Source organism: Papaver somniferum, unplaced genomic scaffold, assembly GCF_003573695.1.
Source record: "Papaver somniferum cultivar HN1 unplaced genomic scaffold, ASM357369v1 unplaced-scaffold_10, whole genome shotgun sequence".
Classification (NCBI taxonomy): domain Eukaryota; kingdom Viridiplantae; phylum Streptophyta; class Magnoliopsida; order Ranunculales; family Papaveraceae; genus Papaver; species Papaver somniferum.
Window position 1 is genome coordinate 14,925,476 of NW_020618825.1, and position 72,089 is coordinate 14,997,564.

General features: G+C 36.5%; 5 protein-coding genes across 5 annotated transcripts; 4 read left to right on the forward strand and 1 right to left on the reverse strand.

Annotated features, from left to right (window-relative positions):
• Positions 1-30,899: 30,899 nt before the first annotated feature.
• On the forward strand, positions 30,900-31,942 carry LOC113326416 (desiccation protectant protein Lea14 homolog). Its single transcript, XM_026574154.1, has 2 exons — positions 30,900-31,286; positions 31,591-31,942. Exons 1-2 carry the CDS (start codon positions 31,051-31,053, stop codon positions 31,940-31,942), a joined length of 588 nt encoding a protein of 195 aa, XP_026429939.1. The 5' UTR covers positions 30,900-31,050.
• Positions 31,943-37,386: 5,444 nt separating this feature from the next.
• Positions 37,387-40,571, forward strand: LOC113326417. Its single transcript, XM_026574155.1, has 7 exons — positions 37,387-37,627; positions 37,706-38,215; positions 38,337-38,486; positions 38,615-38,743; positions 38,876-38,902; positions 39,141-39,622; positions 39,900-40,571. The coding sequence occupies exons 1-7, from the start codon at positions 37,387-37,389 to the stop codon at positions 40,569-40,571; spliced, it is 2,211 nt and encodes a 736-aa protein (XP_026429940.1).
• Positions 40,572-41,629: 1,058 nt separating this feature from the next.
• On the forward strand, positions 41,630-43,654 carry LOC113326679. The gene is made up of 3 exons (XM_026574368.1): positions 41,630-41,967; positions 42,051-42,560; positions 43,368-43,654. The coding sequence occupies exons 1-3, from the start codon at positions 41,736-41,738 to the stop codon at positions 43,586-43,588; spliced, it is 963 nt and encodes a 320-aa protein (XP_026430153.1). The 5' UTR covers positions 41,630-41,735; the 3' UTR covers positions 43,589-43,654.
• Positions 43,655-48,953: 5,299 nt separating this feature from the next.
• LOC113326419 lies at positions 48,954-50,123 on the forward strand. The gene is made up of 3 exons (XM_026574156.1): positions 48,954-49,424; positions 49,675-49,946; positions 50,039-50,123. Exons 1-3 carry the CDS (start codon positions 48,954-48,956, stop codon positions 50,121-50,123), a joined length of 828 nt encoding a protein of 275 aa, XP_026429941.1.
• LOC113326420 (topless-related protein 1-like) lies at positions 49,680-53,753 on the reverse strand. Its single transcript, XM_026574157.1, has 13 exons — positions 53,674-53,753; positions 53,400-53,579; positions 53,193-53,306; positions 52,948-53,106; positions 52,664-52,802; positions 52,355-52,474; positions 52,053-52,145; positions 51,788-51,967; positions 51,560-51,688; positions 51,380-51,475; positions 51,091-51,273; positions 50,832-50,998; positions 49,680-50,355 (listed from the first exon to the last, which is right to left on the reverse strand). Exons 1-13 carry the CDS (start codon positions 53,751-53,753, stop codon positions 50,256-50,258), a joined length of 1,740 nt encoding a protein of 579 aa, XP_026429942.1. The 3' UTR covers positions 49,680-50,255.
• Positions 53,754-72,089: the final 18,336 nt, after the last annotated feature.

A 72,089-nucleotide genomic window follows, 5' to 3' on the forward strand; every position in this document is an offset into this window, starting at 1 on the left:
GAGTTGTGTTCGCGATTGGGCTTGAAGTTGGTCGATCGGTGAAGACGGACCTTCAATTTGATGGCTGGAGAGAAGAATCAGACGACATTTAAGAGACAGACAATGGTGATATTGTGGGAGTGACAAAATATGGGTTTTGTTTTGTTTGTTTGATAACAGTGATGGAAGGAGAGCCGGAGAAGGAGAAAGAGATGGGAGCCAGAGGAGGATAAAAAGATGCGAGACGAGCTAGAGGAAAAGTAAAGTGAGATAGAAAAGAAAAAAAGGTTTTGATAAAAGTTATCGACGGGGGATCTGTGTGTAAGGTGTAGTCATGCAGATTATGAAATTTATCGAGCGGTGGATATTTGTCCTGCAGTACTCATACAGATCAAGTATGTGTACGTGTGAGAAGCATGAGGTTCTAAGAGATCAGGCGATATCATGAATCATATTTTCTCTTGAAATCGACTTTATATAAATCACTAAGCGTATCCAATGAAATTTAAGTATCTGAAAATGGGATGAATTTTTCAATAACTTGTCCTATGGGAGTGAACACAATGAACTTTTATCGACTTTCTCCACAGTGAACCCAATATATGTATGTGAATGCGAATGAAATTGTAAGACCGAGAATTACTTTTAAAATAAAAATTAATCCAAATAATAATAAAGAATCCGACAAATGAAAACAAGTCCAAATAATAAGAAGGAATCCAATAATTATTATTGATCTTTTGGGATCGAGATAACTCTAAACGGTAAAAGAAAATTTTTGAATAATAAGAAATTGAATTCGAAAATTATATATGGGAAAAGTAATAAATTCTTCATCGATGGAAACGACTCAGATTGAGATTTAAACAAATCCTTGACATGCATCCATCTATAAAGGGGACCTTCAGCAGCTCTACGGTTCATCTCTTACTCTCGAAGTAGTTTTGCATATAGGTTATCATATCTCTTAATTTACTGCATATGACTTGGAATAGTTAACCATAGAATGAGAGTAATGTAGTTGAGATTAAAGAAATACTTAATAAATGAGCTATACGCTAAACATCCAGCATAATAGCATCAATTCATTGATCTTAATTAGTCAAATCCAGAAAAATGGTAGAACCAAGTGTCCTTAGGGATTCATCATTAACTAGGGATACCTATATGGATAAGTTAGTAAATATTCTTCTAGGGAAAATTTTATACATGGGATTTCAATTTACTGAATTTTCCGTCAACATCAGTAGACTATACTTACCTTAATTGATTATTGATAAACTCAACCCATTTAAAAAAATTTACTCAATTCCATTAAAATTGCTAGACAATGCTTAATATAACTGATTAGACAGCTAATTCCATCTAATTGATTTCAATCATATCAAATTTTTCGTCAACATTAGTAGATCACACTTGTTTTGATTAATTATCCATAAACTCAATTCAATTTACTTTGTTTTACTCCATTATATAAAAATAACTAAATCGTGCTCAATATGACTAATTATACTTAATGTGATTGATTTATCTATGCTCATATGAGAATTTGTTAGAGCAAATGGAAATTAGGTTTTGAAATTCTTAGAAAATTTTGGCAATAGGACAAAAAATCAAATGGTTTATACTGATTCGATTTAAGAAAATCGGGTTTGATTTTCTGAAAAGAAGAAATAAACAAACATTTCGTTTTTTCAATTAACTTTAAATATTTTGAGCGGGATAAAAATGAAATGGAAAAATCTTGTCATTGTATACATGAAAATGCGATAATCTAATATATAAATAATAAATAATATTGCATGCATATATACGCAAAATACCTTTTTTAGTAATCAAAAATTGGTGCAATTGCCTACATTCAAAAGAATTTGGGTCCCTTGTAACATGGAAATTAAAAAATAAAAGATATCAAATTTCTTGAATTTGATTAAATTCTTCCAACCTCACGACAACATCATACTAGTTCCTCTAACCTCAGTGCATTCATGGACAAAAAAAAATCCTAATGTTTTTACCACTTTAATATATATAAAACCAAAAACAAATTTATATTTGCTATAAAAAAAACCCTGCTTTATTTGTATAAAACATGGCAAGTTTCTATTAGATAAAGAATTATGTTGTATCTTAATTTGGTAAGTCATGATGTTTGTGATAGAAACTTGGCTAGGACAAAATTTCACCATGTTTGATTTCGATGCTATCTTAATTTTTCTGATAAGTTTCCAACCGGACTTCACCTGGTTTAATTTCGATATTCTTTGTGTTAGAAAGTTTTTTTTCCCTATCTATGATGGTTTCTTTTCATTCTTTTCTCTATATGATGTAAACAAATAATAACTTGTAATTTTTTCCTTTATGAAAATTTACTTCGTCAAATAAACTGATTTTTGCTAATTTTGTAAGTTATACTTAGATATTATGTTTTAGGTGGTAAAATATATTGTTACTAAAAACTTATTTTTACTATTTTATCTTTTGTCACCAAAAAGAATTCTTTGTGACAACATTTTAGTAATCACAGAAATCATGAACTGCGGTGAAATTATGGTGTCACTAAAAAGGACTAAAGCGACAAATTTTACTTCGCTACAGATGTTTTTTCTTGTGACGATTAGGCGTTGTTACTATATAAATATTGGCAACAAAAAAAGTTGATGGTCACTAAAAATAATTATAGCGTCAAATTTTTAGTTTCTTTACTATAAAATTAGTTAATGACGAATTAATTTGGTCAGTATAAACTTTTTTTTTTGCAACGAAAGTTATAGATTATCACTAAAAAGATTCATTGTAGATTTTTTAGCATCGTCACAGTAGACTTAAATAGTGACACAAATACATTATTACTAAAAACTTATCAGTGACTGCACATTATTTTGTCTCTAAACATGGTCACTAAAAACTTATGAGTGAAAAAATCTGAGTTCCGTCAAGGAAAACCTAACAACATTGGCAACAATTTGTTTTGTCACGATAACTAAGCTTTAGCGGCGAAATTTTCTTTGCCGCAAAAACTATTGTCACTAAAGCCACCTTTTCTTGTAGTGGTATATTTTAAAAGATATTAAGTTTTTAAATCTTTTGATCTATTTTTAAAACAATGGTATTTATGTAAATACGTAAAAAATGGGGACAACTAAGTAATTTATAGGGTCTCTTACCAAAAGAGCTCTTTTCTTTATAATAGTATATAAGATGGACCCCAAAAGATATTTCTTCCACTACAAGATGACAATTACATCATCCATGATGTCACCCTATCTAGGACCAAACTATAATTTTTAGGACCAAACTATAATATATTTTTCCAAAAAGAATCAAACAGATAATTGACTGAGTCAACTGGACTAGACTCTATCTAACATATTATTCCTAGGACTAAATAGTATTTCATACTAAAATATATCATTCATATTTTATCCTCACAAAAGATTGAATTTTCAGAAAATCTGAAAACCAATATATGCATGTTGGGATTACAAAATCAATAAACAAGTGGGATCAAGTGTCCCTCTTTATCTCTATGTGATTTCGTCCAAAAAGCGAGGTTCGACTAATAGAAGAAGTAGTTCAAGTAGTTTTTTATCCTATGGTGTATCTGGAGTGTTATGATAAACTTCCTAGTTATCTTTATGTCTTTTACCGTTCTGTTTTACTTTCACTTTTTTAGGGCTATTTATTTACTTCTTGTACTTTCTTCCGTTGTTCCTATATACAAAACAATTCTCTCTTTTACTCCTTTCACGTGTAATGCAAATACTTTTCTATATACATTGCCTCTGTCATGGTATCACGAGGAAGGTTAATCCTATAAGACAAACTCTTTAGGTTTTGCTCTTAGTCTTTAGCTTCCGCCGCCTACCTTAACTTCATCTGCAAAATATATTCATTACATCCACACATTTATTTCTATTGAAACTTCATTACAACGACATCTCTACTTCTGTTTCACTCAAACTTCTACATCTGACAAGTGCATATTTCACATATATTTGGTGTCAATTCCATGCTAGTAATTGCTATCTTTCTGGTGGATTATTGTATATTACGCTTGTTTTCTTTTATTTGTGTTTTATTAGATGAATCATCCAAAAAGAAGTGGAAATAGCTGTAAAAGTGAAGTTTACAAGTAAAGAAGGGCCAAAGACCAATAAGAACTTGTTCAACTCTAGGATTTCTAATCATCATTCTGTAGAGGATAAGAAGAAGAAGCCAATGGCGAAAGAAAGGAGTCATTCTGAGTTCGTATGAAGAAGTTACGAGCAACACAAGAACTAAGAAGTTTAAAAGAGCAAAATGGTCAATTCATACGACAAGTGCTATTGGAACCCCACTGTACGTTAAGGGCAGTCACTCTGCTAGGGGGCGTCCAAATTTCAAAGGAACTGCTAAAGGCAGTCAGGCGTTTATAAAGAGGGAGTTCAAATTCAAATGTTGATTAAGGCACCCGATCTAATTGCTCAGGGGCACCCTTGTCTTCTTCCCGTTTCTGATGACTATTATCACCGGTGATTGATGACAGTGATGATTGAGTTTATCCCGAAAGATGACGATGATGGTGATTGCAAATGGGTTTCTGGTGGTGTTAGAATATATGGGTCGTTGCTGGATTTAGAGTTTAAGCTCAAGAGAGCAAAAACAGGATGATAATTCTCAGATCGAAATGGGATTGTTGTAGAAGAATGATTAACGATGATGGAGAAGTTCGTGATGATCACGATGGTCCTGGTAACGATTTTGATAGTCTGTGGTTGCTGTCAGTGACGAGATTGATCGTGATGATCCTGGCAGAGAAGAACTTGAATATTGGCATTCGGGACAGAAAGGGAAAATGGAGATGAAACGAGAGCTCGAGTTACAAAACACAGAAGATGGTCGAGCTTGCATAGGCATAAAGATGGACCGAGTTGAGTTTGGGTTCTGTCGTTGATGGCACTGGCAGTGATAATGCTGGTGACTGCAGAGATAGAGAAGGTTTAGGTTTTGTAACTTGTGGTTGCATATTCGAATACGAACCTGTTAAGGATCGAGCAAGAGAGAGGAGAGCATAAACGCGGAAGCGTAAAAGACTACATTGATAATAATTCTTGGTGTGTCAACTTTCATGGCTCAACAACCTATTTATATTGTTCACAAACTTGACGACCACTTAAGGCACTTTCCTACCTAAGATCAAACTCTAAACATAGACACTTTCCTAATATAACTCAAACTCCTTAAAGTGTATATGGTGTGAAAATGGGGAGCACACAAAACACTTGCAAGTATACAAGGTCAAGATTTATAATATAGTGATGAGTGGGGGTTTGTCCACAGGGAGAGGAGCATACAAGAAGTCTTCCTAGCTAAGTTCACAGTGAGCTAAGCAAGGTAAATGGCATGAACCAAGGATGCAAGGTAAAGCAGTAAAGATACAGCTAAGAAAACAGCAAGGTAAATCAGCAAAGAACCAAGGCTTGGAAGCCAAGGGCAAGGTGAGGATTGTGCACTGATTTCAGTGCACAACAGCTACAAATTGCAGGAATTTAAACAAGAAAAACAGGCAAGGAGAATAACTGATCAGGAAGCAAAATAGAACTGAATAGAGGTGACTGCAAAGGGATTGGTGGTTAAGCCAAGGCTTAGGATCCACCTTGTGTCCTAATCAAATGACATGTTTCTAGGTTGAGTTTGATCCTATGCATACATCTAGAAATAGAAGAATACTAAATTGCTCAATAGTCTGCCCCTAGCATTGGCTGTCTTTTGACAGCACAGCCAATCACAGGCACTATGTGCATTGGTCTCTCCCATTTGCTCAAGCAAAACAGAGCATGGAAGTAACTATCCTAACTTCTAGTCACTTTGACAGTACACAAGTCTTCAACTGAGCCTTAGCTTAGTGCTATTTAGCTCATGCTAAACATGGATAAAGCAATAACATTCATCATATGTGATAATTCAGACACAACTAGCAACATTTGAGATAACTAAAAACATATGCAACTTTTAACTGTTAACTGATAAGCAACTGAAATTGAAATTCATTAACTAAAAATTGTCTCAATTCTCTACTGGCTAGTCCAGAGAGATACACCGTCCTTTACACACACCACATACTACTAATTTATACCCAATTACACATTTAGGGTTTTCCCCCAATTTTCCCCAAAATCAGAAAATCAGGTGAAATTGATTTACCTAATGTTGATGAGATACTCGCTCCATCTCGTCGACCCACTCTTCTTCTGCTTCTTGTCGTTCCTCTCATGCTCCAATTGTTGCTTTAACATCACTTATATCCCCAATTTCTCACCTAGGGTTTCAGTGAGCAGAGAGATGAGAAATTGGAGAAATTAGTGATGTTAAAGAGATAGTACGTGATGGTGATGATGGGCTTAGGTAGAGTAGATTTTGGGAGAAGATAATGGAGTGATTTGGGGGAAGGTAGTGGTGATGGAGACGGACATGGTGGTGGTACGGGTTCTGAAGGAAGAAGAGATGGAGAAGAAAGAAGAAAGGTGCGTTTGGCTGGGTATAGGGTGTTCGATACTTGGGTGTTAGGCGGGCGTATCGAGTTTGATGATCTGCGACGCTGAACCGATGGATGGGAAGATGGTAGGTGGATCTGACGGCGATGCAGAGGCAGGCGATGAGCGACCGTCGGATGAAGAGATACGACGAAACGAACGGTACTTGATGGAGTTAGGTACTGTAGTGTAAGGCGGGCGTATCGAACTTCGATGCATAGCAAGGGAGCGACCGTCGGATGCTCCTGAGAACTGATCTGACGGCTGAAGACGCAAGCGGGTATGGATTTGGGTTTTAGGCTTTTGGGTATAGAATATGGGTTTGGGAAATGAGTTTGGGCTTGGAAAACCTTGAGCCCACTTCTCCTTTAAGAACAACTTTCTTCTTCTTGAGCCCATTTCCAGCTTTTTGGACGTGCGCTCCATTCTTTGCGGCCTCCTTGCGTAATTTCTCCCGGCTTTTCACCACTTTTCTGCTCTTTTTGCTCCGCAACTCATCCAATCTTTATTTATTACCTAAAAATGCAAAATTAAGTAAGAAAAATATTTATTCTTGAAAACAATGAAAATACAGAATATGGGATAAAATGTAGAATTAATGCACAAAAGATGAGTTAAATGCCAACAAAAAGGGATAAATATATACAATATTTGGCACTCATCAGTATATCTCCTAAATATAGACTCCTATATTATTTCCTAATACCCTCCCTCAAGATGGAGCACGTAGATCACGAATGCCCATCTTGGACAAAAGAAATTTAACTTCGATTTTCTTCTTTCTTCTTTTTTTTTTCAACGCTTTTGTGAAAAAAATAAATCTTCAGACCGTAGTTTAAGGACGTTTCGGTCCCCTTCATAGTTTAAGGACATTACGGTCCCATTTTCGGAAGTTTAAGGACATTACGGTCCCATTTTCATAGTTTTAGGACATCTCGGTCCTCTTCGGAAGTTTAAGGACGTTACGGTCCCATCTTTGTAGTTTTAGGACATTACGGTCCTATCTTCTGAAGAATACTTCTTGTACTCTTGTTTTCTTGGTTTCTTCGATAGAATACTTTTGTACTCTCTCGACAACTCATAGGATTTCAACCTATTATTGTTGTTCTTTTTCTCATCACCTCTTGGTGATTGTTTTTTTTTTTTTTTTTTTTTTTTTCTTCACAACATGAATGTTGTTTCTTCTTCTCTTGTTTCAGTCACGCTATTTTGCGAAACCTTCACACCTTTTTTTTTTTTTTTAAGATTCTCTCACAATCTTTCTCTTGTTATGCTTCTGCCACAAGCAATAACTAACACAAAGTCTGCCACACTTTGTAGGATTTCCAAATTTCTGCCACAAACTCTTCAATCACCATGTTTCTTCAAACTCTTTAACAGCTTTCTGCAACTCCTCTAACAGAACTGTCACACTTGCTTCTGTTACGCTTCTGTAACGATTCTTCTTAACTGTGACATCCTTTAGTCACACTACTTGTTCATCTGTAACAATTCTGTAACTGTGATTGTTCTTTGTAACACATCACGTACTGTTACTGACTTGCAATAACACTTCCTCAAACCCTAAACATCACGTACTATGATTTTTTTTTTTTTTTTTTTACGGACCTTGTGACCATCTTCATCTTTTAACAATAGCAGCAGATCATCATCGCCACTGCCAACAATGACAACATCACCTTGCTCAACTCCCTTATCAATCATTCACCCTCTTTATATAACACGGCTGCAACAGTTCTTCTTCACGGGTTTGATTAATCAAATCTCACCCAAAAATTCCAACTAAAAGTCGTACCCAAACTTCCTTATTTGAGCCATTGATGATCACTATCGATCGGCAATACTCTTCTCTCTTCATGGAATTATTACAGCAGTCAACATCTTGAGCTTCTTCCATCCCCTTCGGTTTCTTCTCTGTAGTTCAAGCTTCTCTCTCGTTCTCACAATGCAATGACCAGTACTTGTTCTCACTGAATCACTGCTTTTGACAGATCTAACATCGACCAAAACTTGTTCTCCAATCCAACAAGTTACGAACAGTAACCTTGCTTTCATGACAACATCTTCCTTCCTTTGAAAAACAGCAACATGGCTTTACAGGCCACGGGTTTTGGAGCAGCAACATACCTTACGTCTTCTTAATTTCAAGCAAAACCAAACACCAGTTTTAGAACTTTGCGCCGTTTTTTTTTTTTAAACCTTTCTTCATCCTCCTCTCTCTTCCTCTCACCTCGCTCTGATACCATGTTAAGGATCGAGCAAGAGAGAGGAGAGCATAAACGCGGAAGCGTAAAAGACTACATTGATAATAATTCTTGGTGTGTCAACTTTCATGGCTCAACAGCCTATTTATATTGTTCACAAACTTGACGACCACTCAAGGCACTTTCCTACCTAAGATCAAACTCTAAACATAGACACTTTCCTAATATAACTCAAACTCCTTAAAGTGTATATCTCCTAAATATAGACTCCTATATTATTTCCTAATCATGTTAAGGATCGAGCAAGAGAGAGGAGAGCATAAACGCGGAAGCGTAAAAGACTACATTGATAATAATTCTTGGTTTGTCAACTTTCATGGCTCAACAGCCTATTTATATTGTTCACAAACTTGACGACCACTCAAGGCACTTTCCTACCTAAGATCAAACTCTAAACATAGACACTTTCCTAATATAACTCAAACTCCTTAAAGTGTATATCTCCTAAATATAGACTCCTATATTATTTCCTAATAGAACCAATGCTCGATGTTGTCAAACCAAGTGCACCTGCCATGAGACTAGAGGGATCTGTTGGGTACGTAAGAATTATAGGAGATGGATGGAGATACTCAAACACGTACGAGTTGAGCACGGTATGAAGCTGTCGTGGAATTGAGTTTCTTTGCCGAGAAACTAGATGAAGAGGAATGGCTTCTTGCCATTGATGGAAATGAAGAACGAAGAGGATTAAACGGTGGTGGAGTTTGGTAGCTGAGAAGACGCCGTTGGGAATAGATACAGAGAAGATTTCCGAGCAGCAGAAAGATTCTACACGGAATTGAAATATGGGAATTTGGTACAACCTCAAACATCGAGTTGGATGTGTTATTAATCCAAGAGAAGACACACCGTTCATCTGAGTTCCACTTGAATCCAAGCCAATCAAAATCCATGCTCATGTTGTTAGAGTACTTCGCGACACACCAGATCACTGTCACCTTTTCCTTGATAAGTTTGAAACTCTGTTCACAGACTTGTTGTGCTTATCAAATAAGGATTTGTCGCACTTGAAGGCTGATAGATACATTTTTTTTTGACCGAATTGTCCTTAATTTTTAGTATTGTTGGTACTCGATTTTCTATTTATTATAGTGTTTTATGTGTTTGTAGGTATTTTTGGAAAATAAACATTTTTGGAAAATTCGGCTCGAAAAGTTGATATAGGTATCCGGAGGACATATGTTATTCGGACTTTCAGTTTTGGATAAGGGGCACCTAACTGATAAGGGGCACCCCAGGGAACCAACTGTTAATCGCACCCTATGTAGTCGATTTCGGCCGAAATTTCGGCGAAATTCTGGATTTCGGTCCAAGAAGACACGATTTTGTTAATTTCGGTCGGACGAAATCTTTGCGAAAATTTCGTCCGGAAACGCGTTTTTCGGTCGGAATTGATTTGTCTTGGCCGGATTTTTTTTTTCTTTTTAAATTGAGTGGACTAATCTCACGTACAAAAATTAAAAAGATTAATTCACTCACTAGTATTATTGCTTGTTGCTGTGTTTGAATTTCTTGAGCTAAAATTATTATTTGGTGTTGATGATGAGGAAGGTGAACAACCAGATTTACTAATACTATGTTTCTTTTAAGTGATTATCGATACGAGGATATAAAATATGAAACCGAGATTTTAAAACGGAATTTCCCCTAGACAAAGTTGTACCAGTATCTCGGTGTCGACCGAGACAATCCGAAATCCGAAATTGACTACCTTGATCGCACCCCATTACTGGTTAAGGGGGCTCCATCTTCTTCCTTGATTTGAAAAGAAAAAATTGGCGGGAAATTTGGTTTCAACGGTAAAGGATTTATTATCTTTAAGATAAGAATATCTTCTTGCCTTACAAACATGAAGTTTTGAAGAAAAAGGAAGTTATCTTGTATTAAACAAGAAAGATATCCTTAGAAGATTTTATCTTGGATTTTATTCTGCGAATTAAAGAAGATATGGGTTTAGTAAAGAAATATATAGAATAAAAAGAAGGAAATATTCTGAAGATATCTTTAATTAAAAAGAAGAAGATTTTGGAGTTATGGAAGAATATATTTGAGTGATGTGTATTTGTGTGTATAAATAGAGAGCTAGAGAGCACATTTGGGGAGAGTTTTTGGGAGAAAAAAGAAAATCACTGTTTTATCATTGTTTCTCCCATTTCATCTTTGTAAACACCCTTTGAGCAATAAAAATGAATTTTGAGCGTGTTTCCATGATGATGAGCTAATTCTCGCGCAACTAAGGCAATGGATGAAGCTATCTATGCATGAATGATTGGTAACAATTTTATGTTCTCTAATTTACAATTTATAATTCATTCAATCACCGCTTTTGCGGAGTTCTAAATGTTCACATAATTTTCTTAATTACTTGTGATTCAATTTGATAGATTATACTTTGTTTAATTGATTGATAGTCTATTCTTATGGAATACAATTAATATTTGGGAATATGTTTGATTATGTGTGAATTAAGAAATAAAGGACTTAAAGGATAGTTAGAGTTTTGAAACATATTTGGTATCTTCATTCATGTGTAATAGTGGAATCTAGTGTCTTTGTTACTTTTAATATCTTGAAATCAATTTTGCAATAAGTTTTCTATTTGTAAGTTTTATAAGTCTAAAATATTTTGCTTTCACAAGTCTCAACGAACTTATTACTACAACTCAATTTGAAATCACATCAAAGGCCTATAAATAACCTTGTGAAGCCGAGCTTCCAATACAACTTTTTGAGAGAGAAAAAAAATACAAATAGAGATAGAAAGGTTTTTATTCAATATTTTAGGGTTTACCACTTTAGGGGGAAACCAAGATTTTCTTATTCTCTTTTGTAATATGTCTAGCTAAACTTTTACTGATTAGGGATGATTTCTCTTAGTGTTGAGATGTGTAAATTCCTCAACACTCACTACTGTGTTACTAGGCATGCTTACTCAACACATTCTACCTCTTAGTGTTGGGACGTGTAAATTCCTCAACACTCACTACTGTGTTGCCAGGCATGCTGCCTCAACACACCTTTCCTATTCGTGTTGAGACGTGTGAATTCCCCAACACTCACTATTGTGTTGCCAGGAATGCTGCCTCAACACATCCTTCCTCTTAGTGTTGAGATGTGCAAATTCCTCAACACTCACTACTGTGTTGTTAGGCATGCTTCATCAACACATTCTTCCTCTTAGTGTTGAGACGTGCAACTTCCTCAACATCACTATTGTGTTGCCATCCATGCTGCCTCAACACATCCTTTCTCTTAATGTTGAGTCGTGTAAATTCCTCAACACTCACTATTGTGTTGCTAGGCATGATGCCTAAAAACATTCTTCCTCTTAGTGTTGAGACGTGTAAATTCCTCAACACTCACTACTGTGTTGCTAGGCATGCTTCCTCAACACATTCTTCCTCTTAGTGTTGAGACGTGTTAATTCCCCAATACTCACTACTATGTTGCTAGGCGTTTTTCCCCAACACATTCTTCCTCTTAGTGTTGAGACTTGTAAATTCCTCAACACTCACTACTGTGTTGCTAGGCATGCTTCCTCAACACATCCTTCCTCTTAGTGTTGATACGTGCAAATTCTTCAACACTCACTATTGTGTTGCCAGGCATTCTGCCTCAACACATCCTTCCTCTTAGTGTTGAGACGTGCAAATTCCTCAACACTCACTACTGTGTTGCTAGGCATGTTTCCTCAAAACATTCTTCCTCTTAGTGTTGAGACGTGTAAATTCCTCAACACTCACTACTGTGTTGCTAGGCATGCTTCCTCAACACATTGTTCCTCTTAGTGTTGAGATGTGTAAATTCCTCAACACTCACTACTGTGTTGCTAGGCATGCTTCCTCAACACATTCTTCCTCTTAGTGTTGAGACGTGTAAATTCCTCAACACTCACTACTGTGTTGCCAGGCATGCTGCCTCAACACACCTTTCCTATTCGTGTTGAGACGTGTGAATTCCCCAACACTCACTATTATGTTGCCAGGAATGCTGCTTCAACACATCGTTCCTCTTAGTGTTGAGATGTGCAAAAAATCCTCAACACTCACTACTGTGTTGTTAGGCATGCTTCCTCAACACATTCTTCCTCTTAGTGTTGAGACGTGAAACTTCCTCAACACCACTATTGTGTTGCCATCCATGCTGCCTCAACACATCCTTTCTCTTAATGTTGAGACGTGTAAATTCCTCAACACTCACTATTGTGTTGCTAGGCATGATGCCTAAAAACATTCTTCCTCTTAGTGTTGAGACGTGTAAATTCCCCAACACTCACTACTGTGTTGCTAGGCATGCTTCCTCAACACATTCTTTCTCTTAGTGTTGAAACGTGTTAATTCCTCAATACTCACTACTATGTTACTAGGCGTTTTTCCCCAACACATTCTTCCTCTTAGTGTTGAGACGTGTAAATTCCTCAACACTCACTACTGTGTTGCTAGGCATGCTGCCTCAACACATCCTTCCTCTTACTGTTGAGACGTGTAAATTCCTCAACACTCACTATTGTGTTTCCAGGCATTCTTCCTCAACACATCCTTCCTCTTAGTGTTGAGACTTGCAAATTACTCAACACTCACTACTGTGATGCTAGGCATGCTTCCTCAAACACATTCTTCCTCTTAGTGTTGAGACGTGTAAATTCCTCAAGACTCACTACTGTGTTTCCTGGCGTGCTGCCTAAACAACCTTTCCTATTCGTGTTGAGATGTGTAAATTCCTCAGCACTCACTATTGTGTTGCCAGGCATGCTGCCTCAACACATCCTTCCTCTTAGTGTTGAGACGTGTAAATTCCTCAACATTCGCTACTGTGTTTCCAGGCATGATGCCTCAACACACCTTTCCTATTCGTGTTAAGACGTGTAAATTCCTCAACACTCAACATTGTGTTGCCAGGAATAATGCCTCAACACATCCTTCCTCTTAGTATTGAGATGTATAATTCCTCAACACTCACAATTGTGCTGTCATGCATACTGCCTCAATGCATTATAGTGCTGACGGTTCCACCACCTCAACACTCACTATTGTGTTGCTAGGAATGCTGCCTCAACACATTCTTCCTCTTAGTGTTGAGACGTGTAAATTCCTCAACACTCACTACTGATTTGCTAGGCATGTTTCCTCAACACATTCTTCCTCTTAGTGTTGAAACGTGTTAATTCCTCAATACTCACTACTATGTTGCTAGGCGTTTTTCCCCAACACATTCTTCCTCTTAGTGTTGAGACGTGTAAATTCCTCAACACTCACTACTGTGTTGCTAGGAATGCTTCCTCAACACATTCTTCCTCTTATTGTTGAGATGTGTAAATTCCCCAACACTCACTACTGTGTTGCTAGGCATGCTTCCTCAACACATTCTTCCTCTTAGTGTTGAGACGTGTAAATTCCTCAACACTCACTACTGTGTTTCCAGGCATGCTGCCTCAACACACCTTTCCTATTCGTGTTGAGACGTGTGAATTCCCCAACACTCACTATTATGTTGCCAGGAATGCTGCTTCAACACATCCTTCCTCTTAGTGTTGAGATGTGCAAAAAATCCTCAACACTCACTACTGTGTTGTTAGGCATGCTTCCTCAACACATTCTTCCTCTTAGTGTTGAGACGTGAAACTTCCTCAACACCACTATTGTGTTGCCAGCCATGCTGCCTCAACACATCCTTTCTCTTAATGTTGAGACGTGTAAATTCCTCAACACTCACTATTGTGTTGCTAGGCATGATGCCTAAAAACATTCTTCCTCTTAGTGTTGAGACGTGTAAATTCCCCAACACTCACTACTGTGTTGCTAGGCATGCTTCCTCAACACATTCTTTCTCTTAGTGTTGAAACGTGTTAATTCCTCAATACTCACTACTATGTTGCTAGGCGTTTTTCCCCAACACATTCTTCCTCTTAGTGTTGAGACGTGTAAATTCCTCAACACTCACTACTGTGTTGCTAGGCATGCTGCCTCAACACATCTTTCCTCTTACTGTTGAGACGTGTAAATTCCTCAACACTCACTATTGTGTTTCCAGGCATTCTGCCTCAACACATCCTTCCTCTTAGTGTTGAGACTTGCAAATTACTCAACACTCACTACTGTGATGCTAGGCATGCTTTCTCAAACACATTCTTCCTCTTAGTGTTGAGACGTGTAAATTCCTTAAGACTCACTACTGTGTTTCCTGGCGTGCTGCCTAAACAACCTTTCCTATTCGTGTTGAGATGTGTAAATTCCTCAGCACTCACTATTGTGTTGCCAGGCATGCTGCCTCAACACATCCTTCCTCTTAGTGTTGAGACGTGTAAATTCCTCAACATTCGCTACTGTGTTTCCAGGCATGATGCCTCAACACACCTTTCCTATTCGTGTTAAGACGTGTAAATTCCTCAACACTCAACATTGTGTTGCCAGGAATAATGCCTCAACACATCCTTCCTCTTAGTATTGAGATGTATAATTCCTCAACACTCACAATTGTGCTGTCATGCATACTGCCTCAATGCATTATAGTGCTGACGGTTCCACCACCTCAACACTCATCTTTGTATCCAAGGGTCGCTGCACCAACACTACATAGCATCAGCATCATGTGGCCAATCCAGAAGTATGCTAACACAAGGATCGTATAATACTCATGCCTCCTGCCAAAGGTTAGTCGAATTTTCCTGGCAATCTCTTAATGTCTTCCCTTTCGATTTTTATCCTCATATGTCACCATCTCATGCTTACCCCGCAACAATGCCACTGTTACATGCTAAGCAGGGGACTTAATGTTGATGGTGGTTTTTAGTTCAGGGTTAAAATTGTAAAACCTAATATTTAATGTGCCGTCACTCTGCAAAGAAACGAAGCCATGTAAAGTGATGAGTGTTCAACCTCTCCACTGGCGTATTTATTGAGCAACTCAATATGTTCACATGAAATTTATCTAGACTGGTGCACGTAGCAACAATCCCAGACTAAGCAATTGATCCGCCATGGATTAGTAGGTGCAATGTCCTAACCAAAATCAGAAAGCAAAGAATAAAGGTGCCGCGGAGTAGGAGCAACAATGAGAGGAAGCGTGGCCATGCCAGTCGGCGCCACTTGGCCACGCCTCATGCTACCCAACCGGCCCTGACTCCTTTGTCGACCAATCAGGTATCTTTAAACCTGCCATACTCCCATGAGTTGTGGCTGGGCCCATACTTGCCGTCCCTATTCCCCATTGACCAATCGGGTCGCATTAAACCTACCACGTGCACCATAAGTGTGGCCACACTCGTACTTGGCCGACCCCCTATTTTTATTTACCAATCAGGTTGCTCTAAACCTGCCACAATATTAAAAGAGGTGGAATTGCGTCAAGTGGTCACCATGCCAAATAGGCTTCCCAATGATTGTACAAAAAACTGGGAACGTTTGGTAAACAATTTTCGTATGAGCTACATGCCAAAAGTTTCGTATGGATGTCTAGCATAACATACTAAAAATTCAAATAAATCGGAGTAACGAGCTAAGATATACAACATAAAAGAAGAGCTAGGTCATGGCTGAAAACTGACAGAATCCCTCCTGAATTCTTCCTGAGTTTTACTGTCGGGCAGTTTTCACCTTCTAAACGAGCCCAAAACCTAAATATTCCCATGAGAAGAGATAGGAAATTCTTTTCTGATCAGAATGGAGGGGTGGACCGTCAAAATCTGAGTTCGTACGAGAATTGTACAACGATTATAGTGAGGGTCCCACATCTGTATTTTCTGATTACGAAATTTCATGAGTTAACATAAATTTACGTAAATCATCTCAGCCATCCAACTTGGCTAGCCAACTCAAATGGTTTATATTGAATTTGGGACAATCATCTCATCTATCCACAGTCACATGTCGCATGCCTTATGCGCTAATTAGGGTTTTGACATGCCAAACCCTAATTTAGGAAAAGTTGTCAGGCGCCAACAGAAGGTAGCCATAATCAACGTCTACCCTTCCTCATGAGATGCAATCTCAGCCATCCAAGTTTTCCACCGAACTAACAGACTTGTGGCAACTTTTAAACGACCAGCCACCTAAGTCTAGTGGCCACGACTACGCCAGGCGCCACTTGCACGACCATGCCACTGGCATGCACGAGCTATGCCAGCCATGCCGCAATGCCGCTGGAATGCATTGAAGTGCCACTGTGCCATTATCAGGTGCCAACAGAAGTTAGCCATAATCAATGACTATCCTTCCTCATGAGATGCAATCTCAGCCATCCAAGTTCGCCACCGAACTGGCATACTTGTGACAAGTTTTAGGCGACCAACCAAGACGAGCCTACTAGCATCACATGCTATTTTCCTGCGGCAAGCATCTTGATGTTAACTTTCCGCACGTAGCAAAGTGCTACATGTTTTCCACGAAAACACTCGAGATATCAAACATGCCACAAACTGGGGGATACTCATCAGGGTATTGGTCTGGCGGTTTACAGCGTACGGCGTGCAATACGCCTGTTACAAGAAAGTGTCATAAAGCGGGGCGGTTAGTAATGGTAAGAAGTAATGGTGTAAACGGATCCTTCATTATGGAAACATAATTCCTGACGTTACACGTTACTCCGCTCTTTCACTACTCAATCATTTCCACTTCCTACAAGACCATTGTACGTTTTATTACGACTTGTATAAATAGGTTTCTCCTATTTCCACCACACAACAAGTTTTGGTCAAAGAGAAACACAGTATCCAGAAATCACCTGATAGCTTTCCATTCTGCTAGTCAGTTCTACTTTCTGATACAAGTCGTAAACAACAACACCTTCAGAATCAACGATTCTGGTCTCAACACTTTCTTCGTTTACCTCCCTAAGACCAACCCTTCTCCTTCACTTTGTGACCGAAGCAAGCCTGGAACGACCATTTCTTGGTTTAGGTCAGGATTGTACAGATTGATCTCTCACGTCAAAAGTACTCCCGTGCAGTGCATTGTTTAGGGTTTAGACTCGATTCTCATCAACACACACGAATTTACCAAAACCGACATAAACAGTTTTTACCCTCAAACAAAAGCTCAACTACACATTCTATCCTAATAAGAGACGTAGCTATAAATAGACTAGAAATCAAGACTTATAGTTTTGATCACCTAAACTTGACAAAAGATCTTGAGGTAGCAACCCGGTGAGTTCGACAGAGAAATGCTCTAACGAGAAGAAATAGTTCAAGTCGTTTCTTATACTTTGATGTATCTGGAGTGTTATGATAAACTCCTAGTTATATTTATGTCTTTTACCTTCCCTGTTTTACTTTCACTGCTTTAGGACGTTACTTATTTATTTCTTGTACTTTCTTCAGTTGTTTGTATATATAGAACAACTCTCTATCGTACTCCTTTCACGTTTAATGCAAACTACTTTTCTATCTATATTACCTCTGTCATCGCTCTATTGAGTTTTTTTTTTGGGTCCGAACTTGGATCTTTTGAGATCATGTGAGGTCCTTATTCATAATTTCTGACTGGTTTATAATAAAAAATGTCAGAACTTTTTCCCTCCAAGAGGTATATTTTACCTTATTAATTTCACATTTTTAAGTAAGAAATTAAATTGAAATTTTCAGATTGTTAACATACTTACCTAAGTATTCATAGGATTCAAATCATCACTAATTTCATTTTACATTTATAATAGATTAAAATATTCATCATAAGAAAAACCGGCGGTTCAGGACAAACTAAGAGAATAAAATCCCTAAAAAATGTATATACCTCGATAAAGGAATGTCGAACCTTTTTGGAGAAATAGTGGGTCCTTCTAGGATGTTATGAGATCCACCGAGAAAAGACCTTTTATGTGAGACGATAATCTTTAGGGAGTTACTCACACACACGCTTTTGTTAAGAATTTTTGTGAAAAAAAGATATTTGCTAAACTTGAGACGTATTAAATGTAGAGCATTGATCGTAATAAGGGATTTCGATAAATCAATTAAGTACTTATCTAAGTATTTTGAAAGAAAATTTAAGATGAATCTTTATAACTGGGCGAAGGGAATAGATAAACACAGGAGCTACGGGAAGGACTAGCTCATTCAAATCATGAAACTCCCTCCCCACTATGGGCGAAACAACTATTTCATAATCATCATTTTCTTCGACGGCCTTGTTCAGGTAAAGGAGACAGCGAAAGAAAATTCTAGACGAAAAATAAAGAGTGTTGTATAGGATGTGAGTACTGTATTTGCCGCCGAAACAATTTCTCTGAATAGTATAATTATTTTTGTTACAGCACTGCTCGGTTATCCCACAAGTACTGATACTTGTTGTCAATGCTATATTACCAAAACGTGTTATTGATTTATTGTATATTAAATTCAGTCTAGAACTAGGATTAAATTTAAGTAAGTGGGTTTCAGAAATCACCGAATACTCTTTGAAAAGACGAGGGTACCCAAATATACCTCAATTTAAAACTTTTCCACTTATAAGTCCTTTCTCCGAAAGTGATTGTATATGGACTGAGTCGAGACAATACAACTAATCGGTTATGCACACTTTGTGTGATCGTCTATGGATACGAGATCGAGACAATACAACCAACAAAGTGTGATTACTTGATACTAGGTTCGGACTTAACCGAACTCTATAGGATTGATTATCAAGTAATAAGGAATTAACGTTTGTGTATTTCACTTTAAATTATAATAAACACAATTATAATTGCGGAAAATAAAAGTAAAATACACAACAAGATTTTGTTAACGAGGAAACCGCAAATGCAGAAAAACCCCGGGACCTAGTCCATAATTGAATACTCTTAAAATTAAGACGTTATACAAAATCAAACCAACTTCGTATAGTTTGAGAACAACAACTAAACCTATAGTTCACCTAGTTCCCTCAGTATTCCTACACCTCCAACTTATAATAAGTCAAGTACATGGAACAATTCCTTTGGTTCGTATTCCAAACAGTAAAGGAACAACAAATCTGTTCGATAACAACTCTTTCCAAACTAAGTGATATGAGTCTGACAAAAGGCTTTTACGTTTAACCAATAAACTCCTTTGTCGGGTCCTTAGATCAATTCTCTTAACAACTACCAACGTAATTGTTTAGACTATGTAATCAATACTATTAATCACCAAGAAGTGTATTGATGCCGATTTAATCAACTAATCAATCCAATCTATCACAAGGATAAACCGATTATAGTTGGATCCCTTTCCAGCCGAAACAAGTATTGTGTACACCAAAGATTATGAACCCAAAAATCTTCTGTGTCTTTAAATCTTCTTAGATCTTCAATCAGCACCTGCACACAAACAACTTGAATCTCTTTTGATCAATCACATACATAACGGAGTCTGTTAATGTTGGATTATCACAAGATTTCTTTAGATCTACAAACAGTCTAAAGATCCCCGTCGACACTTCAATCTAGCTTGAGTGAATCTTATATCATAAGAGAAGATTCTCAAGCATAAAGAAACTAGGTGCAATCAAAGTTCAACAACCGTTAGTCAATCAAATAAATCGAAAACTAATAATAAACTGTAATTACCTAGTTTCCCACCAACGGTACTAATAGAGCTTCTCAATCCCAAAGAAATCTTTAAACTGAGCGGCCATAAGAGATTTCTCCTGATTAGGTTACTTTCTTCTCCGAATAGGCGTCTCCACTAATAACAACACAACTAGGTAGTTTTGCTGGCTCTGAGGATTAGTTTGCTAGAAATGCAAACTTATGTATTTATGGACAAAGGAAGTTTGGACACCAAGGAATTTCTAAAACCGAATATTGTCAACGATATGCAATAAGCACAAAATCGTTTGCATAATTCCTGGAAATGCACTTTCCAAATATTGACCGAAATCTCAGTAGAAAATCTACAATTAGTAAATGCACATTACTAATTATTATTTTCTAAAGATATGCATCTAATTGCTGGAAATTAAATAGCATATAAAAACTAAGCAACCTTAATTAAAAATTTCTCAATTTATTTCGATCCGGGATTGTCCTTTAGTTATTAAGGAATATCTTTGAACAATTAAAGATAAGAGTTACCGCACATGTTCAAAGTATGTCGATATCTTTACTTTGTAAATCCTTTTTCATATTTAAAATCTTGGAATCGATTTGCCACATTTCCAAATGTAGAACAGGTAAGAAGAATGCAAAACGGAATTTGCATTGAGATGAAAACAGACGAAAGGTTGAGAAAAACAGATGAAAACTTAATAAGGTTTGAAAGAAAAAGAGAATAGTTTCTCTGAAGCAGAGTTGTATTGATTAAACTAATAATAATAATTGTGTCCTCCGTGGAACCAACTAAACCTGTATATATAGGCATAAACAAGAGACTGAAAATAGCTAAACTCTAAAAAAAGAAATAACAAAAGACTAAAATAGGAACTACTGCACTAGACAAGTCAATAAGAATCTAAAGAAAGATAGTAGAGATGTTCTACATCAGTCCCCTTCTTGAAAAGAACTCGTCCTCGAGTTGTCGTCAAAGAACATGAATTCTTTTTCCTCCATTGAAAGCGCAGATGTAATGTCTAACGACTTACCACGATCAAACACAAAAGTCATAGCTCTGGAGATCATAAATGAAAGTAAGCATGAAGAAATGCTTTTCAAATCATCATGAGACGTGGGTATGGACTTCCCGTGATCAAATACAAAACACAGATCATTAGTGATTGTATTTGAATCAATCCCACGAGCAGCAGCCACAAGCACATATAATGTTTCTCTGAAATTCTGAGCTACCCCTTTGAATGCGCATTCGAATGATTCGTTCCTCGGCTGATCCAAGAAATAGAATAGCTCCTTGACTTCAATGTCTACATTTTTGTGTTGAAATAAAATCCACCAACTATGTCGAATAATTTCGACATAACGTCTGGCATCGATTGTGTTATTCAGTATCCCAAAAGTAATTTTTTTGACCCATCTGTTGTTCCCAAACAAATATCATTCTCTCCTCTAGTAGCGACTGTTAACTGTCTGTTTACTGGGAAAGACGAATTAGTTGTTCCATTGAGATTTCTTGGCCTCTCTCGTAGTAGTTACCAACATTATCATCTTCATTGTATATCTTCTGAGAAGACCATGTAAATTCAACCATAGCAATACAAGACTCGCCAGAAAATACTAAAGCTTGTAGAGCTAATGTCCGCTGGTAATTAAAATTCAGAGTATCATTAAGCCGCACATACTCGTTCTTCCTGCAATATTCATTTCGAATCCCTTCACGTAAACTTTGCGGAAATAAAAATCCAAGAATTCCCATGTTACCATCATTCACTCCATCCACGAAAAACGTATATATGAGAGTAACTGTACTGTAATTGAGAAATCTTTTGCCGCATTGTACAAGAAATAAAGGTCGACCAATGTCAAAATAAAAACTAACCTTTGTAGCAACTCGAAGTCCAACTTCAAGTGGTTTATATCTTAAATCACCTGGTGTTCGAAAAGAATGGATATGCAAATACCTTGTACCAACCTTGGGAATTAAATCAAACACCAAATCATCTTGCCTCTGTTGGAGTTCGTTTATTTGTTCTGAGAAGTAGACATACCTGTCCAACGTTAAACGGATCAGTAGTATAAGATACTCTACCACTTCCCTTTTTCTAACTATTTTGTTTTTTATAGCTAGGAAAAGTGGCACCCATTTCCAATCATTACCGGACCTACGCATTTGTACCAACTTGGAGATGTTCTCCACCAGCCCCTTAACCAAATTAGTGTCTCCATGGATTGCAGCAAGTTGCAAAATCTTACACCAATTATCCGGGACTCAAGTCTGAGCCAAAACTTCATGGGCTACACAAACATTTAGTAGATCAAAAAATTCCACAAGTTCAAGTTGCTGAGCTCCATTATTATGTATCAACTGAGATGTCCGTGTAAATACCACCGCGACACAAGGCTGACCAGAAGGTTCAAAAACGTACAGAGCTTATGTCTTCTGGAAATTGTAACTCGAAGCATTAAGAAGCCATGTATACTTGTCCTTACTATAGGACTGCACATTTTGAGTCCCTTCAAACAACAGTTGTCGGAAAACACGATCAGGCAAACCCATATATCTTACTCCAACACCTGTTTTAAATGTATAGCTCTTACGAATCAGCAGCCTATGACATATAGTGCAGCGTTTTCCAACTGTACCAATAGCAACAATCAAAACAGAACAGTAAGCCAGTGGAATGTACGCGTATTCCATTACAATTATGGCATTGTTGCCATTAAATTCCAGCAAGCATTTACCAAAACTCTGATTAACCGTCTGTTGAACCATTAGTTTCACTTTGATACTTCTAGAGCATGAAATCAGAGGAATGCGTGTATCTTTTGCTATGGCTTCACCAAACTCAGCTCCTCCACATAAAACAGTAAAGATAACACCTGGTAAGTTATGTTTCTTCATAACTCCAGATATTATTTCAGTCATAGCGATAGTTATCAATGGCTCTGTTGGCGCTCATTTCCAAGCAATACAATTGTCACAGACTAATGCAAAACATGCATTCCATCCTGAAACATTTGTACAATTCGAGTAACACCTCCATTCCGGGACTCTGGGCATGATTTATTCTTCAAAATATAGTATTTAAAGAAGAAAACTGAAAGTGCATTCATATGGACCCAAAGATCACCAATGAGTACAAATTCATGGAAATGCTTGACCTTATTAGTCCACAATGCAATGGTTGCAGGGTCAAGGTAAACTATGAAGTATACAGATCCTGGGCAGTCTTGAGCAAGGAAGGTTTCATAACCAAACTTGAAGAAAACATCATCCGTCCTCTCGTTCCAATACTCCATGTGATGATTCATTAATACCGTTTACAGGATTAGTAAGACCAAAGTAATTCACGCCCCATGAAAGAATCTTTTTAAGCAAAGACATCTTGTTTAGACGAGAGAAATTGATGAGATCAAGAGTGAAGTATTTTGCTGCATTCATTGGAAATTATCGTTCCAGATGACATCAAGAGGGATTTTCTCCTCACTGTAATTATTAACAACCTCTGCTGTCACAGACATGTTCCTATCACCCAACAATAAGATATCTTCCTTGTATTCTTCTAGCAAAGGTATTTTCTTTACATTAACTCCAGGAAGATGTATATTTTCTGTCTTAACAAGAAGAGCAATATTCTCGTTGCAAAAGCTTATCGAACCCAACTTGGAGCCTGAACCATATCCTTCATTCAGTATAAATATTTCTGATTCGATCATATTACATGCAATACTGTTCTTCATGTAACTACCGATGCTTCGATTGGCTGTTACGTGAATCATGTTGCTTCTTAAGTCCCATGCTAATTCTTTTGCTAAAGATACTCTCTCCGCGTTTGAGAATATTCGACCACGCATTCTTCCAGAGTAATTTTCAATATTTATATCTTCTTGAGATAAGTAATGTAGAACAAGCTTATACTCAAAATTATGAAACAATGGTTTATAATTTATTCCTCTAATCCGATATACCAAGAAAGAATTCTCTGGAGTTAACTCAACAAGTTGAATCTTGTTAGGGTTTTCATAAGAGAGCATACGTACTTTATCTTGAGTAATAACTTGATGATTGATCTCAACAGTAGATAGAGAAAGTGTTGGAACAATTGCCGATTTCACACCTGCAAAACAGAGATTAAGACACGAAACAAAGTGACGGCTGAGTCACGACCAGGTCGCTCTCTTTAGTACGTTTCGTGGCTCTGCCTTGAATTTTGCGCAAGCAGTTCTTTTCCGTCACAACGCACCCAAGATAAAAAAGCGAGAAAAACTCTCTTTCGATCTCTCACGCACACAATGAGAAATCGATCACTTTTACTCTCTCTATTCTTGCTCAGTATTTTTGGTCTCTTGATTCTTAGAAAAACAATAGTGTAAAAAAAATTTGTATGTTCTTTCTGTTCTCAAAACTGTTTTTATAACCAGGCAGTCAATGCAGATTAATGGAGAATAAATTGGATTAATTGCTGCAATTAAAATTCCATTCGAAACAGTAAAAAAACGGGCAAATAAATCATGCCACAATTAACGCAATTAAAAAATCTTTTAAAAACAACAAAAATACTTTCCAAATTCAAGAGACCTCCCAAGGCCCCGCTCCCGGACTAATATTATATATATAATAATATATATGCACAATCAGTAGGGGGAGGGATTCGATCCTAAGACCTAACCCTCCAGGCCCAAAATGCTTAACCACTGGGCCAAGCTCGAATTGTTGATATAAATGTACAAAAGAATTATTTTAAAACATATATCCCAACAGAAAGTAAATCCTTATCAGAATCTATAAAGTCATTAGGCTTATCGGCATTTGAAGACTTACCATTAAGTTCGAGTGGATCATGCAAAACCTGAGTAACATGGTTTCGTCATTTCTCTTGAGAAGTATCTTCCATATTTTCCTCACTAACTGACGCCGTGAGAATCATATCAGTATTTTCTTCGGTTGAAGAAGAATGCTCTTGAGTCGACGATGAATCAACAAACTCCAGTAATTCAGTAGTTGAAATAACTACAACATCATTAGGTAATGATGAATCCTTTGGAGTTGACAATGGAACTTCTTTATGATCAAGTGATTCCTCGCCAACTGATGTAGCCGGAACAGCTATAGTACCATTAGAAGACGATGAGTCCTCTTGAGTTGATGATGAATCTGCTTTATCTCCCTGTGATATCGGAAAACGTTCAAAATATTCATCGATTATCTTTATTATTTCCTTGCGAACTTTTCTGGAATTATATTTACATTTAGCTTCAGCTCTTTCACGTTTAGCGATAGTAATCTTAACTTCTTTAAGAAGCTCTTTTTCATCTTCTCTGACACACAAAAGCCTTCTTATTTTCCTTTTTCTTCCACTTTAGGATAAACCAAACGACTAAGCTTCATTATTTTGTCTTTATATCTTTGAAAACTTGTTGATAATTCTAGTCTAAGCTGTAGAAGATCTTCCATAGTTAATTCTTCCATAATCAAAAACGAGAATAAGAAAACTAGGTATTTTTTTTTATAATAGGGTTTGAGTTTGTGGAAGAGTTTAGGATCGTGTTTTAGATAAGAATCTAAAATTGTTGGCTCGATGCCACTTAATGTAGGACAGTTAAGAAGAATGCAAAATTGAGTTTTTTTTTTGAGATAAAAATAGACGAAAGGTTGAGAAAAACAGATGAAAACTTAATAAGGTTTGAAAGAAAAAGAGAATAGTTGCTCTGAAACAGAGTTGTATTGATCAAACCGATAATAATAATTGTGTCCTCCATAGAACGAACTAAACCTGTATATATAGGCGTAAACAAGAGACTGCAAATAGCTAAACTCTAAAAGAAGAAATAACAAAAGACTAAAATAGGAACTACTGGATTTGTTAAACAAGTCAATAAGAATCTAAAGGAAGATAGCAGAGATGTTCTACATCACTTCCAAATGAGTTTAGAATTGGTTCATCTGTCTTCCAAGAACTATGTGATTGATTATCCTATCAAATCACCAATCATGGGTTTAATGGTTCTACCAAAACAAGTTTCGGTTCTACCTCCATGTGAGTACTGTCCATAGTCACGCTAGTTACCAAAACTTGGTTGACTAGGTACTAGGATTGGTTCCCCACATACTTATGGTAACTACTTGTATTCGGTTGCACATGTTCATAGGATCGGTTCCCCCAATAAATACAAACTTGTTGCACATGTTCATAGGATCGCTTCCCCAATAACTAAAAACATGTTGCACCTCTTACAAGGATCGATTCCCCACTTGTGATTGGTTTCACCTCTTACTAGGATCGGTTTTCCCCAATTTCTAGATTAAAGTTACACCAATTACAATGTATCGATCATACCATCTTGAATGATTAATTAAGATCGGTTTCACTAATAAAAGTCATACCAATACATAAGTCAGGACTTGTGAATAATTTTACCAAGATGCATAAACAAGTTTATGAGCGGTTATACTAATCACACATATTGGTAATTCAAAATAGATTTGCAATGAATAACAATACCAATAAGCCTAGCGATTTCCCTTTTGATCACAAAAAAAGTTTATGGACTTACTTCCTTTAAACGAATGTAAAAACATTGTTTCCTAGGATGAACTATTCACTCATACCCATACATAATCACAATAACATTCATACGATTATGTCGATGTCTTATATACAAAATTTAATGGTTAAGCAATAAACCTCGTATTGTATTCCTTAATACTATGTCTAACTAGAGTATAATCATTCGCAGCTTCGCAATTATGTTTTCAATATGCACGACTTGAAAGATACATTAGGGAATGAAACAGTTCAAGTCAAATATTACTAACCTCAAGAGGAAGGATGATGTCGTCGTCGTAGCTGCTTACTTCTTCACATTATTCAAGTATTCATGTAATACTTGTAAGTACCATATCCTAACATTTTCAAGCTAACTTATACGAAGTTGAGTCTAGCATATATCAAGCGACTCTTAAATGAGTTTTGGTTCAATAAAATATGACAACCAAACTTGACATACCAACGCTTGGTGGGTTCAACCGAGCTATGCTCTAACACTCTTGAAGACTGAAGATCATACGAATCACAAATGAGAAATTCATAAACAAAGGTACATATGTGAAAACCGACTATGCTATTTAATTTATTGTTTTTCTGCCTATCTATCCTCTGAGAAAATGTCGTACTACTTTAGTATATGATGAGATACAAATAAAAAAATTTGAGTTCAAATTTGTACTTCCCTAATCTCGAAACTCAAACTCAAACTCAAGTAATGGATATTTCAGGGACTTACCACGTTTGCGGTTGAGAACAATTCTTTTGTTCAATAGACTATGATCGCGGGCAGAGGTACCTAGGTAAAACTCTAAGGTGCAAGCTGCTAAAGGTGTTAATTCGTGGGCATTCAATTTCTTGATGTTTTCTGTTGACTCCAAATTGTACTTTAGATCATGAACTACATTTTCATGTTCGCGAACAACACAAATCTTGACAAGTTATGTTAACATCAAAACTTCTTGAGTTCGCGAACTATGAGAACTTGGTCATTTCTAGACGATGATTTGCATGATGGTTCACGGACCATTTGGTTAACTCTTGAGGTACTTTTTTTTGCAAGGTCTTTAATTGAAAAAGTATGTGCATATTATTCTTTGTACTGTAAGGGAAACATCTCGCACACTTATTGGTTTCCATTCTGATTAATATCATGTTATTCTGAGTAAGTTAATTATGTTCCTAATTGAGTAGAAGCACTAACTTTTAAAAGAACCTTCCTTTTGGAAGCTCTTGGTTAACATTCTTACGGCGTATACCAAAAGAAAGAACCATATTGCTAGAATGTTCTTACGAAGGAAATAAACTTCTTTCGGACCAAAGTAAAAAGCTAGTTTAAGTAGTATTAAGATTACTTGGGATCTAAGTATCTTGTAAAAATGGAAATTAGTTCATGAACTTAGTATTGAGGAAAATCAATCGTTGTTTAATTTCAAGAAAACCTAGCCTTCTTCATCATTAATATCAATAGAGGACTCTCTGCAACTAGTTCATATACGCTATGCATCTTGTTGCTGCAAGAGTCGTCCTCTATAAACTTAGGTTCTTCAGAATTATATAAGGTTACAATTTTGAGGTTTTCACATGGGAATATTGATGAAGCCTGGTCAGAATATGTTTTAACTGATGAAGAATTTTATTAATAAAAACAACGAAAAAATAATGAAGGGGACTTAATCCCATACCTCAAAGTAAAAGAGAATAAGATTAAAAAAAAAGTAAAGCTATGGTAAACACACAGAATGGATTTGTCTGTACCCAAGAAAACAGAATAAACTGAGGCATGGGTCATTCCACCATTAAGAACCTATAGAAGCACCACATTTAGCCAACAAATCATCTACCGCGTAACCTTTCCTGTATATATTAGAATATTTTAACTGTATAGATGAAAAATACCTTAAATAGTTTTTCCAGTGAACCGCTAATCTCTAAGGCACCAGATAAGGATCAGATACGGCTCTAATTATGTGCACTGAATCACAGTCGAACTATATGCAAGCCATCCTTTCAGTAGGAGCCTTATAAACAAATATGACTCTCCAAAATAAGATTGAAACTGAATTAACTATACCAAAGGTTTGCTCTAAAAAACTGACAACCAAGCTATTATTATTTCAAAATAGAATACCATAACCAGCTATCCGCGGGTTGCCAACGAACACCCGTCCACATTAACCTCAATCCAACCATGTAATGGGATATGCGAAGTTATATCAATGATCTCCATAGCTTTAGCTACCTTTAGTATTGAAGAACCTCAGTATAAAAATCAAACATTATATTATATACATCCCTTACACAAACTTCCAGATTCACTGATGAGCAACTTAAGTTTAGTTGATGCTTCTTGTATTGTACTCATTGTCAAAATGAATTTTATTTCTAATTAATATGTAATCTTATCTTGATTGTTGTAGTTTTTCTTTATTCTAAAGGTTCACCTCCTGTTATACTGCCATTCAAGAACTACAAATTTAGAAATAAGGTTGATAGAAATTACATGCAAGGAGTCTTTCGTCTCTAACCTTGTTAGTTCTACAACATTACTATCTATACTTGATTTTGATAAATCTTGCGAGTTATAATCAATTAGTTATCTCTATAAGTTTCGAAGAGACCAAACCCTAGCTATTGAGGTTTTCTTTGGCATTTTTTTGACGTGTAGATCCCTAAAAGAAAATAGATTTCCGTTACCTTGATTAAAAAATATCTTAAGAAAATTAAATAGGTGTCCAGCTGGAGATGGAGTAACCCTAGTCTTCACGAAAATATGTGGGCCAGTAAAGGACACCATCAAGGAAATCGTGTGCATAGGATCTTCCAATATCCAAGAAATGTAAAGGGCAAAACTGCAACTAAATAGGTTGGAGGGTATTCGACATCACTGAAGTCTGAGAGTATGATAGTCTCTATAGTGGCTTAATACAGTACGTGTTGGAGATGAATGAGGTCTCGGGATTAGTGTGTTAGATTATAGTTTTCCTTGTTAACAAGATTTGTGGTCTTGTTTCGGTTTCTTCCCGAATTCTATTGTTTATCTATATAATTTAATTACATCACAAATAGTACGTTAAACAATCTAGATAGTATAACCCATGAATAAAGATCGAAGAAGACTTGTATTTGTTGAGTTCGATCTTGTGAGATAATCATACAAGACCTTGTCTTGCTGAATTCGGATCTTGAAGTTTCGAGACATAATAGTTTGGCCTTGTTTTACAATCAAGAAAGAGATCTTGTCATGACAAGTTCTTACGGAACTAAGATCCAAACGCAGTGATTGTTCAAAGATTGTTCACATAGGTTCACGAATGAAAATTTTGATAAAATACTAGGTACCCTCTCATTTTTAATTTTTCTATGGCCTAGAGTCTTAGACCATTGAACCGGTCCGGATATTTTTTAAACAGTGTACTATATTGAACGTATAGTCATAGTGTAATATGTTTGGTGTCAAAAGTGTCTCTTTCACACTTTTCTATTGTTAAATTTCAACTTTACCAGCATGCGAGGAGGCGACCCATTGATATTTCAGCACCGACCTTAAGTTTTCAGAGCCCATTTCGAAATTTTATACAACTACAAGTTGCCTCGAAAAAAAAACAACTACAAGTTGCCTCGACCAAGAAAAGTAGAAAACCCAAATTTTGTTTTCTAGTCTATCCAGGATAGAATTAAAAATCAGAATTTAGCCTTTTAAGCATGTACTCTAATTTCTTCTATTTTTAAGCCTCTTCTTTTTTTTTGTTTGACTAAAACTGCATCTTGTCTCTAAGTTTTTTGCTGTAATTTTACTAGATATGCTCTTCGAAAAAACTATGTAGTATTGCCCCCTCTCTTTTGAAATCATGGCACCGCTGCCCCTGTAAACCATGAGCTAAAAACTTCATTTTTGAAGCGAGATCTCATCTACACCATGAGCTAGCTCGTTTGTTTTTTAAGCCAATAAAAGGTCGATTTAAGCATCCAAGGTTGGTTAAGTAAATAATATTTTTTTACAAGACTCATTGATCCAGGTCAAGCTAACAATTCCAAACATATATTTAATAGTAATTATCATTTTGTTTGATAGGGATTGAGTTGAATCTATCTTAATCATAATATCGTCTCATTGAGTTGTTCATTAATTTGTTCTTCTTTTCATCATTTTCATTACTAAAGTTGCTTGCTTGCTTCCATGCATCTCTACAGAGAGATATACAAAGAGATCATTAGATCACATTAGTAGCTGCTAGTATGGCTGAGTTGACCGAGCAAAAGAAAACTATGTCTGATTATATTGAGAAAGCCAAGAACAGAGCTAAGAACATTGTAGATAATTTTGCACTTACAAAGAAACCAGAAACAGATCTGGAAACCAAAGAAGATAATGCAAATTCAGTGACCATTGCCGCCAAAGTTTCCGTGAACAATCCCTATAATATCGAGATTTCCATAATTAAGGCAACTTATGACTTCTTTTATGGTGATGGGTGAGTAATTTTTTTTTTTTCCAACAACTCCCATATTTTTTTAGTAAGGTGATCTAATTTAGAGACTTTTAATCGTCTGCTTTTCGATTGGAAAACCTTTGTACATCGCTGAAAGTTTCTCTTTTAACTTTTTTTTCGTCAAGAAAATGTTTGAAGTTAGGACTATGATCTCGAGTCCACAATATTGGAGTCGCCTGGACATAAACTATTTCTATTAGAGAGGTATCTGCTAGCTTATTGTGCGTGCATTGATGATAAAGTTGTTAGATGATTTTAACGATGATATTCTGATGATTTTATTTAGGAAAAAGGTGAATGGAATTTTGCAAGATCAAGGAAAGTTGAAGGCCAAAACGGAAAATCTGCTGGATGTACGAGTAAAAGTTCCACTTAGTAGTCTGGCGAGGCCAGGAAGTGATCATATGGCGGATATCGACTATAGGCTAGGGATGAATATTACTATTGATATACCTGTGATTGGACATGTTATCATTCCAGTCTCTGGGAAAGGAAAGTTCAGACGCCCGTCGACGACTATGTCTGATTTCTTAATTAGTGATCAAGCAGGACAAGAAAATGAGATTGTTCATGAAGTAAGCCAGGATGAAGTAGTCATACAAGAAGTTAGCCAGAAAAGAGTAGATTTCAGACCATAACAGTACTTTCTTCTGTTAATTGGGATTACTATGAAATGTATTGTTTTCCTATTGGGATCGTGTTTTGCATCTTCTTTGATTGTTAGTTTCTTTTTGAATATGAAGCTTAGTTTCTTTTTGAATATGAAGCACGTATTTTGCAATGTCCAGATTTTCTTTGCGAACAATCTCATTCAAGAGATCATTGTTTTCGTGTTCCTGATATGGTTAATCGTGGATTAATATTGTTCTCCATTTTATTATTTTATTCATGTAAATTCCTGATAGTAGTTCCTTTATATCAAAAAGAAATACGAAAATTGGGTCAATTGTCCAAGTATTTCTAAAACATGGTACAAATGGACGAGTAAAAATCAGTACGGGTGAAACGGACACAAAAAAAAATAGCAAGAATGAAATTGGATTCATCGTGGCTTAAACTTAAAAAATAGTGTGGATGAAACTGGATGCATCCTGATGTAAATTAAAAATAAGAAAAAATATTTGAAAATGGGCAGGATGAAACTGTTTACATCCTGACTATTTTTACAGTCTCGTCCATTAAATCAGTATTAAATTCTATACGTCCTTTTCACTCAGAAATTGTTGATTTTGGTCTTTTTAACCAATTTTGTGAAAGCAATATGAGTTATTTATTTTGCGTACGAGTTATTTGTATTTTGTTACCCAAGTTTTCTCCCACACCGGATCGGACTTTTGTACTCGGTTATTCGAACCTGGACCAACTATTGACTGTCAAAGACTTATCGACTTGAGTTTCTTTATTTTAATTAATATCCTAAATGCAACACCACCACCGTGTACTCGGAAGGTGAGTGTGGAGGAAGAAGTGGCATGGGCGCAGAAGTTTTTAGGCATCATTTGCTGTTGTGTTTCCGTTTGAGTAGGCCGATCAAAAAAAACCATAGGGTTTTCCATCTTAAATGTAGGAGAGGAGCAGGTACTGAAGCTTGGACATGATTCTACTTGTATAATGAAATGCTAGTTACAAGTGGTGGTGGTCTCTTATTCTTCATTTGTTGGTTCTTCTTGTTAACTTGTTTGAGGAGTTCTTCGTGGAAGCTAAGGTATTCTAGTATTGGAGATGTTAGAAAGTGCGACTGCTTTCTGGTTGGGTTCCAATTTGATTTTTTTTATATTTTTTATTACGGTAAAAAATGATATCATACTCAATTACCTGTCCAACTATTTTAGGCCTGCGTTCATTTCTTGTACGTAATTGTTCTGTTTGATGCTACAATTCCTCTTACATTTTTCAGTTTCGATCTAACATTACTTAACAATACCACGACGAAGCAACTACTGTATGCGATATCAAGTTCAGTTAGATAATATAGTTGAACAACCCATTTTCTGCTGTTGCTTCTTTTTCTAATACTCGTTATTGTTTTGCAGATCCCAGGACATTTTTTCCAAGGCATTTAATAGCAGTGAATTTTAAACTGTCTATATAAAATCAAAACATAATTTAATCATCCATACAAATAACAGCGTATGTAGATCCTTTAGGTTATTTAATTTCGAGGAAGATTACAGGCGTTAACCCCGGATACAGGCACATGGTAATGAACGGTGTAGACTCTGTAATTAACTGTCAATACATTAGATTAAGGTGTGCAAATCCATGTGCCTACTTAAAAGTCACACTAACAAACTGTGTCAATGACAAACGCTAAGCTAATCTCAATTAAGATTATCAGCCTCCTGTGTTACTAATCAAAACAAAATAGCTCAGGTGTTTCGGCAGATGCTGCATCAACTTACAAAAATGAAGAATTGAAAGCGAATTCTTTGTATTCTTTGCAACTGTTTATAAGCTTAGATTATTGCTGCATTCATCTTCGTGCTCGTACAGCCAGATATATAAGTTACAACCATACTAGGCGCATCGCTAAGTAACATGCGAAGCCATACGTCAATAAGAGATTACACGTGACGTATGTATGTAACTTTTCTTTCTTTCAATAATATAATACCCAGCCATTTTCCATGAACATGGGGAGCAAAGACCCCCCTAATATGGTGCATGATATTACATTCCCATTGATTACACCATTTAAAAATCTCCTGCTATCAAAATCTCCTGCTTGCGATCTTACGTGTTACCAGGAAGAAGATATAAAAAATTCCAAAGTCAGAGTGTCCCGACTAGGCTACCAATATTATAACCAAACTACACACTGTCCCAACTCCTAGCCTTACTCGTTAATGACTCGGAGAACGTGACAAATCTAAATATAATCTGATGCCAGCAAATATGACATATAAATATAGGGTAGTATCAAATGACATGGTTATATTAATATATATAACCATGACATGGTTTGGTCATTATTCTGTAAAACTCAAACGACAACGAGTTTGAAACTAATTTTTTGGTGATATGTTCCAATTATATAGCTCTACGTTCAAAAATGAGACCATTTCGATATACGAAACTTCATCATCCAATTTTTTTAATTTCAACCGTTAATCTTCAACGGTTAAAATTCAAAAAAATAGATGGTAGTCTTATAGTCTCGAAATGCGCTCATTATTGGTAGGAAGGTAGATCTATATAAGAGGAACATGTCCCAAAAAAATTAGCTTCAAATACATTGTCGTTTAAATTTTGTAAAAAAAATGGTCAAACCATGTCATGTTTATGTCAATATCAATATAAGAAAGAAGGTTGTTTGTCTATGGATCAATTAAGGCCGTTGATTTCGGCCATCCTGCGGTAGCGATTCATTGTTGGATGTTTGACTCAAAGTCAAACGTGGCTATTGATTTTATGCTTCTTATTAATTTGGACGCTAGAGATTATGCCACGGAAGGAGCAAAACTAACTTTAATCTATTTAGCGGCCACTTGACCTAAATACGGTTTAGCGGTCAGGGTTCATTATCGAAATCTTTTAGTTTCATATAAGCCACTGCCGTCTTCTTATTTATCAAAATGAAGAAAAAGAAAAAGAAAAGAAGAAGAAAAAAAAAACGGCTTCTTTCCCGCTAAGTGTCTTCTCCTTCTGTTCGGCCGTGGCATTTCTACGTGGAGTGAATTTTCATTAGTGATATTGGGTATTACATATTTTTGTGTAATCCTTAGTCTTTGCATCGTGAACAGCCTACAATTTAATTCGAACTAATATATATTCTCTTTTTACTCATGGAGATCTTTCCTTGTGATTGGATTAGTTTAGTTTGTTAAAAAAGTAAGATAAAGGGGGGTACTTGGTGGGATGAAGAGTTTAATGTAAACCTAGCCAGTGTACATTTGAAGTTAATGATTCATGTTATTTTTTTGTTACTTTGATACGTGTTACTTTGCAAGGTATAGTGTATACTGCATAATAATTTGTTGTGAAAAGAAGGGATCTGTTTGATCTTAATTTGTTGTCAACTTATTGCTTGGGAATAGTACATGTATGTGTGCTATGTATTTCTGTTTTTCTGTATGCACTTGCGAGATAACATTTAGTTCCGAACTTAATGAATTTGGTTTTGCAGTTCTAAATGATTCAAATGTGGAAAACATTATTAATGTTGGACAGTCAATTCATTTGAATTTTGGTTGGAGAAGTCTACACATGACGACGAAGATTAGTGGGAATGCAACTCTTCTAATTTGGATACGCAATATAGTTGTGTTGGGAGCTTCAAACTATAAGGAGTTTTGTAGGTACGTCTTTATAGATTGTCAGTCCTACTTCGGAACCTAATCACCTGATCATTTTTTGTTTACATCCTTATTTCCTCTCAATGAAAGGGAAATTAACTTAAATGAAACGGAAACTAACTTAATAGGGAATTAAACTAAGTTATTTCTTTCAGTGAAATTGTTTTGATATAGGTGTGTAATGAGTTGAAATTAAGAAAAGTATAATTGAGTTGAAATTAAGAAGAAGTGTAAAGCTTGAAACCCATTTAAACAAGTTTGGATAACGTAATTTAAGCCTTTCTTATTAGATATTTGTGTTTGCGTACAATGATATTTTCACTGCCAACAATAATGTTTTTGCTTTTGCTTTTCATTGGCTTTTTTTATATCATCAAGAATATTGTTAATTTTCCCCCTAAGTCGAAATATCGTAAGCCTGTACGCAGTATACTTTTGTAGCTTGGATTATAGGATATGTGTGTGAAATACATTATTTGTTGGAGATACTCGGTTTTCTATTGATTAATGTGGTATCGCTAAGAGATACTAATCATCATATTTTTTTACATCTGTTGCAAAGTTTACACTTCTCCAATATGCACTGCGGATATGAAGTTGGGCATCATGTTCAGGGAGCCTGTGGTGTGGGAGCACATCAAGGTTTGAGTGCATATAGTTTTTGGTAGATGTTGCGCCATCTATGCATCTTCATTAATAACATCAGGCTCTGGATTAAAAGAAAAAATGCAGACCGCAAGGGGAAAAGGAAGCTCTCCAAAATTTTGTATGTTTTATGGTCGTCCTTTTTTGTGATTTTCTTCTGCAAATGTCTGAACAATAAGATTTCACGTACATTTTCTATTTTGTTAACGGCGATGAATATTTGAGCCCATCTATACGCAGGCCTTATTCTCTTTTTCAGGTTTTTTTCTTTTTTTCAAGAAGAGATTTTGTTTTGAAATTGAAAGCATTATTGAGACATTTTAGTAAAAAATAAAGGGCATCAAACTTTGCCTAAATATGTCTTTTTTTTTTGTACCCGAAGAAAATGCCTATAATAAAAGGTTGAGCCCCCGCCGTTAGGCCGGGTGATACCTAGTGTCAATATAAGTATAATCATGTCATTGGATCCTACCCAATAAATATATATTGGTAATTCATCTTGGTTACATCTTACATGTTAGATCTTGAGAAGCAAAGTGCGAATTCTTTTTTAATACAAATTAAGCCTAGTACACTGAGCTCACTTGGGTTTTCACCCACACATACTTACTTCTCAACTCCACTCACTACCCTGATCAGTCGAGGGATCTCTCAACTTTTGTAGTATATATGCTGATCGCGCACTATAGGGCAAGTCCCCTATTTGTACTTGTTGGTTAACCGACTATAGCAATTAACTCTCTAGAGGACCGACTAAACTAGACTAGATATTTCTAGCTGGTAACTAAATAATTTCTGAACCCTTCTAGAGATATCTAGATTTATCTAAACATTGTTGACAATACCTAATAATTAGGTCGGTGGTGAGTTGTAACACTAGCTACATGCATGAAATGAAAATGCTGTGAAGCTTCCAAATTTCCATTACATTAATCTTTAAGTTAAAGTATGTTTTATAGATCTATTCCCACGTTTACAAAATCACTTTGCATTAATGAAACGTGAAAGTCAACATATTTACTAGCTTAAGTTCGTCGGAACCGAATCAGTACTGTCTCAGACTGTCAGTTTCTTTTCAAACTAAGGTTCATACTTCCTGAGAAACCGCATATATACATGTATAGTTTGATACTAAATAGGAAATGGCAAAAATGGATGATCATAGTAAATTAGCATCGGCTCCCTCGTTTACAAGGAAACTTTCCCTGATCATGAAGTTGGCAGGACCAACAAAAAAGAAGGAGACCTCCGTTGAGTCGGTACTTGAAGAAGGCGCAACTGATGAACAAGTGGGGCAGCTGCATATCACTCATGCTCATACTGAAGAGACTCCAAAAATCATAGAAATTAAAGATGTTGTTTCTGTGAATATCGATGATTTTGGTAATAGTCTTGTGTTAAACTAATTTTCCAAATTTCTTATCTTATCTAATGAAGCTAGATTTTGTGTTTCGTATGCAGTGCCGGATGCAGGATACTATGCAATGTCAGGTCAAGTAGATAAAGGTAATTGGGATAAGGGGCAAGAAGTGATGGATGTATATAGCAAGATATCAGAACGAACCAAGGTCATTGAAAAGATCCTGTTAAGTAAAATGGATATTCATATATATGACAAGGCATCTACTGGGCAGTTGAAATTCATGGAGGATGTGGTAAATACCTTAGAAGGTGAAGATCTCAAGGAAATGCACAAAGATATGGGTGGTACAGCCCTTCACCTTGCTGCCATTGTTGGATGTACCAGAATTGTGAAGGCAATATCAAGCAAGGGTTTCAATTTAACCGAGATACCCGATAGAGATGGAAACATACCACTTGTGGTTGCTGCGGAAAATCTTTTCCAACATAAACAAAAGGAGATGGTGGAGCATCTTTGCGATGTCACTCCAAAAGAGTGCGCAGAACTCCACACCAATGTTACTGCAGGCGGTAGACTAATCTGCAATATAATTAACGCTGATCATTATGGTACGTGTATTCATTGATCTTTTTCTTATGGTAGCTAGGATAGATCCATCTCATTTCTCGTGTCTAAATTCGAAAGAATAGTTTTGTTCTAATATTATTAAGTTCACCTTGATCTATATAGATACCGCCTGTCGTTTGATCAAGAAATTCCCACAGTTGGCTATCGCGAAAGATGACCATGGTTCATGTGCATTAGAAGTATTGGCTCAAAGGCCTTTCGCCTTTCAAAGTGGAAGTTGGCTAACACCTTGGCAACGCATCAAGTACTCTGGTATTTATGTCCATAGATATATTGCTATCCTTCCATGACTTCCCTTTTTTGCTTTTTTTTTTTTCCTTCTTCTAAGCATCACTTGAGAGTACGTATTCAGTAATGGATTAAGAAATGTTCATGTACAGCTATTAAGGTGGATTTGGCTGCTCATGAACCGCTTCGTGCTCCTCAATATGTTTATAACTGCCCAGAATCTGACCTAGAAAAGGGTGAAGGAGACCCTGATTTGGAGTTGTACTTTCAACAAACTCAAGGTAACAGGGACATGAAATCTCAACTAAATTTCTGGTGGTCAATCGATTGCAAAAATAGGTTTACCGTCTTGAGTGTTTTCTTTCTTGTTTTCATATTCATTCCTAACTGTTTCATTCTTATTTCTACGTCAGGTTTTTTGACCAGGAGATTCCACAAAGGTAATAGTTAAAAATAAATTGAATTTTGCAGTGTTGCTACTGCTTCTATATTAAGAGGTATTTTATAATATGAATGAGATGGTTGTTTTCATTTTTTGCTGGTAGTGCCATTAGAATACTTTTTTTTACACATTGCACATGTGCGACCTATGCTCTTGCTTGAGGCAAAAGTAGCTTTTCATAAAATCATGGTCATAGCTGATGACTGCTTGCCTTTACCCCTTTGTCTAATGATCAGCGCTCGGTCTCACTTGCGCCTACAAGGAAAAATTAATGCACCGTCAAGCACTGGAGTTGGTTAAATGCATATGTAGAGAGCTTCCAAGCGTGTTAAAAAAATCAGACGATGAAATAGTTCACAATAATAAAGATGAACAACGTCTTCTCAAGGAATTCTTCGAAAATACAAGCATATTAAGTTCTGCTGCTAGTTCCGGGGCTGTTGAAGTTTTAGAGGAATGTATTCAAATAATGCCAGAATTAATTATGCTTGATATGGAGAAGCAATCACCACTAGCAGTTGCAATCGGACAAAGAACTGATAGGATTTTCAACTTGATTCTTGATATGACTAATGATAATAAAGATAAATTTGCTTCTATTAGGGACAAAGACGGTAACACATTGTTGCATTTAGCTGCCAAGTTAGCGCCATCAGCTCGACTAAGTGAAATATCTGGCCCAGCTCTTCGGATGCAGCGAGAGCTTCAATGGTTCAAGGTATATGTATTTGATGTACTTTATATATATACGTATGGATTGTTACCTAGAGTTCGTTCATAGCTCGCTAGATGGCCTCTGTTAATTTTCCAGCAAAAGAACCACAATCAGTTAAATAGGGGTAACTGAGAATTAATCTGGATACTTACTATTGTTAGCTATGTTGTGGATTCCATGTGCTTGCTGCAATGCAACTCCTCCATAGGGGCAAGTTTTGCATGCCATTTAGCACTTTTTCAATTACTATAACTTGCATTACATATGTATAAATATTCAGGAGGTGGAACATTTTACACCACAAAAAGATAAGCTAATTACAAACAACGACGGAATGACTGCTCGAGCTCTTTTCACAGAACAACATGAGAACCTAATGAAACAAGGAGAAGAATGGATGCAACGGACAGCTGGGTCATGCATGGTAGTTGCTGCCCTCGTGACTACAGTATTGTTTGCCGCCGCTTTTACTATACCCGGTGGAAACTATAGTGACAGCGATAGCGAAAATAACGGTACACCAATTTTTCTACATAACATGGCATTTCTATTGTTTCTAGCATCAGATGCCTTGGGTCTCTTCTCTTCCCTCACATCAGTTCTTGCCTTTTTATCTATCGTAACCTCAAGTTATACCGAAAAAGATTTCCTTAGGTCATTGCCGAAGAAGTTGATCCTTGGTCTCTTAAGTCTCTTCTTGGCAATAGTTTCCATGATGATCGCTTTCAGTGCGGCACTTGCTATCGTTCTCGGACCAAGATTTTCATGGTTTCCACTTTTTATCACAGTCACCACTTGTGTTTTCTTGATCACCTATGCGGTTTTGCAGCTTCCTTTATTTATCGAGATGGTTCATGCCACTTATTGGCCTAAACTCTTTAGAACAAGAGGCAAGCTAACTAAAATTATAAGACATTCTAGTGCATCTTTACATAGAAATAAGAGACACTAATGCTTGCTTAAAGGAGAATGTTTGCTTCTATGATTATTATTTTTCAAGATGTATGGATCATGTCAAGTAAATGTGTTTTGAAATATCTATTTTGTAATTACGATTTATCTTTTACCTAATCTGTGATTTTCGCAATGTAATCCCGAAAATCGTGGAGAAAAATGAGTATGATTTTTTTTTTTTTGCAGATTTTTTGACATGATTTTTTCTTAATAAATTGTAAACTTTCCAATGAACTATCACTTGAATTGAAGAATCCTCTGTTTTCAAAATAATAGTCAGGTTTCATGTATAACCCGCCTATTAATTGAAACCAGCCTATTATTACACATGAAACCATCTTATTATTTTGAAAGCGTAGGCGCCATATACCAACTATATTTTTATGTTTTACGAAAGTGTAGGCGCCATGAGGTTTTTACCGTGGTTGTTTTTGTCGCTAGACTAGAAATAGTACATGCGAATGAGCACTGGCATATACCAAACCAAACCAAAGTCTTTTTCTAGTAGCAAGTACCAGGTAGACTAGAGATTATCTCATAAAATGTATACGTCACTACAAAATCTATACGTGACGTACATTAAAACTATTAGTTCTCCTCCTAATAAAATAACACCCATTTTGCATGAACATGGGGAGCATAGATCGAGCATCTCCTACTTCGTCTCCCCGAGATATACTAAATTCAAGGTTTTGGGTTTATAAAATCTGCATATTTAGGCACTCAAAGTCCTCTCTCTTTGAACAAAGCAAAAACAACAACATCAAGGAGAGGTGCAAATTAATGGGAAAACGCCCCAGAGAACATGATCTCAGGCTTAATTTTAATCTAACGCCAGCAAATTTGACATATAAATAGTTCAACTTGGCTACATAGGATGAATGTACTGTGAAGCTTCCAATATATTAAGGTCCATAAACAAGTTGGATAAGCTTAACAGCAGTGAGTAACAGATAAAGTATGTTTTTTTGGCACCAGATTTGATGGTAGATCTAGTCAACACATTAACTAGCTTAAGTTTTCAATTAGAACTTAATCAGTGTTTCAATTTGGAAGTAAATAACATATTTGATTCACATTATATATGCTGAAATGCTTTGAGAATCGGCAGATATATGTATTGCACTGATAGAGTTTGATTTCTAAATAAGAAACAGAAAAAATGGTTGATCCAAGCAAATTATCATCGGCTCCCTCGTTATCATTTTCAAGGAGACTTTCCCTGAGGTTGACCGGAGCAGCAAAAAAGAAGGAGATCACCATTGAGCCGGTGCCTGAAGAAGTCGCAATTGATGATCAAGTAGGGCAGCAGCAACTCACTCTCACAGATACTGAATATCCACATAAGATCATTCACCTAAATGATGATGTTTCTGTCAATATTGATGATTTCGGTAATAACCAATAATCTTTTGCACTCTTTTTTATTCCTAATTTTTCTGTACGTGTATCTAATGAAGCTAGATTATGTGTCCAGTGCCGGAAGCAGGATACCAAGCGATGATAACACAAATAGCAAAAGATCATTGGGAGAAGGGGAAAGAAGTGATGGATGGATACAACAAGATATCTGATCGAAAGAAGGTGATTGAGAAGATCATGTTAAGTAGAATCGATATACAAATATACGACAAGGCATCTACAGGGCAGTTGAAATTCATGGAGGATGTAGTAAATACTTTGGAAGGTGAAGATCTCAAGGAAATGCACAAAGATATGGGAAGTACAGCGCTTCACCTTGCTGCCATTGTTGGATGTACTAGAATTGTCAAGGCAATATCCAGCAAGTGTTCCAGTTTAACCGGAATTCCAGATAAAGGGGGAAACATCCCACTTGTGGTTGCTGCGGAAAATCTTTTCAAACATAAACAAAAGGAGATGGTGGAGCATTTATGCGATGTCACTCCAAAAGATTGCGCAGAACTCATCACCAATGGTACTGCAGGCGGTAGACTAATCTGCAATATTATTAACGCTGATCACTACGGTACGTTTATATATATATATTTTTTTTTTTGACTAAAAGGAAATTCAAATTAAGAATGACCCTCACTAATGCAGCGAGGAATAATGAAAAGTTAAGCTAACAAGGCTAGCTCACACATATGATAGTATTCCAATTATAAATAAGAGTAGATAATAAAATACTTTCAAACAAACTAGTTTTTAAAACCCAATTATATAAGGTGCACTTAACAGTCACCATCTGATTTAAATGTTTCCGTTTATTTAAATATAGTCTATTATTCCTCTCATTTCAAATAGCCCACAGGATAGCGAAAGGAAAGGAAATATAGTCTACAGTATATTTAAATACTTCTACATCATTTTCGTAGAACGAACAAACCTAATATGTCAAGGCCACATTACTGATTTTTCCCCATACAACTTAGATAGTGGTTAACTACTACGCTACTGAAAACCCAAATAGATCGATCCATCTCATCTCTCATGTTTAATCCGTACGCTTATACTCCATCCGTTTATACTCCTTCTGTTCCACTTTAGATAATGTTTGAGAGTTTTCATGCAGATTAAGAAATGGAGAGATACATAAACAAAAATCCATCTATGCCCATGAAAAAAGTCTTCTAACATTAATTGGTATTAATGCACTTGAAAATAAACCTATAGTTCCAAGAAAAAATGCTATGATATTGCCGATAATTTTGTGGGAAAATATGAAGACGATCGATTAATATGAAACAAAAAAATAACCCTAAACACTCGTCTAAAATGGAACAACGGGAGTATAATTTTCTTTTCTAATAGTGATTCCCCTTGATCCTTATAGATACCGCCTGTCGTTTGATCAAGAAATTCCCGCAGTTGGCAGTGCCGAAAGATGACAGTGGTTCATGTGCATTAGAAGTGCTGGCGCAAAGGCCTTTTGCCTTTCAAAGTGGAAGTTGGCTGACACCCTGGCAGCGGATCAAGTACTCCGGTATATTAATGTCCATATATTGCTTGCAAGCCTTTCCTTCCTTCTGTTTTTTCACTTGGAGGAAATTTTAAATGCTATCTTGCCTTGTCCATGTTTGATATTCAATTAGGACTTGCAAAATATTGCCTCATTAACATCTCGCCAATGTGTTAGTTACTACGAAAAAGAATCTTATATCAATTTGTATGGTCATATGGATCTTGACTCTTTACTGTGATGGGTGGATGGTTATATTACAGTGATTAAGGTAGACTTGACAACTCACGAACTGCGTCGCTCTACACAATATGTTTATAACTCGCCAGTTGCTGACCCAGAAATGGGTGAAGGATAATGACAACTGCAAGATGAAACTTAGCTTATATAAAGACAACTCTCTTTATTGATGTTTAGAAAATCTTTCAAAACTAAACACAAGCTCTAATCTTGCTCCTATGATCAACCACAATTTTAGTGATCATATATATAGAACTATGAATTCCTTTTCCTAGTCCTATTACCTTATTACATGTCTTTTCCTTTTCTTAGAACTAGATGACTTCTAATTCCCTTAGGATTACATCAATTTCCTAATCTTGTCCTAACCAGCTTGTTAGTGACTTCTATGTTGAAGTTTAACCAACATTCTCCCCGTTAAGCTTCAACCTTACCCGTAACATATCTTGTACTCCAATCAATTATCTCATTTCTTCAAACTTGATCCGAGCTAATGCCTTTGTCAATATATCTGCTTTCTGCTCAGTTCCTGGTATGTGTTCAACGTTGATGATCTCCTTCTCGATACATTCTCGTATGAAATGATACCTTTTGTGAATGTGTTTCGTCTTTCCATGAAGCACTGGATTTTTAGTGAGTGCAATTGTAGACTTATTATCAATCTTGATGAGAACTTTTTCAGGTTCTCTTCCTTTGATTTCACCCAACAGTTCTTGAAGCCATATTGATTGTTTAGCTGCTTCTATTGCAGCCATAAACTCAGCTTCACAGGATGATAGAGCTACAGTGTCTTGCTTCTGTGAACACCATGTAATAGGTGCTTCTGCTAGATAAAATATATGACCAGTTGTACTTTTCCATCATCTTGGTCAATATTATGACTGATGTCACTATACCCAACAATTACTTTTGATCCTCCTCGACCATACTTCAATCCATAGCTGATTGTTCCTCTTAGATATCTCAATATCTGCTTTATTACATCACCATGAGACTTGCGTGGACTCTGCATATAACGGCTTGCTACTCCCACAGAGAAAGCCAAATCTGGTCTTTTGTGTAATAAGTATCTTAGGCATCCAACATTTCTTATATAACTTGTTGGATCAATCTCAGCTTCTTCTTGTGCCTTTGAAACTTTAAGTCCAAACTCCATTGGTATCTTAGTTGGATTACAAGTTTCAAGTCCTGCTTCTTTCATAATTCTCCTTGCATAAGATTCTTGTTTAATCTGAATCCCATCTACTCCTTGATGGACTTCTATGCCAAGGTAATAAGTGAGTTTTCCGAGGTCTGACATCTCAAACTTTGATGAAATTTCTCTCTTGAACTCATTGATCACCTTAAGGGAGTTGCCAGTCAAAAATAGATCATCTACATAGACTGCAATCACAAGAAGCGTTCCCTTTTCTTCTCTTCTGTATACTGATGTTTCTTTAGAGCACTTAACAAATCTGATTTCTCTTAACATTTGATCTAACTTTGTATTCCAGGCTCGAGGAGCTTGTCTTAGACCATATAGAGATTCTGATAACTTATAAACCTTATGCTCTTGTGCTTTTACTTCAAAACCTTTTGGTTGTTCAACATACACATCTTCTCGCAATTCACCATGTAAGAATGTTGTCTTAACGTCTAAGTGGTGAATTTCCCATGAGTTTGATGCTGCTTATGCTATTAAGAGACGAATTCTCTCTAGTCTAGCAACTGGTGCGAAAACTTCATCAAAGTCTATGCCTGATTCTTGAACGTATCCCTTAGCTACAAGTCTTGCCTTATATTTGTTGACAGTACCATCAGCATTCCGTTTTATTTTGAAGATCCACTTAAGACCAATCACTTTTACCCCACCTGGCTTATCAACTAGAAACCAAGTCTTATTTCTGTTGATTGAAATAATTTCTTCTCTACATGCTTGTGTCCATTTAGTCGAGACCTTAGCTTCCTGAAAATTCCTTGGTTCATCATTAACAGAAAGTAGCATAATCTCACATTCTTCTGCAGCTTGAAGAACATAATCCTCCAGATATTGTGGCTTTTGTATCTGTCTTGTTGATTTTCGCAGTGGAATGGGTTGAGTTATTTCATCGATCTCTTCTTCTTCTTCTTCTTCTTCTTCGTTATTCTCAGTGTTTTCATTATTCTCTTCTTCTTCTTGATTAACATCATTGTTTCCATTGGTATTGATGATTATGGGTCCTTCGCCTTCATAAATTACTTGACCCCATCTCATTTGAAACATTCCTGGATCCCTACTTGGTCCATCATTAGTTTCTTTCCAGTTCCAGTTTGCTTTTTCATCGAGTACCACATCTAGACTCACTATTACTCTTTTCGTTGTTGGATTGAATAATCTGTAAGCTTTGGATCCAGGCTCAATTCCTAGATGCACAAGAGTCTGAGATCGATCTTCCAGTTTCTTAAGAGTTGCAGAATCAACTTTTGCGTATGCTTTGCAACCAAACACTCTTAAATGATCTATGTTTGGTTTTCTCTTTCGCAAACTTTCATATGGAGTCATGTCTTTCAGAGCTTTCGTAGGTATCTTGTTTATTAGGTATGTGGAGTGTCGTACAACTTCTCCCCATAGATAATTAGGTATCTGCATAGCCTTTAAAGAACTTCTTGTCATCTCCATTAGAGTCCTGTTTCTCCTCTCCACCACTCCATTTTGTTGTGATGCATATGGTGCTGTGAGTTGCCTTTTGATTCCATTTGACTCACAGAACTTGTTGAACTATAAGGAAGTGAACTCTCCTCCTCTATTAGTTCTAAGCATTTTGACCTCCTCTTTTAACTCTTTTTCTATCAGATTTCTGAAAGCTTTGAATCTGTCAAATGCTTCACTCTTTTCTTTCATAAGAATAAACCATATATATCTTGAGAATTCATCTATAATAACAAATATGTATTTGTTATTTGCAAGGGTTTGTGGTGTAATAGGACCACATAAATCAGCATGAAAACGCTCTAATGGCTTTGAGGCTCTGAATGTTGTTGCTTTTGGAAAACCTTGACGTATTTGTTTCCCAACTAAACATGATTCACAGATCCTTGATTCATCGTTTATCTGTGGTAGCCCGCGAACCATCTTGTTCCGAGACATAGTTTTTAAGGTTCTGAATCTTATGTGTCCTAACCTTGCGTGCCAGTTCCATATCTGATCTTCCAGTCTCATATTCAGACACAATGGCCTTCCAATCATGAGACTTATCTTGTAGAGTATATTTTGTGAGCATGAGACTCTAACTAAAAGTCTTCCACTTGGGTCATGAACTGTTAGATAATCTTGTCGCATTCTAACATCACATCCAACTTCTGTAGCTTGTCCTAAACTTAGAATGTTGCTTTGTAAGTTTGGGATGAAGTAGATGTTTGTGACAAGCTTCTGTTCTCCGGTCTTGCTCTGAAATAGAATTGATCCTTTCCCTTCAATTTCTACAGAAGATCCATCCCCAAACTTCACTTGTCCTTTGATTTTCTCATTGAGTTCAGAAAAGTAGTGTCTCTTACCAGTCATGTGATTGCTGGCTCCATTATCTAAATACCAGATTCCTTCTTCTCCATCCTTTGATTCGTAGTTCTTTGGTATTAGTTTCCCTTCGTTTAAGAATACAACTTCGTGTATGAAAAGAGTTGTATCTGCTTCCCTTGTTTCATTCTTGTTTGCTTCTTCAATCTTTTGTATTCTTTCAGGGCATACAGAGGAGAGTGTCCTGGTTTATCACATCTGTAACAAATAATGTTTGATCTATCCTTCTTTTCTTTCCCTTGGTTTTGATCATTCTGACTTGTTGTTCTATCTTGTGAGTTAAACCTTCCTCCCCTTCCCCGGCCTCTGTATCCTCTACCACCTCTTCCACGACCTCTTCCTCTTGTCGCAGAGTTTTGTTGGTAAGAGTTTGTGTACAAGAGTTTTCCTTGAGTTTCTCCATTGTTTTCTTCATCAAGGATTCTCTCTTCATATGCTTTCAATCTTCCAATTATATCTTCAGAGCTAGTCTTCTTTAAATCTAAGACTTGTTCGAGAGAAGCTATGATATGAATATACTTGGATCTTGGTAAACTATTGAGAAACTTCTTTACCAGTTTATCTTCATCAATGGATTGTCCAAGTGACGCAGCTTTTGAGGCTATCTCTGATAGCTTTCCTGCTAATCTATCAATAGTATCAGTGTCTTTCATCTTCACTCTTTCAAATTCAGACATTAAGGTTTGCAGACGGGCTTCTTTAACTCGATCAGCTCCGAGATTACGTGCCTTTATTGCATCCCAAATTTTCTTTGAAGTTCCCTGTTCACCAACTTGTAGAACAAGACATTCTGGTATTGCTTGAAAGAGTAATCCAATGGCAACATTGTTTTTGTCTGGGTCCAATGTACTAGGATCAATTATTTCCCAAACTTTGTATATTTTCATCAGTACCTTCATTCTCATGGCCCATACTGTGTAGTTTGTGGCGTTGAGGATTGGAACTTGTATTGATGGTGGCGTGAACTTTTTTACACCCACAATGGTGGTTTCGTTTTCCATGGCTCAGAAACAAGCTCTGATACCAATTAATGGAAACTGCAAGATGAAACTTAGCTTATATAAAGACAACTCTCTTTATTGATGTTTAGAAAATCTTTCAAAACTAAACACAAGCTCTAATCTTGCTCCTATGATCAACCACAATTTTAGTGATAATATATATATAAAACTATGAATTCCTTTTCCTAGTCCTATTACCTTATTACATGTTTTTTCCTTTTCTTAGAACTAGATGACTTCTAATTTCCTTAGGATTACATCAATTTTCTAATCTTGTCCTAACCAGCTTGTTAGTGACTTCTATGTTGAAATTTAACCAACAAAGGAGACCCTGATTGGGACTTGTACTTACAACAACATCAAGGTAACAGGACCATGAAAGCTCAACTAGAGTAGTTTCTGGTGGTCGATTGTGAGATACGTTTATCACTATCAGCCTTGTGTTTTTTTTTTCCTTCTGTCTCATCTGCATTTCTAACTGCGGCCATTCTTTTTTCTTCTTCAGGATTTTTCACAAGGAGATTTCATGAAGGTACGTAAAAGATGAACATATAGCATTTCATGCTAAATCAAATTGAATTAACAGTATGCTATGCACTCTAGCTAAATAAAATATATAGTTGAATTTTGCGTTTTCCCCTTTGTCTAATAACCAGCTCTCGGTCTCACACCTATAAGGAAAAGTTAATGCACCGTCAAGCGCTGGAGTTGGTTAAGTGCATATGTAAAGAGCTTCCAAAAGTACTATCATCCAAGAAAAAATCAGACGATGCAGTCGTTCACATTAATAGAACAGCGGCGATTAAAGATGAAAAACGTGTTCTCAAAGATTTCTTCGAAAATACAAGCATATTGAGCTCTGCTGCCAGTTCCGGGGCTGTTGAAGTCTTAGAGGAATGTACTCAAATTATGCCGGAGTTAGTCATGCTTGATATGGAGAAGCAATCACCACTGGCAGTGGCAATTGGACAAAGAACTGATAGGATTTTTAACTTGATTCTTAATGTGACTAATGACAATAAAGATAAGTTTGCGACTGTTAAAGACAAAGATGGTAACACATTGTTGCATTTATCTGCCAAGTTAGCTCCATCGACCCGACTAAGTGAAATATCTGGTCCAGCTCTTAGGATGCAACGAGAACTTCAGTGGTTTAAGGTATGTACTTTATATATTGATGGATTGGTAGCTAGTGCACATTCATAGAACTTCGCTCTCGCTAGATGTCCTGTGTGCCATAACCAACTTATCTAGGGGAGATTCAGAATCTGGATAGTATTTACCATATTGGTCACTAGGTTTTGGATTCCATGTGCATGCTGCAACTCCATGGGGGAAAGATTTTTTCAGGCAATTTAGCTCTTTCTTTCAATTACAATAGTCAATACTAATATGTATTAATATTCAGGAGGTGGAACATTTTACTCCACAAAAAGATAGGCTAATTACAAACAAAGCTGGGATGACTGCTCGAGCTTTATTCACAGAAGAACATGAGAAGTTAATGAAGCAAGGAGAAGAATGGATGCAGAGAACAGCTGGGTCATGCATGGTGGTTGCTGCTCTCGTGACAACCGTTGTGTTTGTTGCCGCTTTTACTATACCCGGTGGAAACTATGGCGACAGCAATAGCGAAAAAAATGGTACACCAATTTTTCTAAATAACACGTCATTCTTACTGTTTCTAGCAGCAGATGCCTTTGGTCTCTTCTCTTACCTCACATCAGTTCTTGCCTTTTTATCCATATTAACCTCAAGTTATACCGAAAAAGATTTCCTCAAGTCATTGCCAAAGAAGTTGATACTTGGTCTCCTGAGTCTCTTCTTGTCTGTAGTTTCCATGATGATAGCTTTTAGTGCCGCACTTTCTATCGTTCTCGGACATAGATTTTCATGGTTTCCACTTTTTATCACAATCATCACTTGTGTTTTCTTGATCACCTACGCGGTTTTGCAGCTTCCATTATTCATCGAAATGGTTCGTGCAACTTACTGGCCTACCCTCTTTAGAACAAGGGGCAAGCTAACAAAAATCTTAAGACAGACTAGTGGTAGTGTAGCTTTACATAAACATAAGAGGCAGTAATACCTGATTCGAGCAAGAGATCGAGAAATTATTTGTGCATACAATTTATTTGATATTTTGAACAATTTAAATTTGATTAAGATTTATGCTGCGCATACAATTTTGCACCGTTCATTTGATTATTAACAGCTATCAATGGTTTCGCATGCCAACCAATTTTTGACGGAGTTAAGGGGTTCTATTACACAAACACCACCGTCTGAAAGTCCTAATGCAAACTGATTCTTTGTTGGATGAGCATCAACCGCAGTCGGGTAAACACTAGGGCAGCAATACAAAGAAAAGAAAAACTATAGTCATATAATAATTGCAGAAGGCGGTTAATTGTTGATGCCTTGGTTACGCAAACATTTTCTTAGCTAAAAGTACTAAGCCACTAGAATGAATGCTTGTTGTCGCCTATCTTTTCAGCGGTTTAGCTCTGTCAAATGGTAAATACGTATTAACCATTCTGTGAAGCAAAATAACAAATTTCGTACCTTGAAATTGCATGGAGATATGCAGATGGTTGAATGCGACACACGGGTTGAAAGTTTGCAACTCCAAAAACTAAAATGGTTGCATCAAGAAAACTGGCAAATATCATTTCGCTTTCGCTAGACAATGTTGCGTCAGTGATATGCGCAGAAAATCTAGGTACAACCCACTGCAAAAACAAAAAAGATTTAAGTTGAACCAAATGCTTGAAATTAAATTAAACTGATATATACATACCACAAGTCAAAATGAAGGATTTACCTGTTTTACACGCTTCAAGTTTGTTGTTTCGTATATAGCAAGGTGTATTTGATGCACCACAAGGAAGTGAATCTGATCATTCTGATATTGTACACGGATAGCTGAAGCAGAATTCGTCCCAGCTGGTATTTGCAAGGCCGCTGTGTTCTGCTTAACCCATGTATCCCATTTCCACACACAAATCTACACCACATGATAAAATATTAAGTGCGCGCCACAGGAAAATCTGCAATACCTAACCACAAATTTATAGCAGTTTTATAGAAAAGCCATGCAACACAGTACAAACCTGAGCCTCTGCATCCAATGAAACTAGGACTTTGAGTTCTTTAGAATATGCCAAACCTATGATTTTATTTAAGTGACCTTTAAGAGTTTTCATAATCTGCAACAAAAGGGAAAAATATGGCGACTTTATAACCAAATCAACATAGATGTAGATGATTATTTGTATCTGCAACAACCATACCGTATCTTTGTGGATATCATATATCAGGATGTTTGAATCCTCTGTGCCAATAACCAATATGTTGTTGTCTTCGGGGTAGAAAATGAGACTTGTACACGCAGGTGGCGGCGGCATGAATGTGTTCAATTTCTATGTCGTATGGTAAGAAATCAAGAAATTTTTTATCAAAATCTAGAGCATTATATAAAACCCATAGTAAAATACTGACGCAATTGTTTGCTAGATTACCTCAAATGTTGCCGTTGAGAACACGGAAATCTCTCCACCCGATGTTGAAATGAGGTAAACTTCATTATTGGACATAGAGAAACAATGCTCAGTTTCTTCATTGGTTACGTCTTCTATATCATTGACCATCAGCTTACCACTTTTCGGTTCCCATATTTCAGGGCGAACACTGGCTGACGCCTAGAAAACAAAGCATATTACCATAAAATTCACCGTAACCATGTTCTAATTTTCCCAAGCGATGGTAACTCTCTAAACATATCACCTCAGTTTTCTCCCATTTCCAAAACTGATGCATTGCGTTTGACGCTAGCGCTAAAATAGAACGACCTGAATTAGCATACATCAACCTTGATATCTGGAAATTCATAAGGACATGATTTAGCAATAAATCGAATTGGCTTTTGGATAATTGTAGTTATACAATAGCATATTGCAGAATTACAAGAAAAAGAGACCCGAATGTCAAGTAATTGTAATGACAAATAGAAATAAAAACATAATCAGGTTCAAGATTGTGAAGCAAGTATTCAAAATCAGCTTCAAAATACCAAGAGAAAATGCTACCTTGTTACATTTCAGTTTATCAGGAAGCCGCAAAGATCGACATTGACCCCGTTCCTTAATTTCATTGACAGTGACCTCATCAGCTACCTTGGCCAGTTTAAGCCATGCATTCTCAGAATTCTAGCAAAATCCAATTCAATATTGTTCTAACAATTAATGGGATTGATTACAATGCAATGATCTTAATGTTCTGAAATTGAACTTGTAAATAAAGTTATAAAAAAAACAAGGCAACATTACCATTATCAAAATCTCCAGAATAATACATACATGCATGATAAACTATAACGAGTAAACCAGATTATGCACCTGATATTTACCGAATGAAGCTACACCTTCATTGTTTTGTGTGTTACGATATGCATAACCTGCAGGGACGGGTCTTACTCCAAAGGGATTGGACATCAGGTCCTTCTCCTGTTGAAGTGGGTGTTGCTGCCTAAGCAAGCTGCATTAACCGTGACATATTTAAATCAATTACCGGTTGGTAACAAACAAAATCAATAAAATATGCAGTTACAAAACCATTCTTTCTGGCCAGTATAGTAAAAAAGAAGAAGTCCCAATACATGTAAATATGACAATTACGGTACCTCTGGTTATAGATAGATTGTAGCCTCGACTCCACAAGGATTGGAATTTCCAACTTGTCCTTGAAAAGTGGATTAGCTTGAATCAAGTCTTTGGCTGAATCACGCAAAACTGCACGCGCAGAAATTTCATCGACATACATCTTAAGTTGCTGATTTTCCCTGCGTACACAATAATCAGATAGATAGATATTACACTATGATTCAACTTCCTACACTGACCACAATAATTTTAACAAATATACTACCTGAAGTTGTCCAATCCCAAGAGTCCAGTCATATCCAAATACACCTTTTCGTCAAATGTCTTAAAAACCTTCAAGTCGTTTACCAGCATATCCCTAGCCTTTCCGATCTCCTTCCTATTTTGCACTAATCATAATTCGTTCATACCAGGCGAAATTGAAAAAGGTGAAAGTATCACTTTTCGAGGGAGTAATTGAATGATTATATACCTGTCTAATGCCTCCAAGTACCTTTGCTTCCTAATCTCAAAGAAAAGCTTAACCGAGTATCGATTACTGGTTAACTCAGTAAAACCAAGAAGGTAATTCTCAACTTCTTCCCAATGGCCGTTTCGTAACTCATTCTCGAAATACATCATGTTAAAGTAGATACCAGATTCTTGCTCAAACCTAATATTATTCAAAACAACAAGAAATTTAATCTCAACTTAACAAAAAATATCTTAAAACATGTTCTAAGATTTCCGAGAGATAGAAAGCTTACTTGTGAGCAGCCTTTTCATAATGCCCTTCATATAGGGCTTGTAGTATCATAAACAACGCCTCTTTATCAGAGATCGACATTATTCTATGATTTAGATACCTGAGAATTAGGTTAATAAAGATTATTACCAAGAGTATATAATTATTACTAAGAGAACCAAGATCAGTTAAACCGGAATAATGTTGAAAAACTTGATCAAAAGTTAAATAAAGAGAAAATATAATCACCTGAGAAGATGAAGGAAGCAAAGATCGAACTATAGAGTCAGGGGTGATAAAAGATTAGAAGGATAACAAGGGTTTATAGTCGCTGTTGCCTATCGTGTGATTACTGATTTATCGAAACGGGGTAGGGAAAATCTTTAGTCTCCGAAAGGTCTCCAGAAAGATTCTTGGAGAAAGAGTGGAACTGCCGTGTTGCCAATTTGGCTGAGCACCGGCATGCCAAAAATACGTGAATTGATCAGATAGGTGACTAAAGATTAAAGGGGTTCGACAGAACGGTGGTCCCTACAAATACACCATGTAGAAAACGGTCTCTTTGTACCCTAATATTTTGTATCAAAAATGGGCTTACTAGAGTAGAGCCTACATATGCTGGCCCAAGTACGGGGATTTATGGAAAATAGCGAAGTACATGTCAGCATGCTACGTCAGCTTATACAACAGACACCCATGTCAGCAAATGATCCAGTCAACAGGTGACATGTAGCATTTGCAGTTACTATTCAGCATATTTGGTTACCGTCAATATATTTTGTTATTGTTCAGCATATTCTATTAAGGCGTCAACATATTCCTAATTTCATCAGGATGTTATGACGACGTTAGTGCTTCAGCGAATCAGACAGCAACTGTCACAACACCGTTAACTATGTCAGCATGATTTCACCATTCACCAGTCGTCTCCTCCATCACCATTCATATTCTCCAGTGGCTGAAACAAACTCTCGTCTGGATGCAGTTGGGGGAGATCCTGTGCACCGCAGCTAAATTAGTTACCATACATCCTCGGTTATGTCCGCCCCAATTGTGTATGCTTTGGGATGAATGCACCCAGCTGAGCCGAGCCAGACAGAGTTGTCGGTGAGCCAAGCCGGGTCGAGTTGCCATCCATTCTAGGATGTTTGCACCCAATTCAATTGTATTTACGTATTTTTCCGCTCCACTTCGTGGGCTTAGCCAATGATACCCATTTCTTGGGATTGGTCTCTGTACCCCTGTGCTTGGATAGTTCCATCAAGAGTACATAAATGTTCTGGAATTGTCTAGGGTACTTGTTAGCCAAATTAGTTAGAGGAAGTTCTGGAACTTTCCAGAGGAATTGCAGACCAACTTAACGCAATTCATGCTTATTTCGCAATTAGGGTTAAACCCTAATTGATACCTATAGATACATGGTTTCAGAATCCAAAAAAATTATACGCAATCTTTTCTACAAAATCTCCTGTGAAAAACTCTAGTTAACTTGAACATCAGAGGATTTTTTTGCAGGAACTCCCCAAACACTATTCATGTGGAGACAATGATTGCAGCACGATCAATAACTAAATCGTCATCGGATTTGTATTTGAGGTAAATTATTTTATTGTACAAAGAAGGTCTCCCAAAAGAATCTTTGGAAAAAGAGTGGACCTGCCTTGTTAGCGATTCGGCCGAGCACCGGCATGCCAAAAATATACGCATTAATCAAATAGGTGACTAAAGATCAAAGGCGTTCGATTGAACAGTAGACCCTAGACCTATGCCTATGTATATTGTCCTATGATATTATTACAGGGGATCGATACGTAACCTCCCCTATGGGAGAAAGCTTGAGAAGAATTCGGTCAATTGTTCATAACTTAAGAAGAAGTGCAGAAATGCGTATATTTGTATTTAATGTGTTTGACATATTTTAACATCATTCCTCAAAGCCATTTGTTGGTTGTTAAATTGCTTCATAGCAGGAGACTCATCGTCCTCACCCATGAACTGTATTATCGCATTAAGATTGGCCATTGTGGATAAATTTCATCATCCAGATAATATCTATGAATGTAGTTATGGACGTTGATTGTGAAATTTATTTCAGAGGGAAGATACCATATTTTAGGCCTTCAAGAGAGGTGATTTGTGAAAAGTATTTATGTTATTTTGTGAATCTAGGAGTCAGAAAGAAGAATGCCATATCCAACAATCACAAGTACCAGCAGTTTCAGTTTCTGAAACTACTGTGATTGTTGGGTAAATACCTTTATACTGAACGAGCTAAGAGGTAAGGCATCCATGATACTAACAACGCATGCCGTCAAGACTACCTAAGGTTCCTAGATTATTTTTTTATTGTATTACGCTAGTATTTTTATAACATCTTCGGGACAGAATGATTTAAATATTATTTCGAACAAACATTAAGATATTTGTATATATTGTTTCTATCCACACTAATGTGCTTACCATTGGAATTCGTTGGATGCCCATAACATAAAACCCTAAGGTTTGAAGACATATTTTGTTTTATGACCTGAAATATTTTGTGCGTCATATAAATAATTAAATTCGAGGTACACCTAACAAAGATCATCAATAATCTTACCTAGTGTCCGGGCATGCATAATCCACAAATGAAATAATCTTCCATCATCTATGATGGGAGAATTCTCTCCCTTGAACCGTCTATTTTCTTGTGATTCAGAGGCTAACATATTTGCCAATATTTAATTGCAAGACGTTGTTTATAGATTCTCAATCCGCATTTGCCTCATCATCCAATTGTGAAAGGAGTGAGAAACAGTGATGATCTGGCAGCGATTTCGATTGCGATTATTTTGCTTTTTTTTCCTCCAAATTTTTCACCATGGCGTCTTCATAATAGCCCCTTTCTAATGATTTCCATAGAAATAAAGATCAAAGAACTTCGATGAATGAAGAATAAATCTTGTGGTATGTTAGTTTTCCATCTTTAGATGAATCATATGGTACTTATGGAGGTAGTGTTATGATAGACGCATTTATGTGTCTATTTGATCCCAATTGTATATATTGTTAGTGCTCGATTTTGTGCTTCTTTGGTAATTTTATGTCTTTGTAGGTGTTTTTGGAGAAATAAGCTTTTGCGGCGAAATTGGCTCGAAAAGTTGCTCGAGGCACCCCGGAGGACAGTTGCTAAACGGACCCCAGAATTGGCTAAGGAGCACCCAAGGTTATGTGTAACCCGAATTTGTCCACAGCACCCATATTTGTCCTCATCACCCATTTCCAATAAAGATATCTCTGGCAGTTTTGGCAATCGTGATTTGGAGGAGTTTGAGGTCGATTAAACCTCTGATTTTCATAGGATAGATGGTGGGCCCGGAGATGTGTGAAAATTAAGCGCAATAAAAACGGGCCTACAGTAATACCGCAAGTGCACGGTCGTCGGTTGTAGCTCGTGCAAGTACGGGTCGATCCACAGAGACTGGGTATGTTTGGAGTTTCTAACTATTTTGGGTTTCTAAATTGCTAATGGGCTTTGAGTACCAAAGGGTTTTGAATATCAATGGGAATTGAATAACTTTGAAGCTTTTGCTTTCACAATAAGAGCAAGATGGGCTTTGATTAACTGTGAAGCAGTTTGGGCCTTTGATGGACTGAACTGGGCTAGGTAACCTAGTAATGAGCTGGGATTTGAGATTAACTGTGAAGCCTTTGGGCTTGTAGTGAACTGGGCCTTGGATATGAACTAAACTTTGGTCTTAGCGGAGCCAAGCTCAGTTGCAGCAGCAGCAGTGCAAAGGGCAGGTGCTCAGCAGGGAAAGGGAGAGCAGGAGCTGTGCAAGCAGACAAGGTAAAGCAGGCTCTAGGCAGACAGGGCACTAAGTCACACAGGGCCAAGGATGGCATTTACAATGACATGTACAAAGAAAAAGTGACAATGGTATATACATGGAAGCAACACAGGGCAAAAAGGATGCAAATTTACAATGGCATGGCAGTGATAAATCAAAGGCAATGGCCAAGGGCCAAAGGCAAAGGAAGAACAGGGCACAAAACAGTTATAAAAACAGCTATAAAAACAGTGATAAGAAGCCACAAAAACAGATAGATAACAAAGAAGAACAGGAAAGATGCTAGGCAGTGGCTGTTTTTTGGTTAAATCCTTGTCCCTAATGGAGCTAGGTGGAGGTTCTAGCCTGCCTATGTTCCAGGGCATACATAAATGGAATGGAAGGAGAAGAAGCTTGTCCAACTGTTTTACTCCTAGCATTGACTGTCTTTTAACAGCACAATCAATCACAAGCAACAGTGGACACTAAATTCCTCCATTTCTCAATCAGCTCAATTTACATGAATTCTAACCTAAACTTCCACCACTAACAGTGAACAAACTTAACATTTGAGGAACTAAACATTAAACACTAAACATAACAGTGAACTAACAATGAACTATTGAGAAAACAACAATGAAGGGAGACAGTAAACAAGAGTGATGAAAGAACACTAGGATGTTGAATCCACCATTAACCTAAGGGATATTCTACTCACAGCTAAGATAATTACCAAAGTGCTAATTATCTGATTAAAGCACAACTAGTCTAAGGGCTTAGCAACACTGAACATGAGCTGCACATGATGAAGACTATCTCAGCTGGTTCATAATTTCATCTAGTCCTAGCATTTGGGATTCAGAACATACATAACAGAAACAGTACAAAACATGATACAAATATTACAGAAACATAACATAATAGGATACATGAAACATAACATGGATAGCAACAGCACATTACATCAAATGGAGAAACTGAACAATACACAGAACATGGAAAAAACATGGATAGCAAAACAGTGAAGAACAAAGGATAAAAACAGAGCATAAAATGGAATTTTTTACAGAACTCACAGTTCTGGACACACTGGCTAATCCAGGCATAAGTTTTGCAACACACAACACCCAGCTCTATTTATAGCTTACAGACAATCCCCAAATTCCCCAAAAATTAGGGTTTTCCAAAATCACACAAATTCCCAAATTAAACAGTAATTGGGTTTAATTACCTACCCTATTTCACCCACTCTATCTTCTCTATACTCTTCTCAACAATAATCAGGGTTTTTATGATTTTCCCCAAATTGACTGTGAACTAGGGTTTAGGATTTTTACCTCACCAACTGTGATGAGACAATTCCATCTTCGACCCATACTTCTTCTGCTTCCCTTTCGTAATTCCCATGCTTCAATTTCATCTCTCGGTCACCTACTTCATCAACCTCTCACGCTTAGGGTTTCAGGGAAGAAACGTGAGAGATTGAGGGAATAGGGGGCTAGTTAGTTAGGGGGTGATGATGGGTTGGTAGTTTAGGGATGATGTGAGACAGGTAGAGGTGGTGGCGCGGCAGTTGCAGGGAGTGGTGGTGGTTCTGCAACTGTCGGGGTAGGGGAGAAAGAGGGAGAAGAAGAAAGAGAAGAGAACAGAAGAATGGTCGATGTTGCTAGTGTGTGAGGCGGGGTATCAAAGTTCTATATTGGAGAATCTGAGTCACTGGATGCGAAGCTGTAGGTGAATCGGATGGCTACCCCTGAAGAGGCTGGTAGCGACCGTCGGATGTCTTGATACAACGAAGTTAACGGCGAAGATCGAGGTTAGGTGCTGTAGTGTTTAGCGGAAGTATCGATATTTGATGCACATGCATAGGAGCGACCGTAGGATTCAAATGCAATCTAATCTGAAGGCTTAAAAATTAAGCACTACGGTGTTTGACAAGAACCTCGGATTTTGATGCACTCTACTGAAGCGACCATTGGATTTCGATGATCCAATCCGACGGCTGAATATGAAGGCGGGTATGGATATTGGAAATGGGTTTGGGTGAGGGTTTTGGGCCTTGGGTATGCCAAGCCCATATCTTCTTTAAGAACAATTCTTCCTCTTCAAGCCCACTTCTAGCCTTTTGGTCTTGTGCACAACATTCTTCGCGGCTTCCTTGTGTAATTCCTCCCGGCTTTTCACTACTTTTCTGCTCTTTTCGCTCCGCTATTCATCCAAACTTTATTTATTACCTAAAAATGCAAAATTAATTAATAAAAATATTTATTCTTGAAAACAATGAAAATACAGAATATGAGATAAAATGTAGAATTAATGCACAAAAGATGAGTTAAATGCCAAGAAAAACATATAGAAATATGCACTTTTTAGCACTCATCAATAGACTCCTTATGGGTCTAGGAATCTGATATGGGTGTTGAAATCGTTTAGACTGGGCTCAATCGACGAATGTTTATCACAAAAGAAATATATGGAAAGTCACGTGTGTGACCTGTTTTAGGGAATTTTAGAGAGATTAAAGTGTTGTGAACCTTCCCAAAGATTTGTATCTATCTGAGGAAGAGTTTAGAATAAAAAGGAAAGCTCAGAAACGCGTAAAAATTCTAAAACAAGAAATTGCCGCAACTTTGCCGTGAAGAGAGGGGAAGAGATTTTGGAAAATTTGGGAGAGACTTAATCGGTATTTTTGATATAAATAGATTTTTTGGATCATATAGAATGGGTGTCTGGAGTTTGGGGACCTGAGGAGGGCCAGAGAAGATGAAATCAGAGTTTTATCAAACTCTGTTTCTGCTGCTGCTTCTGCTGCACAGCTCAAGAACACGAAAAACATTGACGCACGGAAAACAGTCGTAGAACAGTGTCGTTGTTCAACAGCAGAAGAGCAGTAACGTTTATATACAACAGTTAATCATTGTTCCTCTTTGTACCAGAGATCTGTAACACTTTTACGCTGTTGCAAATCAGCTGCTTTACACCTTTCACTCTTTTAATCAACTTTTGAGCAACAAACATGTATTTTGATCAAGTGATTAATACGAGGAGTTAAACCCCAACACTGGGATGACGGAGAAAGCCACATTTCATGCATGTGGTAATTATATTTAATTCTTTTTATGACTTTTTTCATTAATTTAATCGTTTTATGATTTTTCTTAATTAGTTGTGAAGTCGTGTGATGATGTATGCTTGGTCTAAGTGCTTTTGATGCATCATGGTAGTGATTTACAGTTAATCTTTTTAAAATCTACCCTGGCAAAGAATTAGAGTCAATAAACAAGAGCTATAATTGTCTAAGAATTGATTTTTGAACCACATGATATGAGGTTTGGTGGAATCCTGAGTCTCAGTAATCTCTCGACATTGTGACAAACCTTGTGTATATATTTTCTTTATTTTTATTGTTTTCTATTTTTGAATTTAAAATCAGTCTCAACAAGTCTGAGAAGCGAACACTTTACTTACCACTACAAAATTACATCAATTTTTGGCGTCGCCGACGCGGATTTGTATTTAGATTTGTTTTAGGTTTATTTTTATTTTTATTATTCTTTTTTGTTCCTTTTTACGTGTTTTGGTATTTTTCGATTCTTTTCAGATTTGGAGCGAAGCTACAAGGAAAGAAAAAATGCTATAAAAGGAAAGCATCGCCAAAGAAGGAAAGAAAAGAGGAATCCGAAAGGAGTGAAGAAGATGATTTTGTATATATTTATTTTGTTTATTTTTAGAAACTGTAAATAGGATTTTATTTTTGTAATTTTTCTTTTCTTTTTTGGACATTTTTATTTTTGGACTTTATTTTTGGACTTGACATTATTATTATTTTGAAACCCTAAGGAAGGGTTAAAAATTAAATATAAACTGTTTGCAGGGAAGGACGACAGTTACGATACTGTCTCGCCCCCTCGGGTTCGTACACTGACATTGGAGTCGGTGGCCTGAGTCGACTTCAACGGTTCATCGCCCGTCTGGTACGGGAGGTAAGACTCTATCCACCCATGAATCCCCTGTCAGTGGGTTTTATTTTGTGTGACAACTCACACCCCTGCAGTAGAATGTCGAATTGGTATTACAATAGCCAATACAACGAATATCCGACTGAGTTTCAAAATGGACGTTACTATCTTGACCATAGTGTGAATAGTGGTTGGGAACATCATCCTTTTGAAGATTATGGTCCATACCATGGTGATCCCAATTACTATCCACATACGCACCGGTCATATGAGCAAAATTCTTATATTTCTCCTTTATAAGAGTCTCTCAGGAAATTAGAAGAGTCGACACGTAGGATAGCTGAGATGAATAACTTAGTTTATGACGAAAGAAAACTTTCTATAGAGGAATCCCTCAAGCTGATAGCTGAGACGAACGAAAGAATTGCTCGAAATAATCTTAATTTTCAATACAGTGTCTCCAATAATACCCTTGAAAATGAGGATAGTTATTTGCATAAACAGGATGACGAGGATAAAATTGGTTACACTACTTGTTTAGATGAGGTTCAACCATTTTCATGTTCTTATAGTGATGATTATGATGAGGATAATGTTGATGAAGAATTTGAAATATGTAGGCATAGTGATCAGGAATTTTTTATTCCAATTAAGCTTTACGATGATAATATTATTTCTAGTTCAAATCCAAATAATTTTAATAATTATTCACATATTCGAAAGGACGAGGATTTGACTAGAGATACCCCCGTTTTAGACGATGTAGTATTTCCTGTTTACGAAGTCGTTAATGGTTTAGAGGAACGAGTTTATTTTGAGAATACTGTTTTAGAGTCCCAGGACTTAGAAACATTAGTCTTAGACGAAGCAGATGAACTCGTAGAGCTTTTAAATATGAGTGAGGATGCATCACCTGAGTATAATCTACACAAAGAAATTGACCATTTTTCAGGATTCTGATGATCTAGAAATTAGGAAAATTGTAGCTAGTCTATCTAGAGACACCCAAAGCTCTAAGTTTAGGGGTGATTATCATTCTCCTTGTGCCTTACCTTTAGCTCTTACAGAGATCCCTCACTTGGGACTTGACATATGTGCCTCAACCATTTTAAAAGATTATCTTCATACACGTTTTCCTGAACCTAGTGATGTCCACAAGAAATTTCAGTTATTAGAAACCCATCCTCTGGTTGATGTGGTTTACCCAGGCTATGATACCCAGATTGACTTTGTTTTCCCACCAAATATTTTTCTTCCAAATGTGGGAATGTTTGATTTTCAAATGTGTCGAATATTATGTTTTGAGACTAAACCTAATTACTTTAGGAGATTAGGGTCGACATACTTGTTTAAGGAAGATCACCACTCTCATTGTGGTTAGCTGTGTAAGTCAGATCTGATTGACTTAGAGGATCCTCAATTATTCAGGTTATTATTATGTGCTTCTAAGTTTTTATTTGAGTTTTTCCAGACTCTAGAACCTGAATATTTGGATCTAACCTATAAGGAAATGCAACCCATGAAAATATTTTATTTAAACCCAGTTATAGTGTTTTTCTCTATATCCATCTTCTTGATCTATCCATGTGATTAGTTTTGACTCCGGATATTGATGTCCATAGTGCGACTATCTGAGTAGAGCTCTGTCACTTATATATGAATTTTAGTATGCTAGAGTGCAAACTCGTGTACAACAATTGGAATTTCGCATCAGGGTACTTCCTCCTGTAGTCAATAAGTATGCCAACCAAGGAGATTCTTTAGTGCTTTCCAAGGTTCTGCGTAGATAGTTAGGGTCTGGAGTAAAGGTATTGTGGGTATACCTCTGGTAAGCCTTCCCGAGACTATAACTCGGCCACTAGGGACACCTAGGGGTTTAAAGGCTTATTGCATACGCTAAATGCAATCGACGATGCCTGCGACAGTGAGTTAGGATTTTATTTTATTTTTGCTCGAGGACTAGCAAATAATGGTATTTGATAGACGCATTTATGTGTCTATTTTGATCCCAATTGTATATATTGTTAGTGCTCGATTTTGTGCTTACTTGGTTATTTTATGTCTTTGTAGGTGTTTTTGGAGAAATAAGCTTTTGCGGCGAAATTGGCTCGAAAAGTTGCTCGAGGCACCCCGGAGGACAGTTGCTAAACGGACCCCAGAATTGGCTAAGGATCACCCAAGGTTATGTGTAACCCAAATTTTTCCACAGCGCCCAGATTTGTCCTCCGCACCCATTTTTAATAAAGATATCTCTGGAAATTTTGGCAATCGTGATTTGGAGGAGTTTGAGGTCGATTAAACCTCTGATTTTCATAGGATAGACTCCTTATGGGTCTAGGAATATGATATGGGTGTTGAAATCGATTAAACTGGGCTCAATCGACGAATTTTTATCACAACAGAAATATATGGAAAGTCACGTGTGTGACCTGTTTTAGGGAATTTTAGAGAGATTAGACTGCTATGAACCTTCCCAAAGATTTGTATCTATCTAAGAAGAGTTTAGAATAAAAAGGAAAGCTCAGAAACGCGTAGAAATTCTAAAACAAGAAATTGCCGCAACTTTGCCGTGAAGAGAGGGGAAGAGATTTTGGAAGATTTGGGAGAGACTTAATCGGTATTTTTGATATAAATAGATTGTTTGGGTCATATAGAAGTGGTGTCTGGAGTTTGGGTACCTGAGGAGGGCCAGAGAAGAAGAAATCAGAGTTTTATCAAACTCTGTTTCTGCTACTGCTGCTGCTGCACAGCTCAAGAACACGAAGATTATTGACGCACGGAAAACAGTCGCAGAACAGTGTCGTTGTTCAACAACAGAAGAGCAGTAACGTTTATATACAACATTTAATCATTGTTCCTCTTTGTACTAGAGATCTATAACACTTTTACGCTGTTGCAAATCATCTGCTTTACACCTTTCACTCTTTTAATCAACTTTTGAGCAACAAACATGTATTTTGAGCAAGTGATTAATATGAGGAGCTAAATCCCAACACTGAGATGACAGAGAAAGCCATATTTCATGCATGTGGTAATTATATTTAATTCTTTTTATGACTTTTTGCATTAATTTAATCATTTTATGATTTTTCTTAATTAGTTGTGAAGTCGTGTGATGATGTATGCTTGGTCTAAGTGCTTTTGATGCATCATGCTAGTGATTTACAGTTAATCTTTTTTAAAATCTACCCTGGCAAAGAATTAGAGTCAATAAACAAGAGCTATAATTGTCTAAGAATTGATTTTCGAACCACATGATATGAGGTTTGGTGGAATCCTGAGTCTCAGTAATCTCTCGACATTGTGACAAACCTTGTGTATATATTTTCTTTATTTTTATTGTCTTCTATTTTTGAATCTGAAATCAGTCTCAACAAGTCTGAGAAACGAACACTTTACTTACCACTACAAAATTACATCATGTTACAAACCTTAGAATTGGTTCACAATTGGGTTGTGATGGTGCTGCTAAAGAAAAGAATCAAAGCAGCTTGGACATTGTTTCATCTAGTGAGATTGTTGCTGAGACTATCAACTGTTCGGAGAAGAACTCTTCCATTGGGGATATTTCAAACCCTAGCTCTGATAGCTAGAAGATCAATTTCTAATGTAAAGTAATACTTATAATTGAAATTGGAATGTTAAATTAAAACCAAACACCATGAAATAAAAGTAACCAACCTTCAAATGATGCTTCTTCTACCCTTGGAACAAGGAAGATACAAAAGTTTGAGGTTCTTCTCTAATAATCTTCAAATTTGTACCCAATTCTATGATTGAAAACTAGAAGATAATAGATGCATCTCTTACAAATTGAAATTTCTACCCAATTACAAATTGGGAATAACAAAGTGTTGGAGGCTCTTCTCTTAAGAAGGATTTAGGGTTCTTACACCACTTTTCTAAACAAGCAAAACTTGGGATTGTAGAACTAGGGTTTCAACAATAAATGGTAAACATAAAGGATAGACTAGTAAATAAACCAAATAAGGAGGGTAAGAATTAGGAACAAAAATAAAGAGGATAGGAATGGTATTTTATAAATACCACTATGCATCATCAAATATGGGTGGCGAGATAGGATCAAAGTAAACATCATTATCAATCTCACTTTCCTCAAAATTTGAAAACCTATCAAATGTTGGTGGAGACATTTTAACAAATACCATGTGGGCAACATCATTACCAATCTCACCTTCCCCACAATTTGAAAAACTATCAAACTTTGGTGGAGACAAATTATCAAACATCTTGTGGGCAACTTCTTGATGCTCATACCCACCAATGGAAGTTGAACTCTTTAGCTCCACTTCATCCAACTTCTTAAATTTCTCTTCTACTAATTGATGCATTTCATCAAACATCTTATATCTCATTTTATTCAATAATCCCATCACTTGAATATTACTTACTTTTACTTTTACTTTCCCATCCATTTTCATTCTTCTTTTTGATATCTTAATAAAATACTATAAGATTGAAATACCCAATTTAAGAAAACTACCAAGAAAAAGAAACACAACCCAAAGTACTTGATGATGATATTAGTATCTTTACCAAACCTTCACTAGTACAAATCTTCACATAGGCCACGTTTTTTTGTTTACAGCCCAACCACGTTTCAGGTTATTTGTGTGACTACATGTCATCAATATAACTATAGCCACGTTTTGTGTTACCATGTAGCCATAGTGCACCATTTGGTCATGGGTTTAATCCTAAACCCATCAACTGTATCCATAGGGTATCGTTTGGTCATAGTTTTCAGTCTAATCCTATCATATGTAGCCATAGATGCGTATATGGCCACATTAAATAATTATGTATGTGTCGAAATTGTAGGATGGAAATAGACACACCTATTAATCCGTGGCGGAAAAAGGATTTATTTAGTCACATTGGTTTGTTTATGTGTCCATAATATATGGTTTATTAGACACACATGTACTGACGAATTGATACATTTAATCAAACATGACAAAACATTGACATATGGTTATACCATTTCTTTATTTTTTGGGAGGATTATGATATGGCTATATGAAAAACAAATTGTGACCATAGCGTCGGATCCATTAGACACATGAGATTGAATTTTAACTTTTAAAATACTAGCCATGGTTGTAGTCATTAGTAGATGGCAGGTGGTATAACCGGTTACAAGCTACTTTGAAAATCAAGGTATAACCGATCACAAGCTACATTGGATGCAAGTTGTAAAAAGGTTTTGTTTAAGGTTTCGATCTCGGAGCAACTTTTTTTATCAAAGTCGCCAAAAAAGGGTTTGTTCAAGGTTTTGAAAAATGTCTCGATGGAATCTTACCTACGAATGGTTGGATTCATCGTTTTTACTAAGTTTCCGACTTATAACAGTCAACTCCCGGCCAGGTTTGATTTAACTCCTAAGTTTCATATTTATCGATTTCGATGATGTATCCTGCTACTTTTGAAGTCAGAACCCTCCCGGATCTTCTTGGTTCATAGTTCGTATGTCGTTATACCACATTTGAAGTTTAAATCGACATTGAGCTTCATATTTATCGATTTTGATGATGTATCCTGCTAAGTTTGAAGTCTGAACCCTCCTGGAGCTTCTTGGTTCATAGTTTGTATGTCGTTGTACCACATTTGAAGTTCTAATCGACACTAAGCTTCACATTTGTCGATTTCGATGATGTATCCTGCTAAGTTTGTAGTCAGATCCCTCACGGGGCTTCTTGGTTCATAGTTTATATGTCGTCGTACCACATTTGAAGTTCGAATAGACACCGAGCTTCATATTTATCGATTTCGATATGTATCATGCTAAGTTTGAAGTCAGAACCCTCTCAGAGCTTCTTGGTTCATAGTTTGTGCGTCGTTATACCACATTTGAAGTTCGAATCGACATCGAGCTTCATATTTATGGATTTCAATGATGTATCATACTAAGTTTGAAGTTAGAACTCTCCCACAGCTTCGTAGGTATTGCTTGTATGTCGTTATACCACATTTGTAGTTCGAATTAACGTTGAGCTTCATATATATCAATTTCGATGATGTATCCAGCTAAGTTTAAAGTCAGAACCATCTTGAATTTCGTGGTCCATCTCTAGTAATCTTATAACCTGAGTTTACCAGTGTGAACTTAAAGCTACTTCATGACCTGTATGACTTGTCAAAATTACTTCATGACCTATGCGACTAGTCGAAATTCAAACCGGAAGCACAAAGAGAAAGCAGAAAAACACAAAAAGAAAGCACAAAGAAGCACACCAATTATCGAATTCATTTTTCATTTTCCCGATTCATTCTTATATATTTTTTGGATTTTTTTATATCTGAATGTCGATAACAATGTCCTAAATTTATTAATTTTTTTTTTTTGAATTTTTTTCATGTCGAGGGTTGATAATTAAACCGAAAACATGAGTTCTTATTAACACAAAGAGAAAGCACAAAGAAACACACTTTCCTTGATCTGTATGACAGTCTTAAATCAAATCTTTACCGTCTATAGATTTTTCATAATCCGTATGAATGGATTTCATCAAATCTTTACCGTCCAATTCCTTTATACAAAACGATCAATATTTTTTTCTCTCGGTTCCCTCAGTTTTTCTAATCTGTTTCTCCCATCTCTTCCTCCCTTACTCTTTCTCTCGTCTTCCGCCTCCTAACAGAAGAAAACCCTAACCCACAAATCTCTAACTACCGCCAAATCTCTTTTTCGCTCTCAATTTCTATGTAAAAAACGTATGGAAGTTGTAGATTTCAAACCCTAAATTCCAAAACAAAAGTAAAAAATGTTGAGCTGAAAAAAACAAACCCTAGATTTCAAAATCAAAATCTTCGAACAAAAAATAGATCTTTGAGGGATGGGTTTTACGCGGATTTCAAATTACATCAGATCAGTAATGTTGGGTGGTGGATGAATTTGGATTTGAGTGCAAACACCAGCAACATCTGGTCTTTATAAACCAGAAATCCACCCATATAATAAGTTTGTGCCTCAAACCCGTTCTTCTATTTTGTTCTTTTTCGTCGGATTCAATTCAACTCAGCGCTTTGAATAATTCTCAGATGATTTCTCAAGCTCCTCCCAGCAGCAACACTATCAGTGAACCCCAACTCTGTCCATCACCAGGCCTTCGAATTCTTCTCAACAAAACCTTGTAAATCTAGAAAACACAGACCCACTTCGTTGATGAAAGGGAAAGAAGAGATGTTGAAGTTGGTTTAACAATTTCAACTTCAACTAGTTCAATAAGGGTTCAATGCTTTTCTGGACAGTTATGAGCAGTTTTTTTCTGGAATCTCACAGAACAAGGTTGCAAAAGTCGCATAGAAAAGACTCAGAAAATTAGCAGGATGATCTCATTTTGCAGATGATGTATATATTCGAGAACTTTTAGGTGCCAAATCCAGCTCAGTCTGGAAATTTTTGTGTTAACTAACTGCGGTTCTTAGCCGAGCAGGTGATTTTGTTCCAGTGTGTTCGCTTTTGAATCTGTAATTACATGAAACCCAGTTTCATACTTGATTGGGGGAGGAATATTAGTCAATAACAGCTCTTGATTCAAGGAGTTTCAAAATCTGTATGGTATGTTGTTGTATTTAGTTTTACTGAGTCTGTTATTTTTCTATTTGGTGAGCTAAATTTTAGAACATCTAGAGGTTATTAAGATATAAGGTTCTCGGTGCTTGCTTTCAGTAAAATCCAAGTTTGAAACTCAGAACTTGTCTCTTGTTTGGAAGAATTTTTTGATCCCCAGTTTCACATTTCTCTTATCTCTTACTTTAAATTATATTATTTTTCTTTTTTGAATGATGGGTTGATTGTTCTGGGGATTTGTTTTCCAGACTCCAATGATGCATCTGTACTGTTCAGCAAGAGTATTTGATGTGTATTTAAATATAGATCTTGCTTTTGAAGAATATACTGAACGCATGTTGAGAAACCAGACTGGCCTGAGACTTTTCCATCCATTTTGCGTTCTTAGTACGTTGTCTTACATTTACTGTGGCCACGCATCTTTTCAAGATGCTGCTGAAGTACAGACCCAAAGACAAGGATGTTAAGAAGGGGAAAGTCTACTGATCTCTTGTGATTTTTTATTGCCCACTTGCATAAATTATATCTTTGCAGTTTTTTCTACTGCTTATACTGACAACATCTTTTTAGCGGGTATGAATATACATATTTAGCTATAATGCAATTTTCTTATTTTGTTTTACGTGACTTTGGCAGTGCTGATGTTGAGAAGCTGGAAAAGCTTGTGCTGCACAGTCCAGTTATTTTGACTCTTTTCGAAGTTGGAGATGTCAAGGATGAGATGATTCCAAAAAACGTTCAACAGTTCTGGGTGAGCCAGTAGTTTATTAGTATTTCTATTTTAAAAGAGTAAGGGTATGCCACACATGAAGATGAAATCTTAGAACTCATCTTGTGCATCTTTTGCTGGCAGATTTCATGCAGTACTCGTGATAAGAAACTCTACATGCTGTCACTCTTGAAGTTGGAACTATTGATATGGGTTTCTGAAGCTCTTTCTAGCACAGGTAAGGTGTAAATCTACTCCAAAAGCAATTTTTCTTGTTTTGTTGATACGCTTTCTTCACTTCTTCGGTTATAATTGACTCAATCACGTATTGTCACAGTTTGGAATCAAAACAGCTGTTTTAAATGCTGAACTGCCACAAAATTCGCGTCTACACAGTGTCTTTTTATGCTTGAAAGAGGGATTACATCCCTATTTATTGAACTACCTATTGACCGACAAAAGGTTATAAAACTAAATGTATCTGCAAAAGTGATTCGAAGGTTCTTTCTTTAGCTGTTTAAGGTTCAGCTTAGGTTAGGCATAAATTGGATAGGTATATGACACAAGTTATAAATCAGATTGGGGACCCAGAAACCAATGAACTTGATCACATGAGCGTCAATATAAGGAAAAATCCTCCAAGAGTAGGGAATTTTTGAAGTTCAGGCTTGGTGTTGTAGGTTAAAAAGGTAAAGATATTCGTTGTGGCTTTCTATAGTTGTCTAAAACATACATTACACTTTGTGTGCACATCTCACTCTGAGAAAAAGGCCTCTGTATATAACGCATCCTATAGATAGTTGGTCTCTCTATAAATTTATACTTGATCTTTTTTCTATCTCATTTTAATGTAGGGATTTTTTTGTGTCATAGAGGGGGGAAGTCCCTGTGTTGCCAGATACCGTCCCTCGCAAAAATAGGTTTTGGTCTTGCTTTTTCTCCACTACTAGGCGAAAGCATTTTTCCATATTTATGCATTTCTGATGGTTAAAAATTTCAAGCTTACAGAAGAGGTCAGTTCATGTTGTGTTCACTCCAACTGTTTATGTTGCTCTTTTGAATTCCTTTGACAACTTTGGTAGTATGCATGCAATCTCTCTTATTTATATCAAATCTATCTATTTATCTGAATTTCTCTTTCGGCTATGAAGGGTTATATATAATCATATCGATGTCATGCTTTAACAGGAAAATCAAGTTATGACACTAAAGAAAAAAGGATTATTGTAGAATATATGTCATCCACTCAAACATTAGAAATCGGGAAAAGGGTAACTTCTTTATCCTTTTTGGTATGTGAAACACCCAAGAATATACGCTTAGTAGAACTACGATGGGGTTAAATTTGATCATGGTGTTGGATATTTATTTTTTTAAACATAAAACTGTAAAGGGAGGTAAACTTAGAACATATATATTCTGACTTGTATATTCTGGTTTTGTCATTAGATTCAACTTCCGAGAGCCGTGTTAAGGTTACTTCCAGAACTTATTGCAACACCTCAAGGTTAATTTATTGAATCTCATCGTCAAAGCAGACCAAGCTATATCCTAGAGGTTTACTGAATCTATTTTTCATAGGTGAGGTATGTATATATTCGACTGTCTACCCATATACATGTAATTATGTTCAATCAGTTTGTCAAGATGGATACTTCATTTATGGTAGAGTTTGTCATTTCCATGTGGGGATGGTGTTTTTTTATCAGATGCGCATCTCGGAGCTATTAAGTAGTATGTGATGACGACATAACAAGGTAATGCACCAAACAGGATGAAGAACTTTTGTTCTTAGTTTTGCTTAATAGCGGAGAATGACATTCGAATCTATCAGTTTCAGTAGTTTATCATCATACTCTATCTGTAGTCTCAAACTCTCAATATTTTTTCCCTGCACTTCTTCAGGCCCAGCTATCCCAACCTTTCGTCTGTAAGGAACCATGTTCCTGGGATATCAGTGTTAGCTTTGACTGGTACAAGTGCTGGCTTTGATAGCTACAACTGTTCCAAAGTAATGAGTTATAATTTGAGTTTCATGATGATGTCAAGAGAGTGGACTAAAGCTTAAAAACACTAAGAAGATAAGTATGATGACATACCCAAAGACCAAGAAGATTAAGAAGATTGCTAAAGCTTCGGATCTGCATTATGGGGAACTGAAGAATATGAGAAATAGTAAGAAAATGAAGAGTACAACAGTCTAGTTACAGATAAATATATAGTCGTGGTACTATGGATTTACTATGTGAATTATTAATTATTGAATCTCCATCTGAAATGGTGATTTTTCCGAGTTCTGCTTACTACTAAACTTATCAAAGATATGTGATGTTTCCCTCATGTGATTAATAAAAGATATTTTATATC

Excerpts from the sequence above, each read along its gene's own strand:
- LOC113326420 (XM_026574157.1), bottom strand. The coding sequence starts at position 53,753 with ATGTCGATCTCTGATAAAGAGGCGTTGTTTATGATACTACAAGCCCTA. Across the intron at positions 52,803-52,947 it reads CAATCTATCTATAACCAGAG|CTTGCTTAGGCAGCAACACC; the intron begins GTACCGTAATTG and ends CGGTTAATGCAG. Across the intron at positions 51,689-51,787 it reads TCTCAACGGCAACATTTGAG|AAATTGAACACATTCATGCC; the intron begins GTAATCTAGCAA and ends CATACGACATAG.
- LOC113326416 (XM_026574154.1), top strand. The coding sequence starts at position 31,051 with ATGGCTGAGTTGACCGAGCAAAAGAAAACTATGTCTGATTATATTGAG. Across the intron at positions 31,287-31,590 it reads GACTTCTTTTATGGTGATGG|GAAAAAGGTGAATGGAATTT; the intron begins GTGAGTAATTTT and ends GATTTTATTTAG.
- LOC113326419 (XM_026574156.1), top strand. The coding sequence starts at position 48,954 with ATGCACCGTCAAGCGCTGGAGTTGGTTAAGTGCATATGTAAAGAGCTT. Across the intron at positions 49,425-49,674 it reads GAGAACTTCAGTGGTTTAAG|GAGGTGGAACATTTTACTCC; the intron begins GTATGTACTTTA and ends ATTAATATTCAG. Across the intron at positions 49,947-50,038 it reads AATAACACGTCATTCTTACT|ATTTCCTCAAGTCATTGCCA; the intron begins GTTTCTAGCAGC and ends ATACCGAAAAAG.
- LOC113326417 (XM_026574155.1), top strand. The coding sequence starts at position 37,387 with ATGGCAAAAATGGATGATCATAGTAAATTAGCATCGGCTCCCTCGTTT. Across the intron at positions 38,216-38,336 it reads AATTAACGCTGATCATTATG|ATACCGCCTGTCGTTTGATC; the intron begins GTACGTGTATTC and ends TGATCTATATAG. Across the intron at positions 38,903-39,140 it reads GACCAGGAGATTCCACAAAG|CGCTCGGTCTCACTTGCGCC; the intron begins GTAATAGTTAAA and ends TCTAATGATCAG.
- LOC113326679 (XM_026574368.1), top strand. The coding sequence starts at position 41,736 with ATGGTTGATCCAAGCAAATTATCATCGGCTCCCTCGTTATCATTTTCA. Across the intron at positions 41,968-42,050 it reads TGTCAATATTGATGATTTCG|TGCCGGAAGCAGGATACCAA; the intron begins GTAATAACCAAT and ends TTATGTGTCCAG. Across the intron at positions 42,561-43,367 it reads TATTAACGCTGATCACTACG|ATACCGCCTGTCGTTTGATC; the intron begins GTACGTTTATAT and ends TGATCCTTATAG.